Source organism: Bidens hawaiensis, unplaced genomic scaffold (genome assembly GCF_021521415.1).
Source record: "Bidens hawaiensis isolate Kalapana, Puna unplaced genomic scaffold, B.hawaiensis_p1.1 tig00031093_1, whole genome shotgun sequence".
Classification (NCBI taxonomy): Eukaryota; Viridiplantae; Streptophyta; class Magnoliopsida; order Asterales; family Asteraceae; genus Bidens; species Bidens hawaiensis.
Genome location: NW_027495204.1, coordinates 60,738 through 131,185, shown reverse-complemented (window position 1 = coordinate 131,185; position 70,448 = coordinate 60,738). Strand labels below are relative to the sequence as shown.

At 41.0% G+C, this 70,448-nt stretch overlaps 6 protein-coding genes and 1 pseudogene across 9 annotated transcripts; 5 read left to right on the top strand and 2 right to left on the bottom strand.

The window, feature by feature from the left end:
* The first annotated feature begins 19,986 nt into the window (after positions 1–19,986).
* Positions 19,987–21,758, top strand: LOC143581535 (protein STRICTOSIDINE SYNTHASE-LIKE 4-like; annotated as a pseudogene). Its single transcript, XR_013143848.1, has 5 exons — positions 19,987–20,227; positions 20,553–20,769; positions 20,856–21,163; positions 21,257–21,389; positions 21,473–21,758. The product of XR_013143848.1 is annotated as a protein STRICTOSIDINE SYNTHASE-LIKE 4-like (transcript).
* Positions 21,759–23,010: 1,252 nt separating this feature from the next.
* LOC143581527 (protein STRICTOSIDINE SYNTHASE-LIKE 5-like) lies at positions 23,011–60,859 on the top strand. Its single transcript, XM_077064293.1, has 6 exons — positions 23,011–23,419; positions 23,513–23,728; positions 23,804–24,111; positions 24,197–24,329; positions 24,415–24,703; positions 60,848–60,859. The coding sequence occupies exons 1-5, from the start codon at positions 23,174–23,176 to the stop codon at positions 24,676–24,678; spliced, it is 1,167 nt and encodes a 388-aa protein (XP_076920408.1). The 5' UTR covers positions 23,011–23,173; the 3' UTR covers positions 24,679–24,703; positions 60,848–60,859.
* On the bottom strand, positions 24,684–28,863 carry LOC143581528 (ATP-dependent DNA helicase Q-like 3). Its single transcript, XM_077064294.1, has 19 exons — positions 28,738–28,863; positions 28,374–28,529; positions 28,186–28,301; positions 28,032–28,115; positions 27,799–27,939; positions 27,659–27,693; positions 27,472–27,555; positions 27,265–27,353; positions 26,955–27,107; positions 26,768–26,864; positions 26,606–26,609; positions 26,370–26,519; positions 26,201–26,293; positions 26,065–26,130; positions 25,858–25,991; positions 25,692–25,780; positions 25,415–25,542; positions 25,238–25,344; positions 24,684–25,145 (listed from the first exon to the last, which is right to left on the bottom strand). Exons 2-19 carry the CDS (start codon positions 28,519–28,521, stop codon positions 24,767–24,769), a joined length of 2,097 nt encoding a protein of 698 aa, XP_076920409.1. The 5' UTR covers positions 28,522–28,529; positions 28,738–28,863; the 3' UTR covers positions 24,684–24,766.
* Positions 33,514–36,799, top strand: LOC143581525 (uncharacterized). Of its 2 annotated transcripts, none has more exons than XM_077064291.1 (7): positions 33,514–33,779; positions 35,359–35,498; positions 35,588–35,800; positions 35,901–35,990; positions 36,066–36,182; positions 36,254–36,523; positions 36,608–36,799. In XM_077064291.1, exons 1-7 carry the CDS (start codon positions 33,755–33,757, stop codon positions 36,797–36,799), a joined length of 1,047 nt encoding a protein of 348 aa, XP_076920406.1. In that variant the 5' UTR covers positions 33,514–33,754. The 2 variants fall into 2 exon arrangements, with proteins under 2 accessions (XP_076920406.1, XP_076920405.1); XM_077064290.1 differs by lacking the exon at positions 33,514–33,779 and adding an exon at positions 34,345–34,975 and having other exon boundaries at positions 35,346–35,498.
* On the top strand, positions 36,838–38,447 carry LOC143581526 (uncharacterized). The gene is made up of 7 exons (XM_077064292.1): positions 36,838–36,910; positions 37,034–37,125; positions 37,200–37,370; positions 37,454–37,528; positions 37,612–37,716; positions 37,792–38,378; positions 38,425–38,447. The coding sequence occupies exons 1-6, from the start codon at positions 36,862–36,864 to the stop codon at positions 38,107–38,109; spliced, it is 810 nt and encodes a 269-aa protein (XP_076920407.1). The 5' UTR covers positions 36,838–36,861; the 3' UTR covers positions 38,110–38,378; positions 38,425–38,447.
* On the bottom strand, positions 41,550–43,225 carry LOC143581532 (photosystem I chlorophyll a/b-binding protein 6, chloroplastic-like). 2 transcript variants are annotated; one of them, XM_077064298.1, is made up of 5 exons: positions 43,164–43,225; positions 42,912–43,100; positions 42,740–42,777; positions 41,716–42,230; positions 41,550–41,626 (listed from the first exon to the last, which is right to left on the bottom strand). In XM_077064298.1, the coding sequence occupies exons 1-5, from the start codon at positions 43,208–43,210 to the stop codon at positions 41,606–41,608; spliced, it is 810 nt and encodes a 269-aa protein (XP_076920413.1). In that variant the 5' UTR covers positions 43,211–43,225; the 3' UTR covers positions 41,550–41,605. The 2 variants fall into 2 exon arrangements, with proteins under 2 accessions (XP_076920413.1, XP_076920412.1); XM_077064297.1 differs by lacking the exon at positions 41,550–41,626 and having other exon boundaries at positions 41,683–42,230; positions 43,164–43,223.
* Positions 45,092–47,718, top strand: LOC143581534 (uncharacterized). Its single transcript, XM_077064299.1, has 2 exons — positions 45,092–46,078; positions 47,032–47,718. The coding sequence occupies exons 1-2, from the start codon at positions 45,092–45,094 to the stop codon at positions 47,716–47,718; spliced, it is 1,674 nt and encodes a 557-aa protein (XP_076920414.1).
* Positions 60,860–70,448: the final 9,589 nt, after the last annotated feature.

Below are 70,448 nucleotides of genomic sequence, written 5' to 3'. Positions count from 1 at the left end.
CAACGACACAAACACGTTTAAATGTTTAATCAATCAACTAACTGTTTAACAACAATAGTCATAACATATGATTGTATACATAATATGCCTCAAGATGTTAACTTAAAGAGGCAAAGAAAGCGATTTACAAATGTTACTTTATATAAACTTGACATATGGATCAATATAGGTGAAGAAACACTAGTCGAACCCCGACAGATTACTGGTAACCTGGGGGTTGGAGAGCTGTTTCCCACGAGGGGTTAGACCCTTGGAAGATGGTTCTTCTGATAACCTGCAAAACAGACACCGTGAGCTCGTCACTGAGAAGGGGGGGTTCCTCCTTGTGACCACCCTCCGGCGTGAGAATCAGACTAGATTGCTCTTTAAATATAAAAGTATATTAAGAGATTGCTAGAGCAGATATCAGGTATATATGATGATAATATGATAAGATGAGATGGTCATACCATTTGGGGTATTTATAGCCGAAGGTAGGTTTCCAAGGGGTTTAGCCGGCCCAACACGCTACCAACTGTAACCTATGCACGTGCCCTGCCTGTGAGTGGTGGATAGGTAGCGGCTGACACAGAGCAGGCGTGTCGTGCACTCTTCCTCTTCTGCCAACAACAGGCTAGGCACGTGGTATGGCAGGAGTTGGTGGGTAGGCGGCGGCTATTGGTCACAGTGCTGTGGCGTGCTGTCTGCCATGCTGCTGTCAGCGAGCTGTCGCATTCTTGGTCAGATCTTTTGTCTGTACCTCGTCAGGTATCACACAAAAGATCCTCCATCATACGGACTGGCTCATTTAGGCGGGAGTTTTCCCCCTCCCGCCTTTGCTCATTCCTTCAGGTGACACTGGGGAGAGTTAAGTGCCTAGTGCGTGTAGCCATGCTGCGCGGGTGGCCTTCCCTCATGGCTTGTATCCGAGGCTGCGGGAACAGGCGGAGTCCTTCACCATGGGAGGCATTTCCTGCGGGACCAGCTTGCATACTGCGCGTAAGGACGTCACTTCTCTGAGCATGGTTGGTCCTGCGGATCCAGTTGGTCTCTGCGCAGACGTCCCTGTTTAAGGTGAGTCTTGCGGGTCCAACTGGGCTCTGCTGGGACCTACCTCTTCAAGTCCCCCCAGTCCAATGTTCTTCTCATGCGTGTTTAATAAAGTGAGGTGAACTTTTGGACTTAAAAGGGTTTTGAAAAGGGTTTTGTAAGGTTTTCCATGGGAAGTCCTTGTCACTTGCAGAAATGCCCGAGTTTCCTGCTTGGTCTTTGGGTATGATGCGGGTAGGTCTGTAACCTCCTTGCAAGTCAGGAGCATTGAGTCCCAGTTGTGTGGATTCTCCATGAGGTTTTGGTAGTTTTGAACATAGTGATCAATTATGTTTAAACCACCAATTCCATCCTGGAGCTTCAAACAACGTAGTTCTCGACGTTCCCGCTATGCGGGGATGTTATTTCCTTTTCCGCAAGCATTGCCCAGAAGATCCTTCTTGGTTTCAATTCCCAGCGGAGCGCTAGGTATGTGAAGGGTTTTGCCTTAACACTGTACCTGCGCTCGTCTTACGGTTACTTTACTTCCAAGGTATTCCTGGCGTCAATTCCCTGCGGGTGCTAGGTATGTGAAGGGTTTTGCCTTTACACTGTACCCGCACCTGTCTTATAGTTACTTGGTTGCCGAGGTACTTGGCTTCAATTCCCTGCGGGTGCTAGGTATGTGAAGGGTTTTGCCTTAACACTGTACCCGCATCCGTCTTATGGTTACTTGTTCGCCAAGGTTTTCTTGGCTTCAATTCCCTGCGGGTGCTAGGTATGTGAAGGGTTTTGCCTTAACACTGTACCCGCATCCGTCTTATGGTTACTTGTTCGCCAAGGTAAGGGGGTATTTTCCCGCTTCTTTTTAAATTTTGAATTTTGAAATTCGAAAGGTTGGTGGAAAGATAGGAACAGTCCAAACCTCTGAAACGTCGCGCGACGGTTTCTTCTGACTGTGTCAGGACGTGCAGGAAGTTATGGTGACGTGACATTATATGGTCATTCCAGACGCTTTTTCAGGCGCGTGGGCGCGATTTTTCGGGCGCGTGGCCGCGAAATTACTGGCACACGTCCTGTCAACAGCTGTTGCCAGTCTGCTTTTTGCCACGTGTCATAGTTTCATTGCACCTTCGAATTCTCTCTCCTTCGCATTAATTTCATCGCATTAATTGCGATTACTATATAAAGGGGGAGAGGGTTATTTGCAATTCACACTTTCCACTTTCATCTCTTCTTCTCCAGTAATTTCCGGCGAATTTCTCTTTTCAGTAAAGCATTACTCTGAAATCTCTTCTTTCTTCCACCATGTCTTCTCACGATGCTGATGATCAGAAGACTGCTGGCGAATGCCAGTGTTCTCTTCCTGTCGAGCTGTACCAGTATATCGTCAGGAAGTTCATGCTCGAGTCTCTCGAGCCTGAGTTTCCTGAGCCCCACCATACTGTGTACGATGCCCCTAGTGGCAAGATCGGGGTTTATGCTGCATTCTTTGTCTACGGGAACCTTAGGTTTCCGTTGACAAAGTTTGTGTACCGTGTCCTAGAGAGGCACGGTGTGCACCTGACAGAGGTGCACCCCATGGCCATTGCCAAGGTCCGGCACTTTGAGTGGGTGTGCCGGATACTGGGCTTTGAGCCCCTCGTTGACCGCCTGATGACCTTCTATACATGGAGGTGCATCCAAGGGTGGTACACTCTTACAACCCGTATCAAGGGTTTAAAGATTTGTACCACCGAGCGGAGTCTTCGCTCATGGAGGAGAGAGTTCTTCTTCATATCCGCTCGCGCCATCCCCATCGCTATGAAGTTCAAGAATGGCCAGGCGCTTCCGAACCTTCCCGCCCTCAATTATGAGGAGGCGGAATGGTTCTCGAAGATATCCCGGGTCCAGTCCCCGGTTTTCCGTTTTCCGGAGTCGGCGATGGTGATGCTGGGGATGAGCCGGGTGTGGAAGGCGGCGAATGCGGATAAGGTTCCGATCGTCCTCGAATATGGTTCGAACTCTGTCCCTTATGGTACGTCTTGTTTCATTTTGCTGACTTCGATTTTTTCTAACTTTCTTGTTGATTTCAGAGGGGAACGATCTTCAGTCGCTCCTGAACCCGCGGGAGGAAGATGGTCCCGCGCGGATGGGTACTCGTGCTCTGGACGAGAACGAGTTGCCCATCTTAGAGCAGACCGCGGGTCGGTTCGCGGAGGTTTACCCGCCAGGCCAAGAGATCCTGAGCCACCGACGGCCAGGTAAGCCTATCTTCTACCCTGAACCTCTCAATGCTGTGCCTGCTGCTGGAGTTGACATTTCTTCTTCTGAGGAATCCGCAGAAGGTCCTCCACTGGTGCGGAAGAAAAAGGCTGCCGTCGGGAAAGGCAAGGAGAAGGTGGCCTCTACGGCCGACCCGGTAGTCCTATCTGACTCGGAGTCAGATAGTGCAGAGGTGGCGGGGGAGCCCGGTGGTGAGGAGACCACCGCTCCGGAGGCTGTAGCTGTTACCTCCGGGGAGGCAACGACGACGACGGTTACCGGTGTCAAGAGGCCGGCTCCATCGGGTTCGCCCCCGCTCGTCCGTACGTTCAAGCTCAAGAAACCCCGTAAGTGCCCCCATAATTCTTGTCTAGATTTGTTGTTTCAAATAAATTTTTCTAACACTTTTGCTTGTGCAGGTGTGGATGTTGACGCATTCCAGGGTGGAGTTGGAGCAAGTATTCCCCCGCCAATGAGGGAAGGCTCGGTCAGCCTTCCCGAGGCGTCGACCCAGGCGTCTGTGCCTGCTTCCGCTGGTTCCAGCCTTCCTGAGGCTGTTCCAGCTGAGAAGTTGTCTCCGCCGGCCGTGAGTGCAATTTTTACAGCATCTTTCACGGAGCCGGCGGTTACTGTTGCTGAGGAGGTGGCGCCAACAATGGCTACCACAGCGGCTGCCACTATACCTGCGCCACCGGCACCGATGGCCGGACCATCAGGTACGCGCCGGGCTTCCCGCCGATCTATGCCACCTTCCCGTCTACCTGACCTGTTGGATGGATTTCCTTTAGGTTCAGGTGATGGGTTTGGCGGCTATCGGCCTGTTATTGACCATACAGGTACGTAGGGTTCTTTTTCCTTTGTATATTTTTATCATCTTTTCCTAACTGCCTTTGTTTCTTTTGCAGTGTCGGATTCCAATGAAGTGTATGTTCCAAGATGGAACATACGCCGAGGAACAACCCTTCGTACCCCTGTGGAGTGCGTGGACTGGGCTCGCCACGCTGCTCCTCATGGTGCGTTGGGGGAAGCCATGGCTAGCTACCAAGAGGGTAGGCTAACCAATGAGCTTCGGGTTCTCCAGGCCCGGACGCAGCCCCGCGTCGAGCTGCTTTGTCGTGAAAACGACAAGTTAAAAGCAGCTCGCGCCAAAGATGTATCTGAAGCGCGGGCTCTTCGGGAGGAGAACCGGCAGTTGGCCGCTGCCGCAGCCGAGAAGGAGAAGGCATTCAAGGCCCTCGAGGTTGAAGTCCAGGCGCGACTCGAGGCCCGCTCCAAGGCTGCCCAAGCTGTGAATGAACAGTGTGACAATCGTCAATTTCAGGTTAACCTCGTTAACTCAACTCCGTAAATTCGAACTTTAAGATCGTTGAATCTATAACGCACACTTCATTACATTTAAACTAGGGTTTAAATGACGCTTAACACTTACTACATGTGTAGTCTTTCGGGATTTGCACCGAAACGCAAACGAGTTGACGCAAGCGATTGATAAATAAACGACAAACGTCAAAACACTAATTATGTGATTATTATGTGTTAGGTATATGTGTGTTACTTGATTGTTATGTGGAATGTTAAACAAGAAACAAGAACTAATTAGTTTAGGCTAGAGATGTAACACTTGAAAGATTAGGGACTAGAATGTAACTTGATTATCTATAAATATAACCTTAACACTAAACCCTAACTTATTATTATAAACCTACAACTCTAATCGGCCCTCCCCTTGCTCTTCTTGGCTGCCGTCCACTTTCACACACATATACACCATCAATTCAAGCCTTTGATTGAAGAACTAAGTGCTAGGAAGGTATATTTGATCATCCTTTACCTTCTTGTTGTTTGATTTTGATGTTTAATGGGTTAATTAAAAACCCTAGGCAGCCGATTTTCATGAGTATGTATGAGTTAACATGATGGTTGTTAAATTCATGATGATTGATAACTAGTATTGATGTTGTTGCTTGATTGATTGTTGTCCTTGATTTGAATTAGAACACAAACCCTAATCTTGTATGTATGGTGTGATTGATATGCATGGATAGTAGTTATAGTGTCTAGAGGGTTATATGGATGCATGATAGTTCATAGATTGTTATTATGTTGAGTTTTGATGTGAACAGATTCTGGACAGAATATATATACGATGTTTAACTGACTGTAACGAAGTGTAAACGTGAAAATTGATTGAGATTGTGGGTACTGCAGTAAACTAGGTTGAGTCTAGTTTCTATAAAGTATAAATTCGTAATTTTTGGATAAGTGGAAGTATACTTTTATGATTTTACAAAAATGTGATGCAAAGCTGAGCTGTTAGACCTGCTGTTAGGTTATGTTGTAAATATTATATCTCATGAACTACGAGACCAATTGGGTTGGTTCCACTTCTGGAAGTTGACTCACTGAGTTAGGAACCAAACGCAAGTGGTCTTGCATTTATTGGATTTTTCGTTTAACGGGAATTTCAAATAACATTCTGTTGCGCATGAATCTGACTGATATGAGTTTACTGTAGTGTTTTGATCATTATGAGCAATCTATATGGAATAAAAATAAGATAAAATATGTTCTGGAAACCTAAGATATGTATGCTTCTGTGGTAATTTTTGGTGAATTAATTGAGACGTTATAATCGGTGAACTAGTGCAATCTTTCAAGTAGAAATTCTGTCATAACGAAACTAGCTGCTGAGTTGTATAGGAATGCATGAAATATGATAGTTTTTATATAATTGTTGTATTTTGACCAAAATACCCTTGCGGGGAATAGTTGCTAGTTGATTGCCATGAATTGACCAAATTGCCCTTATGGGGAATAATTGCTAATAAGTATGTTATTAATACATGATACGAAAGTAATTGCTCACCCCACGTATCGTATCACAATTGTACTTGTTTAAGTCACACACGATTCACAAACGAAACACGAAATCTGTTACGTGCATAGGTATTATGTGCCGAGTCTAGAGACTCGTTAAACGTTCCGATACTTAGAAAATCTCTTTGTTATTTTAGAACGCTAGAGAGTTTTCTACGACGCGCATCACTTGGTGATCTAGATCGGATATTCTTCGCAAACAGTGAGTTTCACTTTCCCCTCTTTAAACTGTTTTCAAACGCTTTTCACTTGGGGGAGATAACATACTCCGATAAACGTGCTTTCTGAGATAAACGCATATTTAAGATTTTGTTATAAATTATATATCACTTGTAAAGGCTAAGCGGCAAACGTAACATTTGAAGTCCCACACATCGGACCGGTTAATATTTGGAATAGCGAGTCACTGTTGAGTAGTACTACTGGGTTTGACAAACCCCACCCGACGCTAAGCTCAACTGGAGGTTGAGTGGGTGTAAATTTTGGCTAACACTTACCATGGTCTGGAGGACCTGGTGACGGGCACTTGATAAACAGTCAGCTTCGGTCGCGAACCACTTAGCGATACTTGTTGTATAGATTAGCTACCTATCGATATATAATTTGACATAACACTATCTGGTAATGCAAAACACTTAAACGCTGTAACGAGGTTACACACTCAAACGTCGTAACGGGGTTACGCAACACTTAAACGTTGTAACGTGGTTACACACTCAAACGTCGTAACGGGGTTACGCAACATTTAAACGTCGTAACGAGGTTACGCAAAACGCTAAACGATTTATCTTATTTTACTTGTGAACTCACCAACCTTGTGTTGACACTTTTAGTATGTTATTCTCAGGTAGCCGAGGCGGGCGCGCGGTTTAGGAGCATGCATTAATTGAAAACATCTTTACTCTGCAAACTTAATTTTAACATTTACATTTGGTTTTAAGTCGTCCTGCGTGACGCAACTTTTGAATTAAGGTTTTACGCTTCCGCACTTACTTTCATTTAAACGTTTTTTCTTTGGTTTGGTTATAACTAATGATTCCGATCTTGCCAGTTCACACCCTCTGACGGTAAAACTCCGTTAGTGGATTTTGAGGGTGTGACAGATTGGTATCAGAGCCATTGGTTATAGCGAACTAGAAACTGCATGCATACTAGACTATAACCGCGACGACCCATTAGTTATAATGATACGCACTGCATAGGTTTGTGTAGTCTTGAAATCTTATTTCCTTATCTCCTTCACTCATACGCGCGCATATACACGGCTTACCTGTAGAAATGTCGACGCCACCCTCATCATCATCCGATTCGATGACGCATGCTCACGGGAAGGAACCGCAGTTACCTACTGCCTCGCCACCCCGTGTAGTCCCGGAACTCGAAGCTCCTACACCGAAGAGGTACCGCCTATCCGGAGGCTAGTATGACAACGACGTTAGCTGGGAGTGGTACCCCAACATGATCAGACGTATGGTCTACCGTGAACAAGTTCCCCCATTGCCTCACCCGAACCACCCTGCTTACCCTAACACCCTACCACTTATAACCGAACCTGTAGAGCGAGTTCTCGCAGCTATCGTTTCTTGTTTGGAGCGTGATGTGGGTTACATGCGCTACACGAGAGAAAATGTTTCCAGACTGTTTAAAGACGGAACCGAGACTCAGGAGGAGATTGCCCGCATGGCAGCGGCAATGAAAGATATGCAAGGGGCTAGTGATCAACAAATGAAGGTTATGATGAAGAAGATCCCGAAGAGGAGCCTGAGGAGAAACCTGAGGAAGATCCCGATGAGGAACCCGAAGAGGAACCGGAGGAAGAACCGGCTGAGCCAGAGGCACACTCGGATGTGTCCTCAGGCGACGACATCTCGGGATGATAATACCTAGATGGCTGGAAGAAACGCTGGACACGGACGTGGTAACATCAGCATGACTGCAGCTGAACTCCAAACTCTGCTGAATGACCATGTGGCGGCCGCTTTAGCCGCACACGTTCAGAATCAAACTGGGGGTCCAAATGGAACATGTACCTTCAAGAACTACTTAGACTGCAAGCCCAGTACGTTTAAGGGCACTGAGGGAGCTATAGGCTTCCTGCGTTGGGCTGAGAAGGCCGAGTCGGCTTTTGAGATGTGTAACTGTCCCCCTGCCAGTAGGGTCAAATTCGCTGCTGGGACACTCGAGGATTCCGCCCTCACTTGGTGGAATTCGAACGTCCAGATCCTTGGATTGGAACTGGCTAACGCGATGAACTGGGAGGAGTTCAAAAACATGATGCGAGAGGAGTACTGTCCGAGGGAAGAAATTTCGAAGTTAGAGTCGGAGTTTTGGTCGTTGAAAATGGTGGGTTCAGAGATTGAAGCCTACACTACTCGTTCGCACGAGTTGGCAGTGATGTGTCCGCGGATGGTGGATCCGCCGAGCAAGAGAATAGAGATGTACATTGATGGGTTAGCACCACAGATTCAGGGTATGGTGACGTCTTCCAGACCAGCCACGATCCAACAAGCGATCCGTTTGGCTCACAAACTGACGGATCAGGCTGTGACCCAGGGTGCGTTACCACCAAGGGGTTCGACTGTTAAAGCCCGTGACAACCCGAGTAATGACCACGTCAGCAACAGTAACAACAACAGCAACCCGAACAGCGGGAAGAGAAAGTTTGACAACACCAGATCTTCATCCTCAAACCTCCCACCGCAACACCACTACCGTAAGCCCGAATTTACTCGGAGTTTCAACACTCAGAATCACAACAACAACAACAACAACAACAACGGTAGCGGGCAGGTTTCGAGCGGATATGCTGGGAAATATCCAAAGTGCAACAGGTGCAACTTTCATCATGTTGGTCAGTGTGACCGTGTCAAGTGTCAAAGATGCGGAAAGATAGGTCACCAAGCGAAGGAATGTAGAGAAGACCTTGCGGCGAAGGGTGCTCCTAAGCCACCGATGACGACTAAGGGATGTTTTGAATGTGGACAGGAAGGCCATTTCCGGAAGGATTGCCCCAAGCTGAAACATAATGACAACAATGGGGGCAATGGAAGTGGCAGTAACGGTGGAGGAAATGGCAAAGGAAGAGCGTTTGTGATTGGATCGGGTCAAGCCCGCAGAGATCCGCATGTGGTGTCTGGTAAGTTCCCCGTAAACGATCGTTTTGCTTCTGTTTTGTTTGACACTGGAGCTGATAGGAGTTTTGTGTCAAAGGCCTTTAGCCAACTTTTAAACCTTACTCCAACCCCGTTAGACGCTAAGTTTCCTGTTGAATTAGCTAACGGTAAAACTATAATAACAACTCATATATTTGCGGGATGTAAGTTGAAACTGTCAGGTCATGTCTTTGACATCGACCTTATTCCTTTTACGCTTAGTAGTTTCGATGTCGTTGTCGGCATGGACTGGTTATCCGAGAACCGAGCGGAGATTATATGCCATGATAAGATAGTCCATATTACCACCCCTTCCGGCGAGATCATTTCGGTCCGAGGCGAGAGAAGCGGCATGACCACCAGCGTCATTACCCTTATGAAGGCACAGAAGTATTTACGAAAGGGTCATCCGGCAATTTTGGCGCAGATTGTTGAGAAACCCGCGGAGGAGAAACGAATTGAAGACATACCGGTTGTGCGAGACTTCCCGGAAGTTTTCCCGGAGGATTTGCCTGGACTCCCTCCTATTCGTCAAGTCGAATTCCAAATCGAGTTGACACCCGGTGCAGCACCCATAGCACGAGCCCCGTATCGGCTCGCACCGGCGGAACTTCAGGAGTTGTCCACCCAGTTGCAAGATTTGTTGGATAAAGGTTTTATCCGACCTAGCTCATCGCCATGGGGAGCCCCTGTCTTGTTTGTCCGAAAGAAAGACGGGACCTTCCGAATGTGCATCGACTACCGGGAGTTGAACAAAGTGACGGTCAAGAACCGTTATACTTTACCCCGAATTGATGATTTGTTTGACCAGCTTCAGGGATCGAGTTACTACTCGAAGATCGATCTACGATCCGGTTATCACCAGCTGAGAGTGCGCGAAGAAGATATTTCAAAGACGGCTTTCAGAACACGGTATGGTCACTACGAGTTTTCGGTTATGCCTTTTGGCCTAACCAACGCACCAGCCGTATTTATGGATCTCATGAATCGAGTATGCAAGGCGTACCTCGACAAGTTCGTGATTGTTTTCATTGATGATATTCTCGTCTACTCCAAGAACGAGACTGACCACGAAGAGCACTTAAGGATAATTCTGGAACTGCTGAAGAAGGAACAACTGTATGCTAAACTCTCGAAATGTGAATTTTGGCTTCGCGAGGTTCACTTTTTAGGACATGTGATCAACGAGAATGGTATCCATGTCGATCCCGGTAAGGTAGAGGCCATCAAAAACTGGGAAGCACCTAAGACTCCGACTGAGGTGCGACAATTCCTAGGACTGGCCGGCTACTATCGGCGTTTCATCGAGGGATTTTCAAAGATTGCTCAACCCCTCACCGCTTTGACTCACAAGGGCACTAAGTACAACTGGGGTGATGCGCAGGAATCCGCTTTTCAACTGTTGAAAACCAAGCTTTGTAGCGCCCCTATTTTAGCCCTCCCCGAGGGAACAGAAAATTTTGAGGTACACTGTGACGCATCTATACAAGGTCTCGGTTGTGTGCTGATGCAACTCGAGAAGGTTATAGCCTACGCCTCTAGACAACTACGGGTTCACGAGAAGAACTACACGACCCACGATTTGGAACTCGGAGCTGTAGTGTTTGCTCTTAAGATATGGAGGCATTACTTGTACGGTACCAAGTTTACCATTTACACCGACCACAAGAGTCTCCAACATATCTACGATCAGAAGGAGCTGAACATGCGACAGCGTCGTTGGGTCGAGCTGCTTAAAGATTATGATTGTGCCATCAAGTACCACCCTGGCAAGGCCAATGTGGTGGCCGACGCCCTCAGCAGAAAAGAAACGGATAAACCCAGACGGGTGAGAGCATTGCAACTCACGATTCATGCCAGCTTACCCGATCAGATTCGCGATGCGCAACTGGAAGCTTTGAAAGATGATAATCTTCCATCGGAACTCATGCGGGGCATGAGCGAGCAACTTGAAACCAGATCGGACGGGGTCCGATATTTTGAGAACCGGATTTGGGTTCCACGATACGGAGAGTTGAGAACTCTAGTGATGGACGAAGCTCACAAGTCCCGATATTCTATCCACCCTGGCTCAGATAAAATGTATCATGATTTAAAGGAACTTTACTGGTGGCCGAACATGAAAGCCGACATTGCCACCTACGTGAGCAAATGCTTGACTTGTGCCAGAGTCAAGATAGAATACCAGAAACCATCTGGTCTACTGCAACAACCGGAACTCCCAATGTGGAAATGGGAACACATCTCAATGGACTTTATTACGGGTTTGCCTAAGACACCGACGGGATGCGATACCATCTGGGTGATCGTTGACCGGTTGACTAAATCGGCGCACTTCCTAGCGATTAAGGAAACAGACAAAATGGAAAGACTGTCTCGTGTCTACATGAAGGAAGTAGTGTCGAGACACGGAGTGCCTGCCTCGATCATTTCCGATCGAGATTCTCGTTTTACCTCACACTTTTGGAAGTCGCTGCAAAGCGCACTGGGCACACGTCTCGATATGAGTACCGCATACCATCCTCAGACGGATGGGCAAAGTGAACGGACTATTCAGACCCTGGAGGATATGTTGCGTGCATGCGTCTTAGATTTCGGAAAAAGTTGGGAACCCCACTTACCCTTGGTAGAGTTTTCGTATAATAACAGCTACCACGCAAGTATTAAGGCAGCGCCGTTTGAAGCGCTGTACGGACGGAAGTGTCGATCACCACTCTGCTGGGCAGAGGTGGGTGACAGCCAAATCACTGGTCCGGAACTGGTACTCGAAACCTCGGAAAAGATTGTTCAAATCCGAAATCGCATGGCAGCAGCACGAGATCGCCAAAAGAGTTACGCCGACAAGCGCCGAAAACCTCTCGAATTTCAAGTAAACGATCGAGTGTTACTCAAAGTCTCACCTTGGAAAGGTGTGGTTCGCTTTGGTAAGCGAAACAAACTCAACCCACGGTATGTTGGTCCGTACCGGATAACTAAGCGCATTGGTCTGGTGGCGTACCGACTGGACCTACCAACAGAACTCAGTGGCGTACACGATGTATTCCACGTATCAAATTTGAAGAAATGCCTATCTGATGAAACCCAAGTAGTCCCTTTGGAGGAACTACAAGTTGATGAACAGTTACGGTTCATTGAGGAACCAGTCGAGGTTTTGGATTGGGAAACCAAAACGCTCAAACACAGCAAAATTCCAATCGTTAAGGTTCGTTGGAACTCGAGACGTGGACCGGAGTTCACGTGGGAACGCGAGGATCAAATGATGAAAAAGTATCCTCACCTTTTTGAAGGGCTAACCAAACACCGGAAACCGCGAAACCCGGCAAACCGTCAAACATCACCGGAGGTATGAACTAAATTTCGGGACGAAATTTCTTTCTACTAGGGGATGATATGACAAACTGAAAATTTTTCTTACTTTTTCAGACACTCATCACGACTTGACTCAAATTTTCGGGACGAAAATTCTTTAACATGGGAATGATGTGACAATCGTCAATTTCAGGTTAACCTCGTTAACTCAACTCCGTAAATTCGAACTTTAAGATCGTTGAATCTATAACGCACACTTCATTACATTTAAACTAGGGTTTAAATGACGCTTAACACTTACTACATGTGTAGTCTTTCGGGATTTGCACCGAAACGCAAACGAGTTGACGCAAGCGATTGATAAATAAACGACAAACGTCAAAACACTAATTATGTGATTATTATGTGTTAGGTATATGTGTGTTACTTGATTGTTATGTGGAATGTTAAACAAGAAACAAGAACTAATTAGTTTAGGCTAGAGATGTAACACTTGAAAGATTAGGGACTAGAATGTAACTTGATTATCTATAAATATAACCTTAACACTAAACCCTAACTTATTATTATAAACCTACAACTCTAATCGGCCCTCCCCTTGCTCTTCTTGGCTGCCGTCCACTTTCACACACATATACACCATCAATTCAAGCCTTTGATTGAAGAACTAAGTGCTAGGAAGGTATATTTGATCATCCTTTACCTTCTTGTTGTTTGATTTTGATGTTTAATGGGTTAATTAAAAACCCTAGGCAGCCGATTTTCATGAGTATGTATGAGTTAACATGATGGTTGTTAAATTCATGATGATTGATAACTAGTATTGATGTTGTTGCTTGATTGATTGTTGTCCTTGATTTGAATTAGAACACAAACCCTAATCTTGTATGTATGGTGTGATTGATATGCATGGATAGTAGTTATAGTGTCTAGAGGGTTATATGGATGCATGATAGTTCATAGATTGTTATTATGTTGAGTTTTGATGTGAACAGATTCTGGACAGAATATATATACGATGTTTAACTGACTGTAACGAAGTGTAAACGTGAAAATTGATTGAGATTGTGGGTACTGCAGTAAACTAGGTTGAGTCTAGTTTCTATAAAGTATAAATTCGTAATTTTTGGATAAGTGGAAGTATACTTTTATGATTTTACAAAAATGTGATGCAAAGCTGAGCTGTTAGACCTGCTGTTAGGTTATGTTGTAAATATTATATCTCATGAACTACGAGACCAATTGGGTTGGTTCCACTTCTGGAAGTTGACTCACTGAGTTAGGAACCAAACCCAAGTGGTCTTGCATTTATTGGATTTTTCGTTTAACGGGAATTTCAAATAACATTCTGTTGCGCATGAATCTGACTGATATGAGTTTACTGTAGTGTTTTGATCATTATGAGCAATCTATATGGAATAAAAATAAGATAAAATATGTTCTGGAAACCTAAGATATGTATGCTTCTGTGGTAATTTTTGGTGAATTAATTGAGACGTTATAATCGGTGAACTAGTGCAATCTTTCAAGTAGAAATTCTGTCATAACGAAACTAGCTGCTGAGTTGTATAGGAATGCATGAAATATGATAGTTTTTATATAATTGTTGTATTTTGACCAAAATACCCTTGCGGGGAATAGTTGCTAGTTGATTGCCATGAATTGACCAAATTGCCCTTATGGGGAATAATTGCTAATAAGTATGTTATTAATACATGATACGAAAGTAATTGCTCACCCCACGTATCGTATCACAATTGTACTTGTTTAAGTCACACACGATTCACAAACGAAACACGAAATCTGTTACGTGCATAGGTATTATGTGCCGAGTCTAGAGACTCGTTAAACGTTCCGATACTTAGAAAATCTCTTTGTTATTTTAGAACGCTAGAGAGTTTTCTACGACGCGCATCACTTGGTGATCTAGATCGGATATTCTTCGCAAACAGTGAGTTTCACTTTCCCCTCTTTAAACTGTTTTCAAACGCTTTTCACTTGGGGGAGATAACATACTCCGATAAACGTGCTTTCTGAGATAAACGCATATTTAAGATTTTGTTATAAATTATATATCACTTGTAAAGGCTAAGCGGCAAACGTAACATTTGAAGTCCCACACATCGGACCGGTTAATATTTGGAATAGCGAGTCACTGTTGAGTAGTACTACTGGGTTTGACAAACCCCACCCGATGCTAAGCTCAACTGGAGGTTGAGTGGGTGTAAATTTTGGCTAACACTTACCATGGTCTGGAGGACCTGGTGACGGGCACTTGATAAACAGTCAGCTTCGGTCGCGAACCACTTAGCGATACTTGTTGTATAGATTAGCTACCTATCGATATATAATTTGACATAACACTATCTGGTAATGCAAAACACTTAAACGCTGTAACGAGGTTACACACTCAAACGTCGTAACGGGGTTACGCAACACTTAAACGTTGTAACGTGGTTACACACTCAAACGTCGTAACGGGGTTACGCAACATTTAAACGTCGTAACGAGGTTACGCAAAACGCTAAACGATTTATCTTATTTTACTTGTGAACTCACCAACCTTGTGTTGACACTTTTAGTATGTTATTCTCAGGTAGCCGAGGCGGGCGCGCGGTTTAGGAGCATGCATTAATTGAAAACATCTTTACTCTGCAAACTTAATTTTAACATTTACATTTGGTTTTAAGTCGTCCTGCGTGACGCAACTTTTGAATTAAGGTTTTACGCTTCCGCACTTACTTTCATTTAAACGTTTTTTCTTTGGTTTGGTTATAACTAATGATTCCGATCTTGCCAGTTCACACCCTCTGACGGTAAAACTCCGTTAGTGGATTTTGAGGGTGTGACAAACAGCTTCGGCTGGCCAAGGAGACTGCGCGAAACTCAACTGAGAGGGCTGCCAAGGCTGAAGCTGTTGCTGAGCCGCTTCGCGAAGAGAATGAGCAGCTTAAATGCAAATTAAAGGCTCTTCAGCATGCTCATGACGCCTTGGCAATGGAAGATGCCAAGAAGCTGCAGGAGATCCTTGACCAGAGGGGGGTGCTTGACCGCACTGAAAGGAAACTCAAAAGCGTCGAAGAGGCTGCCGCCAAGGAAGTTCAACTTGCCAACCTTGATAAGAGCGGAGCCGAACGTGCTTACAAAGAAAGTCAAGCTACCCTCCAATGGCTGCTTCGAGAAGCGTTGCCTCAGGTATCTTTAACTTTTTCTTTACGCTTTCCGCTCGTAATTAGAAAATGTTCTAACTTGTATTCCCTTGTAGGTTGTGCGTCGGGTCCTTTCAGAGACCTCTTATGACGATGCGATGAGCACAGCCCTCAACGCTTCTCATGAGGATGGGGAGAAGACTGGCTTCCTGCTTGGTCTAGGGTTTGCTGAGAGAGGCTTTCCGCCCTCCAACTTCCCTTTATTCAATGTTAATACTGAAGCTGCTTATGACCAAGCTGTGAACCAGTACGCTGCCTTCCCGCACCCAGTGGTGGAGAAGGTGAACGAAGCTGCTGCTGCTGATGATGGGCTAAACATCCTTAAGGCTTTCCTTGGGCAGCCGCGCTCTGACGGTGCTGGTCCAAGCGGAGGTGGCCCTGAAGCCTGATCCTGAAGATCCCTTCCCACTGCTAGGATAGACTTAGCTTTGTATAGATTTCTTTTAGGCGGGTAGTTACCCGGCCACTGTTGTAATATATCATTGAAATATACGATTGTTATTCCTTTCATTGGATTCTTTGCTTTATAAACTTATGACTTGCATACTTAGTTTAAAATAGCAATTTTCCTTGTGTTTAGAATAAGAACCTTTGAACGTGGTTGATAGTGGGTTAAAGTTTCGCTTCCTCTTTCGTGATAGCGCGGGTAGAACCGTCACTTGCACTTGGTAGGATGGCAAAGCTTTACCCATACCTGACCTGCGTGTAGGTTTTTCTTACCTTTTTAAGAATTTTGTTTTGAACCGTTCGACGCGCGGTTGTCGATAGGTTAGTGTTCATCTTCCTTTCATGATTCGTGCGGATAAACTGGCACTTTCATTTAATGGAATAATTGAACTCTTCTCCTTCAACTGACCTGCGTGAAGGTTTGCCACGTTATTGGGTTCGTGCGGGTAAGACCGCCTTCCCACGCAACGACTTCACGTAATGTGAATGCCGTCACCAGTGTTGGATTGTTTTAACCGTTCGACGCGCGGTTGTTGATAGGTTAGTGTTCATATTCCTTTCATGATTCGTGCGGATAGACCGGCACTTTCATTTAATGGAATAATTGAACTCCTTCAACTGACCTGCGTGAAGGTTTGCCTGCTGAGGATAAGTTAACCTTTGAACGTGGCTGATAATAGGTGTGAAGTTTTGCTTCCTCTTTCGTGATTGTGCGGGTAGACCCGTCACTTGCACTTAGTAGGATGGCATAACTTTACCCATATCTGACCTGCGTATAGGTTTACCTTTTCCTCTTAAGAATTTTGAACTGTCCCACGCGCGGTTGTTGATAGGTTGGTGCAGTTCCCTCGAATGATTCATGCGGATAGACCAGCACTTTCATATGGTAAACTTTTCCCCTTCAACTGACCTGCGTGAAGGTTTATCATGCTTTTTGGGTTCGTGCGGGTAGGACCGCCTTCCCATGCAATGACGTTTTTTGTAATTATGCGGTGAAAACCGGCATATTAGTGTGTACAAAAGTATAAATGTAAATCATCAGCTTCGACGTTTGAAAGAGAATCATTTCCATTAGAAGTGGCTCTTGGCCTTTTCTGTACAAATTGGAATTGATTACATGCAAACTGTGTAATTGAACTCCCTTCCATGTTGGGACAGGAGTGCCATCGAGCCGACACGCACCTGTTTCGGGATCTCGTTCTTTACGCAGCATGTAGTCTCCATATTGAAGCTGATTTTTTATTCATGTTTACCCCAGCCATGGTTCCACACGCACCTGCCTGCCTGCTTAGCTTTTATCTCGCCACGAGGTGTGCGAGCGTCCCATCTCTGACGAATGTTTCGACCATGTCTTTTACGTCTATGCATTCTTCAGTGTTGTGGCCTTTTGTTCTGTGATAGTCACAGTACTTGCTCCGATCAGCATCGTGACGATGTCGGATTACTGGAGGCTTTGGCCATGGGAGCTCTTCAGTAGCAAATATGTCAGTGACGCTTTTGGTAAGTGGCGTCCATCTGGAGTTCCGGTGCAGCTTTACATTATCCCTTTCACCCAATCGGTGCTGTAAGCCGGATGAGGTGTCAAAGTTTACCCTTGACTGCCAAATGCCTTGCTTCCGTTTTTTGTTCAATCGGGCGGTGAGGACGTTGTCCTCTCTCGTCCTCTGGGTGTAAAGGTTTGTGCTCTGCGGAAGGTCTCTACCCAGTTGCTTCTCCGTTTCCGCATAGCGTTTAGCTGCTGTCATGATGCCATCCCATGTGGATGGCATTCCATCTTTACCCGTTAGGGTGCGGATAAGCTCTGGGTCCTGCGCGCCCTGGATGAAGGCTGCGCGAACAAGATCCTCGCTGATATTGCCCAAACTTAACTTCTTTGAGTTGAAGCGAGTGATGAAGTTTGGCAGAGATTCATCTTCTTCCCGTATACATTTGAGGATTGTCCATTGCTTCTCGGTATACTTTCGCTGCTGGCTGAAGTGTTGGCTAAACTTCTGCTGGAAGTCTGCCCAGTCGTAAATGTGGTTAACCGGTAAACGATCAAACCAAACCCTAGCAGCCCCCACCAGCGTCATTTGAAACATGTAACACCACGTGGGTTCCGTCCAGTTGCTGACGGTTGCCCCTGCTATGAACCTGTTCAAATGGTCGTCTGGGTCGGACATACCATCATAAGTGCCTATGTTGGGCATTTGTTTGGCACTTTTTGGGGCAATTGCTTCCGCAATGTCCCTTGCAAATTTGGACGTTCCCGCATTTGCAACGTTCGGTCTGTACGTTTTGGAGAAGTCTCGTGAACTTCCACCTGTGCTTTTTGGTTTGAAGGCTTGTCCAAAATGCCTTCTCGGTTGGGAGTCCGTTTCCTTACGCTTCCCTTTTGCCCTATGGCGAGGGTTCGCGTCGGAGTCGGATTCCTCCGAGTCATTGTCCAAGTATTCTTCGAATTCGTCGGCCTGTTGGACGGAACGCAAGCGTTCGTCCAACTCAGCTTGGAATTCCTTTTGTCGTGCCTCCGCCCATGCCTTAACTTCATCGAGAGTTTGGCGGGGGAGTCTTGTTCGTTTTTTAAACTGGGTATCGGTGAATCCCAGTGGGCGATTATTTACTGCACTTGCCCCAGCTTGGGTAACTGGGGTAGTGTTCGTAAAATTTACTTCACTTGCCCCGGCTTGGGTAACCGGGGTAGTGTTTGTAAAAACTGTGTTGCCGGTATTCCCTCCAGTAGCTGGGGTTGTGGTTACCGGAGTCTCTTTAACCATCTTTCTAGAAGTTTGAAAAAACTGGAGAAAAATGTTCTAGCTTTATGCACGGATGGCGCCAATGAAGAAACACTAGTCGAACCCCGACAGATTACTGGTAACCTGGGGGTTGGAGAGCTGTTTCCCACGAGGGGTTAGACCCTTGGAAGATGGTTCTTCTGATAACCTGCAAAACAGACACCGTGAGCTCGTCACTGAGAAGGGGGGGTTCCTCCTTGTGACCACCCTCCGGCGTGAGAATCAGACTAGATTGCTCTTTAAATATAAAAGTATATTAAGAGATTGCTAGAGCAGATATCAGGTATATATGATGATAATATGATAAGATGAGATGGTCATACCATTTGGGGTATTTATAGCCGAAGGTAGGTTTCCAAGGGGTTTAGCCGGCCCAACACGCTACCAACTGTAACCTATGCACGTGCCCTGCCTGTGAGTGGTGGATAGGTAGCGGCTGACACAGAGCAGGCGTGTCGTGCACTCTTCCTCTTCAACTAACTGTTCGTTAATCACCGCGAAGGTAGGTTTCCAAGGGGTTTAAATGTTTAATCAATCAACTAACTGTTTAACAACAATAGTCATAACATATGATTGTATACATAATATGCCTCAAGATGTTAACTTAAAGAGGCAAAGAAAGCGATTTACAAATGTTACTTTATATAAACTTGACATATGGATCAATATAGGCTAAGAGCATGTGTACCCTACACTCATGACACTGAGCTGAACTTCTTTTCTTACATCTTACATTTGAATTTATTATCTTTCAAACTTTCTGTAATGCATTTCATTTTCTGATGACAAGTTATTGGGTCCACAAATTCAAAGTTTTGGCCACAACTTTAACCCGTAATCTTGACAAAAACCACTTGTTGCTATAACAATGACACGCATGCAGGATATCTTGGAGGTTTTGTCCATTCATGAAAGGTGATCATCACTATTTTAAATCAGTCTCTAATAATAATATAACTAATCTAATATTCTCCCGCAAGCTAAGGACTGTTCGTTAATCACCGCGAAGCTTTTTATCTTATCACCTTACACAAATAACCACCAAACTTCAGTTATGGAATATAGTGTTATTACAGTCACCTTTTTACTTGTTTCTGCACTTGCGGTTATACTTCAAGTGTTGTTCTACTCTCCTATATCACCAGACAAACTTGAGTTACCAACAGCAAACTCGTCGCACCTTTTCACCCCTAATAACCACTTACAGGTTAACTTCCTGATCAAATATTATTAAAACTTACGGTGTTTTTTTTTCTCATGTTATGAGCGTGTTACGAAGAATTAATATTGATAAAGTTTTAAAGAGTTTTGAGTCTGAGTCGGTTTAGTTTATTTAATTAGTTAATTTGATTTTCTAGTTTGAGTCTAACTAGAAGTCTTGGTAAGCAATAGTAGTTTAGTATAAATAGATTGGTAGAGTTAATGATTTATGGGTGGGTCAAGTTTTACAGTTTTATATGATAAAGAAAAGAGTCGAACGAGTTGTTCAAATATCGTGGGCCTGATTTCCAACATGTTGTTTATCTTTACAGGATGTAATTAAGCTAGGGGAAGGGATACTGAACAAACCAGAAGGTCTGTGTGCTGACCGAAAACGGAATATTGTATACCGCCACCAGAGACGGATGGATTAAAAGATTGCATACTAATGGGACATGTGAAAACTGGAAGAAGATACATGACAAAGATACTTTACTTGGTTTGACAGTCACAAAAGCTGGCGATTTGGTGGTGTGCGACTCCGAAGAGGTGATCGTGTTAACCCTTTAAATTCTTTTAGTTCTTTGGTCTTGAAAAAAAAATTGATTAGATGAAACTTTATGTGATGGTTTTAGGGTTTGATTAAGGTTAGTGAAGATGGTGTAGTGACGGCTTTAGCAACTCATATGAACGGTGAAAATATAAAGTTTGCAGATGATGTTGTTGAAGCAGGTGATGGGAGCTTATACTTTAGTGTAGCCAGCACTAAATTTGGGTTGCATAATTGGCATCTTGATATGTTGGAAGCTAAACCACATGGTCAGCTTCTGAAATATGATCCAGTTACAATGGAAACATCAGTGGTGCTTGATGGCCTTGGGTTTGCTAATGGGGTAGCTGTCTCTTCAGACCAAGAGTTTTTGGTAGTATGTGAAACATTTAAGTAAGTGAAACAAGTTTAAAATAAATTAACTTAAAAAATATGTATATAGAATATGTATCACTTGAAAAACATTTGGGCTTGCTTCTGTATCAGATTTAGGTGTCTAAAGTACTGGTTAAAGGAAGAAATGAAAGGAAAAGTTGAAGTATTTATCGACAATCTTCCTGGATCACCGGACAATATTAATCTTGCTCCTGATGGGTCATTTTGGATAGCTATACTTCAGGTAATTAGATACATATATAGTATAATTAATGTGACAGCGTGAATTATGATTTGAAGCCGATTAAAAGAGTTTACATAATGCAGGTGATCTCAAGCAGGGTAAAATTTGTGCATTCTTCTAAAGCGATTAAACACATTTTGCAACATTTCCAAAGGTGTTTAAGATCAAGTTAGAGCGGTTGACAAAAGTGCAATGGCGATAAATGTGGGGAGTGATGGGAAGATTATCAACGAGGTTAGATGATCCTACTGGAGAAGTAATGGCATTTGTCCTTCAGTCCTGGAGCTTGATGGAAATCTTTACTTTGGAAGTTTGAAAAATAACTTTATTGGCAAGTTGCCTATAAAGACCTTCAGCCTGAAGGCCTAAGTTTTAATCATGTTTGCAAAAAGAGAGGACTTTAACAAGATATGAATTACCATCCTTGTTTTGATCATGTTTCTTATTAAAACCATTAGTTAAAAGTCTTGTTGGGGGTTTGTACAATGTTTTTAACCATGGAATGGAATCATGACAACATTCGAAAATGATCTAAAATCACTGTAACAACCCACATGTGTTTTACTTGATAAACGAAAAGATGCATATCTGAAAGTGTAAGGATCTTGGTATTAGCAAGGAACTAAGATGGTGTTTATCTACAACTATCACGCCACAATTAAGCAAGTTTGTGGCAAACCAGCAAAGATGATGCAAGTTCATGTATGTTTAGCAAAAGATGTGTCATTGTATGTTCAGTCATGGACATAAAGATCAACAATCTTCCGCTTACACGAGATTCAAATACAGACGGTGGATAATGTCTAACAACATTTCACTGCCCCAACAATATATAAACATTTGTGTCACTAATCGATACAAGTAGTGATATTGGCAAGTCATCGATCAGTTAGCCCTTTGTTTATGATACTTTGTTCAACATAAACCATGGATTAAGACTGAAATAATTAATTAACCAACACCAATGATCTCTATCAATTTAGTTTAACATGATTATTCACTTATAGCAGTTTGGATCAGTGAGAAGCTGAGTATACCACTCTCTCAAAAAAAATGTGAGGAACGAAACTCATCTTACACCTTCTGTAAGTCCTGTGTCATAACCTACGTACAATGACCTTTGTTGTTAAGACAACAATTTCACTCGATTCAACTAATCGATTAGTGAAGAAAAAGAAATTTAGTTAAAAGAGAGTACCATAGAAATGATCGGAGTGCATTTTTTTTATAAGCGCATTACATAGTTTTATTCAACAGAATTGATTACTGTGTCAACATTTAATATAGTTGGTTCAACATAATCTTTCGTTATTCAGCCACCGATAAGATTGAGGTGATGTTTTATAATGTAGGAGGGAGTCGTGCACGGCTCTAGCTTTCTAAATAACAAATTAAAACTCTCACAATTTTACTATCTTTCAAACTTGTTGTTACATGTTAATATGTTATTTTCTAATAATAGTAGTCACACACTAACTGACACAAAAGCAAAAGGTCCACTACCCAGCCTTGACCCGCAATCTTGATGTTGCTATATATTGAGCTGACATGCATGCAGATATTTTGGAAGTTTTCAAGAATAATCCAAAGAAAGGAAAAACTGTTAGATACAGGTTTGGGTCAAAACAAGTGATTTTAAACATATTAATTTGTTTCTAAGTTAGCTAAATAACAGTCCATTTTGACCCATTAAGCATATCTTATCCCATTTGGTTATGATAATTTCTCATAATAAACCAACAAATGGGTGATTGTGTTTGTTTTGCCAGGTGTATGACCTAGTCATGAAAGATGATTCTTCAATCTCTATAAGACAGAATGAATCAACAGAAAGCTTGCTCTTATCACTTTTCAACAATAACCGCCAAAGTTCAGTTATGGGATGTGGTGTTATTACAGTAAGCTTTTTTCTTGTTTCTGCGCTTGCAGTTGTATTTCAAGTATTCTTGTTCTCCCCAATATCGCCAGACCCACTTGAGTTTCCTCCGGAACCCTCTTCACATCTTTTTACCCCTAACAACCACTTACAGGTGATCAACTTCCGGATCAAAACTTAATGTGTACGTTACGTTCTTCATGTTATCGTGTGTGTTTTTTACAGTTTGTCCTTTTAATCTTTACAGAGAGTAACTAAGCTAGGAGAAGGGATACTGAACAAACCAGAAGGTTTGTCTGTTGATCAAAAAGGAATTCTGTATACTGCTACCAGAGACGGGTGGATCAAAAGATTGCATACGAACGGGACATGGGAAAACTGGACGAAGATACATAACCAACATACTTTACTTGGTTTGACAGTCACAAAAGCTGGTGATCTGGTCGTGTGTGACACCGAAGAGGTAATCTTGTTAATCTTTTAAACTCTTTGGGCTTGTAGAAAGTTAAGAGTAATTGAAGCTCTTGTGATTATGCAGGGTTTGATTAAGGTTAGCGAAGATGGCAAAGTGACAGGTTTGGCAACTCATTTGAATGGAGAAAAGATAAAGTTTGCAGACGATGTTGCTGAAGCAGGTGACGGGAGCCTGTACTTTAGTGTTGCAAGCACTAAGTTTGGGTTGCATGAGGTATACCTGGATACCCTTGAGGCTAAACCACATGGGCAGCTTTTGAAATATGACCCGATTACAACGGAAACATCAGTGGTGCTTGATGGGCTAGGGTTTTCTAATGGGGTGGCCATCTCTTCAGACCAAGAGTTTTTGGTTGTATGTGAAACATGGAAGTAAGTGAAATTTGCAAATAAACCTAAAAATGATGTGTGTGTAAGATCTAAAAGTGAAAACATTATGGATTTGCTTATGTATCAGATTTAGGTGCTTAAAGTATTGGCTTGAGGAAGAAAAGAAAGGAAAAGTCGATATTTTTATCGATAATCTTCCTGGTGCACCGGACAATATTAATCTAGCTCCTGATGGGTCATTTTGGATAGCTATACTTCAGGTAATTAGATAACTTCATCATTAATGTAACAGCATGCAAAATTATTACGAATTTGATGCTAATTGAAAGGGTTTACATGATACAGATTACCTCAAGCAGGATGAAATTTGTGCATTCTTCCACAGCAATAAAACACCTTTTGGCAACATTTCCAAAGCTGTATAATCTAGTTGATGCAGTTGACAAAAGTGCAATGGCATTAAATGTGGGGAGTGATGGAAAGATTATCAAGAGGTTAGATGATCCTACTGGAGAAGTGATGGCATTTGTCACTTCAGTCCTGGAGTTTAATGGAAAGCTTTACTTAGGAAGTTTAAAAAACGACTTTGTAGGCGTGTTACCAATATGAACCATTATGATTGTAATTCCGTCTTGTAAATGGATCTCTACATGTAATAATATGCACTGTCATAACAAAGATTAGAAACAGTTTCAGACTACTGAAGTCTGCTTCGTTTATCCGGTTTCCTTTTCTTGACAAACTCAGAGAAAGATGGAATGTGTGGCAACTTTATATCACTGGAAGTGGTCTGTGAAGGACTTGAGACATTTTCATGATCTTTCTCATTCATCATCTTCATTACCTGATCAGAAACAGATGGTGATACTGAAACTAAAGGTTCCACTTTTGCCACAATATCTGAAGTAGAATTTCGATTGACGGTAGCAAGCCGAGATGTTAAGTCTGCAGTGTTAACTGTTGAAAGCCACCTCACGGTACTTGCCACTTGTGATAAGTAAAATGATTTTCCAGTTTTCCCATATTTTTTGAAGCACTCGTTTTCAAAGAATATGGAGGATGTTTCAGGGTCTATCCTGTACATCAAGCATAAAAAAAGTGATTTTAAAACACTAAAAAGAAATTAAATTTGGCAGAAAACAGTAAAAAAGGTAGATGGTGTGCATACTGCAAGTTCTCGAGACGTTGCTGTGTTTGCTTTAGTGAATTGAGCAATCTTTGTTTGCAGGATTCCCGTGTGGTTTCGTTTATAGCATTTTTGTCAAGTTTATAGTTCTGTGAAAGGTCAAAGGTCAAACTAGACTCTACTATGGAACATATACATAGATAGACGGACACACATTACCTGTTTATCATGATCTATTTTCTGATAATATTTCTCTTCTGCCCGTTGCAAAATATCCATCTTTTCACTAACTTTTGATTTTGAAGGTAAGGCTGACTGTGTAAGGCCTTCCACAACATCAATACCATCTGGAAGTTAAATTATTCGACTTCAGAAACATGAAATGAAAGCCTAAGTTAACAACAGAATGATCAATTATATATCCTAACAGCCTTATAGGCATAGAACTGAGATCTTTAAGAATGTGGAATCTATAAATTTAAGACAAAAAATTTACCATCATCATCAGATATATCATCCTCAGACACTTCGTCATCACGAGACCAATACTCTGAGAAATCCACATCATTGACATGTTTTGAGGAGCTGAAATAAAAGAATTGTGCATCATTACATAACAATTATTAATAAAAGATATATAGCTTTATAAACAAAGCTATTACCTGCTTATAAATATCTTTGAGGATCCAATTCTATTACCAAGGGAACACATGGCTTTAAGCTCCTCCAAGTATTTCTCCACTACATTTGGATTTTTGCATGCATCACACGTCTTCTTACACAGTGATGTTGACACCTACTTTGTGTGAGTGACATGTATTATTAAACTTAATATATATAAATAATGATACAAACTTAGATTTAGCTACCTGCTCCCCAAAACTGTCTAGAATTTTTTTCCTACGACAACCAGATGTTTCACAATACTCAACCATCTGCGATTCAAAATATATTTTTATAAGCAAATTGGCGGCGTAATTTTATAGATAAGTTTTACGAGTTTACCAAATTAAAGTCAGCAATTGACTTCTTTGGGAGCCTGTCCTGCGGACTTGAGGACTGCGACTTCTTGTTGTCTTCATTATTCAATATAAATTGCTGCAAGTATCTTACATATTAGTGACTAATAATCAAAGGAATAATTCAAAAAACTAAAAAAAGGGCAGTATCTGACCATTTTCTTGCGGTCATCGATTCCATAGTATAAAACACTTCTAGAAGGTTGTTGATCACGACCAGCTCTACCGGATTCTTGATAAAAGGATACCATTGATTTGGGAATATTGAAATGGCAAACAATCCTAACGTCTTTCCTATCTATACCCTGATATTCTTGTGCAAAATTGGTTACTTGATACATAAAATAAAAAAAATAAAAAAAGATAATTGATTATTAAGAGAGTAGAATACCATCCTGAAGGCACACCAATGCCTCAAACAGATTAGAATTGGAATGCACCATAAATACTCCAGATGAGTGACCAAAATGAAGAAAGAAAAAGGATTATACATGAATAAAAGCTACTGCTTATCTGTGTTATTACATTATAATAGTAAATTAATTAACCATACCCAAAAGCCACTGTAGCCACTACAACTTGTGTCTTGGCAGAAATCCAATCATCTAAAACAGAGGTCCGTAATTTATTGTTTAGCCCTGCATGATATGCTGAAAGCAAATCAAGAAAATAAACATATTTGTGAGAGACTGAGAGGCACCTCAAGATGAAGCCTAATAAAGATGAAAAAAACTAAGTACCAGCACAAGAAATGCCATTTATTGATAAATTAGATGCCAGAACATCACACATTGAACGTTCAAGACAGTACACGATTCCACATACATCTCCACAAGATTTAATTAGATCAGCCAAATCAGCATGTGGGTCGGTTAGAAGATCCTTGAATCGAACTGTACAACATCATTAAATAATTTAGTCAGTGACATAGCACTTATTAAGATCATAGTTCTAGCTTGTTAATGAGTCAAAATGGCACAAATATATGTGCCTTAAACATAAAAAGAACAGGCGTGTATTTTGGGAACAAATCAAGCTGATCGAACCGACCTTCATAATAGATATTTGGGCGGTTAAATGATGATTTCAGGACCAGAGGATTCTCCATGTCCAAGGATTCTATCACATCCGCCTGAACCCTGCATATAGTAAACAATTTCTCTAAAAAAACACTCACTGTAGAGAAACAAATAAGATAACTCATTGAAAACTATGAGTATAAAAGTAATTGTACATAGTAAAACAAATAAGACTCACTTGGGAACAGCAGTAGCTGTTAATGCTAATACTGGAATGCCTGACAGACGTTTCCTCAAAGAAGCTATTTTTCTATAACTAGGCCTGCATTAGTTAAATATTTATATCAAGAACAGCAATAACTAAACCAGTGTACTTTGAGCCTGTAAAAGTAAAGTACAAAACCATATAAAAACTTGAGACTCACCTAAAATCATGGCCCCATGTTGAGATGCAATGTGCCTAAAATGTGGCGGATAAAAAGAAACAAAGTAACATTATAACCAGAACTCGTTGATGAAACAATCAGACGTGCATAGTCAACGATTGACCAACAAAAGTAAATACCTCATCTATTGCAATCAAGTTCAACAACCCTCTTGAATGAATCTTTGTCAGCTTTGCCATAAATCCGGTTGTCGCAATCAATTCCGGTGTCACATAGAGCAACCTCAATCCCGGATTTCCAGATTCTAGTTCTTCATGGATCTAAAAAGGTCATAAACAAGCACTTTAGAGCGTTGAAAAATAACATGAGCTTCATAATTCAAGATACTAAAGCTAGACATTCGTCACGGTACCTTATTCCTAACTTGTGAAGTCTGAGTCGATGAGAGATATTCCGCAGCAACCCCTTTTTCCTTCAACGCCATAACTTGGTTTTCCTGGTGCAACGTAACACGATCAATTAACTATCGCTAAACAAAGATAATATAATCGACCAAACAAACTTACCATCAAGGCTATTAAAGGAGAAACAACAAGCACAATGCCTGGTTTAGCCAATGCAGGAATCTGATAACATATCGACTTCCCGCCACCAGTCGGCATCAAACAGAAACAGTCTCTTCCTGCATCACAGACTAGGGCTCAATTACACATTACACAAACTTAAAAAAATTGTTACTTAAACAAACTTAAACCTGACAATACAGCTTCTATGGCTTCCAACTGCTTTCCGCGGTACTCCGAGTGGCCGAAATGCCATCGCAGGAGCTTCGTTAGAGCCTCTTTACCGGAAACATTCCTCTCGTTGCTGATGCTTTTAACAGGAAGTAGTGCCTTCTTCATTAATAATACTGTTGCAACAAACGGTTTGTGAAATTGTAATTAGTTTAATTAGGGCGAAAATATATAATCGTTTTCGTGTCTGTGAGTTCAGTTTTATTAATTTCGGATTAGGTTAATTTAATTGTTGAATATAATTATTTAAGTGACGCATATTTTACATGCAATGATTTGTAATTGGGAATGACGAGTTTGTGTGTGTGCGCGAAGGAGAGAAACCTGATTGATTCAGAAGTCCGTCGCCGGAGATATGGACCAAGCACGGCGGTCCGGTACGGAAGGTGGTTGTGTTTACGCCGGAAAATACAAGTTCATATTGGGGTTGATTGTTTATATGCTTTATTTTTATTTTAAACTGATTTAGGGTGTGTTTGGGATTGTTTATTTAAGTGAAAAATGACTTTTCACAAAAAGGACTTATAAACTTATGAATATTTTAAAAAAAGTTTGTGCAAAAATGATTGGGTTAGCTTATGTGTTGGGGAAAACCAAAATGACTAAAAATTACACTCTTTTTTGAAAGAAGTGTAATGAGTTTTGAGAGTTAGAGGGGTGTAATAGGTAAATCAAATTCATTGAGTTAATAAGTTACAAATTCCTAACTTTACAAAACCTCTTTATTTTGTCTCTTCATAAGTTAAATTCCATAAGGTCTTATGGTTTGCCAAACACCTTATACATTTTATTAACATTTTAAAAAGTTTATAAATTATAAGTTAATAAAATTAAGGAATCTCAAACACCCCCTAAGGGGCTTCAAAGCTTTTAACAAATTGGATTACCAAACTTGGTTAACTTTTTCATCTTGTACGTGCAATAGAAAATTACACCTTTTGTTATTTGTTAAGTTTCAATGATCGCGGTAGATATCTTTTAAGTTAAAGGTTAGTCATATAGTAATTCATTCGTGTTACGTTTTCATTCATTATCTTGTAAAATGATTAAAATATCCTTACTTTGAATAAAATAAAAAGAGATTACTACATAAAATAGTAACCAATTTTGAAAGTTGTTCTAATCAGGTCACTGATAAAAACTTTTGTTCCAATCAGGTAATTGAACTTTCATTTTTGTTCCAATTCTAGATATTTTACGCAATATTGTAAAAGTAGGTCTACAAGACCGAGAACTCCCCGAGTACTCGCTACAAGGTCTGACGCCGAGGGGAGTTTCTTTAACTCCGCCTAGTTACAAAATATTGATCAAAGGCGGTCAACATCAGCTAGAATCACAGCTAGCTGGTCAACTTGGGCTGATTTTAACTTAAAAAATAAAACATAATTCATATATCTGCAATATTAAAAAAAGAATATCACTTTTTTCAACTAATGATCAACAAATTTTAGAATAGTTTAGTATTTAAAAAATGTATTTATCTTATTTATATTGATATTCACGTATTTTGTTATAAATATCAGAAAACTTATGATATTGGACATAAATATAATATCCAAAAGTTAATTTTCTTTATATTTTACTATTTTCGAGTACTCCGAGTACACCCAACTCCCCAGTCGGCCGCCTAGGTTCCGCCTAGCGACTTTTGCAACCTTGATTTTACCTGGGTAGCAGGTAATCTAGCTTTTTCTTTTTTTAAAACACTCAAACAAAATTCAAAAAAAATTAATAAAAATATAAATCAAAATATAAAACAAAAACAAAAAAAGTAAAAAAAAAACTAAAACATGTCGTCCGTTATCCTCGTTCAACAAACAAAAAAACAACTAAAAACCGACCCGAAACCCGTTTTGACCTTTCCGACCTGGACTTGTTCTGACCCTAACCCGTTCCGACCCAAACCAAAACAACCCATTTTGGTCAAAACATGCTGACACAAGCTGTTAAGTGCTGAAACGAACTGAAAAATTGCTTAAACGAGCTGTTAGGTGCTAAAACGAACTGAAAAACCGCTTAAACGAGCTATTAGATGCTTAAACGAACTGAAAAACCGCTTAAACGAGCTATTAGATGCTGAAACGAACTGAAAAATCGCTTAAACGAGCTGTTAGGTGCTGAAACGAAGTGAAAAATTGTTTAAACGAACTGTTAGGTGCTGAAAGGAACTGAAAAATCGCCTAAATGAGCTGTTAGGTGCTGAACGAACTGAAAAATCGCCTAAATGAGCTGTTAGGTGCTGAACGAACTGAAAAATCACCTAAATGAGCTGTTAGGTGCTGAACGAACTGAAAAATCGCTTAAATGAGGTGTTAGGTGCTGAACGAACTGAAAAATCGCATAAATGAGCTGTTAGGAGCTGAAACGAACTGAAAAATCGCTTAAACGAGCTGTTAGGAGCTGAAACAAACTGAAAAATCGCTTAAACGAGCTGTTAGGTGCTGAAACGAACTGAAAAATCGCTCAAACGGGTTGTTAGGTGCTGAAACGAACTGAAAAATCGCTTAAACGGACAGTTAGGTGCTGAAACAAACTGAAAAATCGCTTAAACGGGCAGTTAGGTGCTGAAATAAACTGAAAAATCGCTTAAACGGGCAGTTAAGTGCTGAAACGAACTGAAAAATCGCTTAAACGAGATGTTAGGTGCTGAAACGAACTGAAAAATCGCTTAAACGAGCTGTTAAGTGCTAAAACGAACTGAAAAAATCGCTTAAACGAGCTTTTGATGTTAAAACGAGCTGTAACGTGTTAAAAAACGTGTTGATTTGTTGGTAAAAAAAAACTGACCCGAAACCCTTTTTGACCCGTTCCGACCTTGACCCGTTCTAACCCAAACCCGTTGACCCTAACCCGTTCCGACCCGAACCAAAACAACCCTTTCTTTAAGTGACCCGTTTCAACCCTAACCCGTTACGACCCATGACCCGTTTAAACCCAACCCAACCCATTTACCACCTCTAATAACAATATAACTAAAAGGATTGTAATTTATTGCAATTTTCCAAAAAAAGAAAAAAAATTGAACATTTTTGCATTTTTTTTTCTATTTTTGCAATTTAGTTCAATTTTTTGAATTTTTTTTTTCAAATTTTCGGAATTTTAAAATTATATTTCACAGTTTTACTAGTTTTCGCAACCTTTAAAAGTTATTGTGCAAAGTAAAAACATTGAAAAATTTAAAAAACCTAGATTACCTGATATCCAGGTAAAATATCTAGAATTTAAACAAAAATGAAAGTTCAATGTCCTGATTGAAACAAAAGTTTTTATCAGTGACCTAATTGGAATAATTTTCAAAGTTGGTTACTATTTTATGGAGTGAGAAAGGTTCAAATAAGAAGTTTGTTTTTCCTAAGAAGGCTAGGAAGGAGAGTATTTTAGTCTACTACCTTAATATTGAAAACCACTTAATTTAATTTCAAAACCCCACTTAATTAATCTTAAAAACCCACTTAAATTTTCACTCATCTCCTACAATCACCACCACCCACCGCCACCACCTTGTCAGAAAAGTCTTCGGAAATTTCGCCGGAAAATCACCGGTAGAACACAATGGAAACACTATGAAAAACAACTTAATTGAAAAAACACAATGAAAAACACAATTAAATAGCATAATGTAAAAACCACAATCCAAAAATACTATGAAAAAATAAAACACAATTATATAATACAATTTTGGTAAAACACAATTTGTAAGAAACCCACGAATTTTTTTTTATTTTTATATAACAATATGGTACTCATATAAAAGATAAAAAAACATTCGTTATTATGGTGAAATGTTTTTGAAAAAAAAAATGTCGGATAAAAAAGTTATGGACGTTTTAAAATAATGGGGTTATTTGACGTGTGCCTTGCATGTGTAGAGAGAAAATTAACAAATGTGTTATCCATATTATGCCCCTACCCTTGTTTTACACCTGATTTTCTCTCTAATCTAATCTCAACCGTTCAATTCTAAAATGAATGGACATGATTATTTCCTATCCTTCCTACAAAAACTAATCTTCCCCAACTCTATGAAATAATCCCTAATAAAAACATAAAAGATTATAGGCCCATTTTAAAATAATTCTCTCGTTCTTTTTTCTTTTCTTGCTACTTTGATCTTCCATTTCTAGGTCAACCACCAACCTTATTTAAGTAGCAGCTCCTTAGCCTTCTTTTATTCATATCCAAACTCTCCCACACTTATTGAAGAAACACGGATCCAATCTCCTTAACGGGTCCTGGATCCAATGAGTCTACAGTGTAGGATACGATAACAACCAACACAATATGAGTATAACTTCTCAAAGTCCAGTGACCAGAACCTGCAAAACAGACACCGTGAGTCTCGTCACGGGAAGGACAAGAGGCGGGGGGGGGGGGGGTCTTCCCGTAACCACTCTCCGGCGTGAGAATAAGTACAGTTCTGAAGGAGATAAAGTACCTAAGTATATATAGAGAGAGTACAATGAAAGTGAATGAATACCTCATGGAGATTGAGAGGGTATTTATAGCCGAAGGATGTGGGAAGGTGATTGGGCCAGCTGTCATTTTCAGAAGATGCTCTCGTAACCACCTGGACACGTGTCCTCACATAATAGGTTCAGTTATACGTCTCATGTGCATGTATAACAACCTGGACACGTGTCCTCACGTGATAGGATGATAAATAACCCTGGCCATGTGCACGGTTATAACGGCCTCGCCAAGTGTCCTTTATTCATTGGCTGAGAGGTCACGTATTGCCCAAGAAAGCAACTTGGTAAATCTTGAAAGTAATTAGTCAATAACAGCTGTCATGAGGCATTGCCTCCTGGTCATTTTGTGCGACGGGTACTCCGTCTTGCGGATGACTTCTGGGGATGCCAGGATGCTTCCGCGTACGTCATGTGGGTGTTTCTTCCTTAGACGGTTAAGCGGGTGATCCGTATGTCCCGCGAGGGACTTGTGAGGAGTTCTTAGTTAACCCGCGGGTAATACTTAAGGGTTTTTGAGTCTTTTTGGTACCATACCTCTATACTTATCATATTCAATGCTAATTATTTAATTAAACGTGCACATTGATCGGTGTTACATATCCAACTAACTCTTTTGCATACCACCTCTACGCCACATGTTGGACACATCAATGCGTAACTGCCTCCCTACCTTGTGTCTATTATGATACCATCAAGTTTGACTAACAAAACCTCATTACTAACTTGAAATATCCACAATCAACATACAACACTACTACTAAGCGTAGCAATCATCAATAGTATTCTAATTGGTCACGGTATTTGATTTCCTCAGTAAAAAGAAGAAGAATAAAAAGGAAAATCACAACATTATTATCTACAATGTCACGTTCATGGCTTACTATGGATCTCAACAAGGTAGGGAAATATTTAATCATGATGAAAGAGAATGAAAGCACTTGTCTTGTTTAGTTGCAAGCTAACAATACCTAAATCTGTTAGGCCAAGGGGTATAAACTATTCCTCTCATTTGTCACGTCAACCTTCCTTCCATCATTCAACGTCACCCTTCAACCAAGAAAATACACCATTCTACATCATTCCATTATTTAATAATAAAAATAATGTAAAAGGAAAAAAAAAGACCAGTAGCGTGAGGGCTGCCATCCAGGAACAGTATGGGTTGTCCACTGGTGTATACCTATCAGCCTTACGTGTTACAACAAGAACTTTTTCAACAACATATTAACGCATATATCCTCTAGTCTTATACACCTTTTGCAATTAGCTAACTCTGAGTTCCCTTACACATCATAAAGCATAAGAGGATGCAAAAGAGTTCCCATGGGGTATGGTAGGTTTTTGTTTTCAACTAAGCCCGTAATTTTATTTTATTTTTTATTATTTTAGGTAATGGTAATTTAGTAATTTTACAACACTAATTCAAAATCAAACGTTGGTAAAAAAAAATAAACATATAACAAGGAGTAAATATGAACATCTAGCATCAACTAAGGACTAGTACCGTAAACGTCCAAAATCCAGTTCGTTATTTTTACGGTTAGAACAAAAACTGAAAAAAAAAACACATCCATATTCATATTCGTTTCCTGCATCACACTACACCGCTGGATCTCTTCTCCGGTGTGATTATCGCCGGCCAAAATAACCGATAAACCCGATTCTTCCCGCCATTAATAAACCCAACATTATTCTTCAAAATGCACCACGACGACTTCACCATGGGGGTCGAAGACGGCCTCCGTCTAATAAAGCGAATATACTTCGGTAACGACCGCTCTGTGGCAGCCCCGAAACCCGTGACATCGATGGACAAGGCCACACGATCTTTATACCCCACGTCTCCTATGGTTTATGCCGTGATTTCTAACCCAATGATTGTTGACAACCCTGACATGCCGAGTTATCAGCCTCATGTACACGGACGGTGTAATCCGCCTGCTTTGATCCCGCTTCAGATGAACGGGATATCGTTTGAGGTTAATTGTTATTTGGACACCGCGTTTGTCACGATGGATGGTTCCTGGCGCGTTCATTGTGTTATGGGAAATGCTAAGTGTAGTTGTCGTGTTGCGTTTCCTATGGGCGAAGAGGTAATTTGTTTATTTTGAACTAGGTTAGAAACCTGTGTATTACACACATTAAACAACTGTTTTTGTTTTTTCAAAATATTATTTAATATGAGAGAGACATGAACATCAACTTTTAGGTGGCCTACTTAGCTGACACGTGTTCCACATTAATTTTATAAAATAAAATATAGGACTTTCGGTGTAATTATATTATTTAGAGGGCTTGGCTTCAATTTATGCATAATGTTAGTATCAGAAAATTATTGTAACAATTATATCACAAAAACATTAATTTGAATTATGAAACTGAATGACCTAACAATATATTAAAAGCATTTATTATTGATAAGTTTGTTTATTCTCAAACAATATGATATCATTTGGCTAACAGGGTTCAATTCTAGGTGCTGAGGTTGAAGTAGCCCGAAAAACATATACGACTCGATTATCCCTGATCGATGAAAATGAGGATGGAGAGAGTGTAACCGGGCTAAAAGATGGAGGTCTTCTAAAAGTCCACATTTTTAATTTCACAATACCACAGGTTAAAAGATGTATAATAAAGATCTCAAAGCTTTATGATTATTGTATAAATATATATTCAGGTTGAATATTGCTTTGACTTTTTTGTAGGTTGATGGTGGTTCAAATCTTTCGATCAAAGTTAGATGGTCACAGAAGATAATGTATAAAGATGGTGAGTTCATATTGATTGTGCCTTATAGCTTCCCGGAGTATGTTACACCTGCCTCAAAGAAACACCAAAAGATGGAAAAGATACAACTGAATGTTAACTCCGGTCTGACTACCGAAGTTCTTTGTAAGACAACTAGTCACCCTCTAAAAGTGTAATTTAGATCAGTGTTTTTTATTAATATCCTATAATCTTACAGCTGGCAGGCTCTTGTTATCTTAATAACCGCGTGAAATACTTGCTGTATTCCAGGAACGAAAGCGAGAACCAGGAAAGTTGGATTTTGTATATGAAGCACAGGTTCTTAAATGGTCAAAAATAGATTTTATCGTTAAATACCATGTAAGATTATCACAAACATTTGTGTAGACACTTAAATGAGTTGAACTGATAAAGGTATATATCAACATATTTCAGGCTTCTACAACCGGTCCATTTGGTAGTGTCCTTTTGCAGTCTCCATCAACATCAAGTATTGATCAAAGGGAGATGTTTGGCTTATATTTGTTCGCAGGACCTGATAACAGTACAAAGGTTGATTTAAAATTTGTTAACAACACATGGCCGCTTATAAGTTTGTAAACTAAACTTAGAATTGTTGGTAGGTGTTCAGGAAAGAGGTTGTTTTTGTGGTTGATATAAGTGAAAGCATGAATGGGAACATAATTGAGGTAACAAAGAATGCAGTCATTGCAGCACTCTTGAAACTTGATCGAGAAGATTCTTTTGGTATAGTGGCATTCAACAATCGGATCTACTTATATTCACCAACCATAGAGTCAGCAACTAATGAATCAATAAAGGACGCAACCGAGTGGATTAACACTAATTTCATTGCACTTGGTGGTACAGACATGTCAATTGCTCTAGATCAGGTTCAAGATTTTTGCATAACGTTCAACAAGATTTTTGCATTTTATACGTTGATTTTTTATTAACTGTGATTGTATGTTTCTCAGGCCCTAGGCATGTTTTCTGGGACCAGTAAATCAATTCCAATGGTTTTCTTTATTACTGATGGATCTGTTGAAAATGAGAAACAAATCTGTGAGGATATACAGAGACGGTTACAAAAAAAAGGGTCGGAACTGAGTCCGCGTATCAACACGTTTGGTATAGGTAATGCTTATATAAAAATAATCTTGTTCTGAATTTTACCTGACTGCCTTCGTGTCTGTTTGCCGGTTCATTCTGCAATCATTACTTCTTAAAAATGCTTTCAATGATTGGAAATGGTCATTATTATGCCTCTTATGATACCGGTAATTCATTTTTTGACATACATTTCCCTCTTTGGACCAGGATTCTTTAAGAAGTTTTGGTTTCTTTTGAACGGAATATTATGAAAGGTCACTTATTATGTTGTCTGATGTGTGATTGATCAGATTCAATTGAAACTGCAATCCAAATATGGTTTTCTAAAGCTTCATCTTCCATATTGACCAACATTGTAATTGATGGTCTAGATGATCTGGAAGTGTGTATGGCTAAATTTTTTGTATTCTGTTCCTTCATAGATTAAATATCATATAAATCTAGACTTTTTCACAGGTTTATCCTTCAACCATTCCAGACCTTTGTTCTGAAAGACCGTTGATCGTATCAGGTCGACACAAGGGTAATTTTCCTGAAAAACTTATAGTTAAGGGCATGAATGCTGATATGAGTAATTTCAGTATTGACATTGAAGTACAACACGCAAACGATATACCTCTTGAAAAGGTGTGATATAACCTAAAGTTGTTAGCTGAAAATTGATTATTATTCAAAAGTCATGTTACTTGACGTTTCGTTTGATCAACCAGATCCTTGCAAGGACACAGATTGAATCGTACACGATACAGGCATGGTTTTCAGAAGATACAGACCTTGAGAAGAAGGTGAGTAACATATATGATCAACATTTAGAATCTTGATATAATATGTTTACATCAATTATGCTTATTTAATGTTTTATGGGCAGATAGCAAAGATAAGCCTAGAGACGGGTACCGTGTCTGAATATACACATATGACCTTGTGGAAGACGGAACCACAAGATAAACCTTCAAAATCTGGGAAAAAGCAGGTAACTTGTTGCAACTTGCAAACACCTTACTTTAAAATCAGTTCATATATTCAGATATTCTATGAACTAATGCAGGGAAAAAAGGAAGGCGGTTTCCAAAGCATAGAAACCCTGAAAACCGAAATGATTAAAGTGTTGCACCACCTTGGGCTAGGATTTGGAAACGTGGTTGCAACGTCTGAAAACATCCCTCCGGGGTTTGAACATAGGACGCCCAACCAAACAGAAAAGCTTGTGAGAGTGGCTGGTGGTGGTTGTGCAAATGTGTGTGGCAAATGCTGTTGTATGTGCTGCATTGAAGCTTGTTCAAAAATGAACAACCAATGTTCAGTTGTGTTGACTCAGTTGTGTGGTGCTGTGACCTGTTTGGGCTGCTTTGAATGTTGGGATTGAAACCATAAATGAATCGACATTTGAAGGTAACTTGTGGTGTTGCGTGATGAAAACGCAGATGCTTAGATGAAATTGTATAAAAGAATACAGGATAGCATGTACAAAAAAGCAGTGGGACTTGATCAGTAATGTATGTAACGTTGAAACGTATGAATTAAGGAATCGAAAACCGTACACCTTTTAAAAACATGATTTGAAAACTCATTAAACAGAGTAAAAGTTACATTATTATTTATAATAATACAAGATAACACAAGCATAATTATAAGGTATGTAAAAACACGAACATGATCGAATAACGACTCATGTCACAAGCACAATGAAGCAGTGTGTTTTAACTTTTAATCTTCAAATGTGATCAAAGAAATGAGTGATTCATGAGCAGGAAAACGCTTAACGAGTTCAGACCGTTTAGCCAACACAAAGTCCTCAAACTGGAAAGCAGGTGCAACCGTGCATCCCACCAAGGAATAATGTTCCTCAGCGTCCCTCGGTGGCTTTTTCACAACAACATTATCTTTTGATATTTCATAAGTCTTTGGTAGGAAATGCTCCAAACCATACATTTGGTGGCACTGTATACTGCAACAGTTGGTTTTCTCCGATATCTTGTCCAATGCATGTTAACTTCACACTTCCATCTTTATCATCTATTTCCAGTACCTGTTGACCAATAATATTAACACAAATAACAATGAATATATAGATTATACAGATCAATTACCGTAAGAGGTTCGCCCAAATAGAAATGCCATGTTTCTGCACTTGGGATTCGGTGAAGGTGTGAAACACTCCCGGATGGAAGTAAGAAGTATATGGCTGTACTGATAGGGCGATCGACCTTATCTGTTTATAACCTAAAATAATCAGGAAGCAGAAACAGAAAGGAAAAGAAAAGAAAAAAGAACCCAAAAAATTAATAAATGTAACATAAAACATATTCTGTAATGCACCAATGATATTAATCAAGATGTTGAATAAGATAAAGCAAACCATCCATCAGAACAAAACCACCCACACTAATTTTCAATCACTAAACAACCACTAGAAATGCCCCAACTTAAAGCGAGCCTAACTTTAGCTCCGTTTGAAGTTATGTGGCCCATAAGTAACGGACGAAAACGTCTCAATGAGTTGGATCACGTTACAAACCACTGGCGGATTCCCCAATTTGGGACCCAAATCCCATCGTTTGGAGCCCAACTTTTGTGCTTACATTTTCCCCCAAATTCAACAACTTTTATGTTTTTCCGTTCTGATTGTAAAACACGTAAATCATCGACTGCATAGCATTTCACTTATATTTATTTACTTCCTTAATATAACTGTCATCTTTCTAATTTGGAGAAACTTCCTAATAATAGGTAGCTTAATGTATTAATTTTGGTATTCTGTGATAAATAAATCAATTTTAAAATGAATTGGATCTCTTTCAGTGAATTGATAAAAAGAAATGCAACAAAAAGAGGAACAATTTATTCAATCTAATAATATACTGATGACTGGTTAAACTGGATCAAGACAATGGGATTGAGGTGGGAGTTGAGAAGTGGAGAGTGTGATGGAAGTGTCTCTGAGAAGAAGCCGCCTTCTGGATGTGGTTTCAGATTCAACTTCAAGGCAACCTCGGATGCTCTTGGTGTTGTTGTTGTTGTTATGTTATGCTTTTGACTCTGTCGGTAGTGTTTCAAACACGGCGTTAGTTTATGTTGAAAAAGGTTGAAGCGACTGAGTTTTCAACTACTTTAGTATTTTACCAACCACTTACCCCTAATCTAGGTTTTATTTTTACTTTCTCTTTACCGACTAAATGCTTCACTCTACTGGGGTTAAACCATTAACTTTGTATTCTACATCATAAACACATTACCTCTCCATCAAAGTGGAAATGACGAGCCCTAATCTAAATACAATTAATTTTTACACGGACCTTTATAACTAAAACATCTAAATGAGTTAGAGTGATAAAAGAGTGGTAATCTAAATTAAATTAATAATCATGGAATGGTGTTATTGTAAGAACCATGGTCAAACCACTCTCCTTCACCATTTAGAGATGCCAATCTGATCGGCTTGGAACATATATGGTTAAGTTCTATTGGATACTCGGTTGTAAAATCGTGTCTTGTACCTATCGGATATTTTGATCATGCAATACCAGTCAGGTGTCGGATCTGCTCTTTAATTTTTTACATTCTATAAGAGTTTCCAACTATACTTACTTTATAATTTATTTATTACCCAAGTAAATAAGAAATATAGAAACCGGAAAGGGAAAGTGATGAATTAGCATATATTTACGGACACAATCACACAATTTATAATCCTAATATCAAAATAAGCACAAAATTATAAACCCAGCATACGATTTCGAATATTAACATAAAACACAAATCTAGGCCAAACCTCAAACCACCCCACCCACCCTCCACCCCAACATATGAATCATAAGACCCACAAGTAATGGTAACACCCACATTTTGAAATCTATTTTTATAAATATAGTTAACTAAATAGTTAAATATTCAACACCAAAAATAATTTTTACTTGGCAAAAGTCTTGTAAATAAGAATTCGTTTATAAATCAAGCCAATATTTTGTTATTCAGGTAGTGTTACACAAATATAGCATATCTGTAATGAGATGTGCCTCTTATCCACCTACCCCAGAAACGCCCCCAACAACATTACGGGTGAGAGCGTTTTTGAAGAATTTGAGCCGAGGCTTCAAGCCAAGCAGGCATTTAAATCATCATTTCTAATTTGCATTTCATTAAAATACCCAATCAATGTCACTCACAACAACTTATTCAATTTTATTTTTAAGACCATGCGTAGTCAAAATTATGCGGCATTTTACGTCATGTGACGCCTAGTCAGCTTTTGAGCATTTTGCAAAAAGTGGGCGTAGTGAGAAAAATACCTCAAAAAGCTTCTCTTTCCTCCCCCTCTCTCTACCTCTCTCTCACAAAACCCTCAAAAATCTGTCATCTTAACGTTACGTAGTTATGTAGGAAACGCTTGACCAAAACACCAAAGCCAAAACGCGGGGGGGGGGGGGGGGGTTCTCCATCGTTTTGGCCTAAAAACTCTTCAAAACGCCATCGACTACGGATGGTCTAATTGTTTTATTTAACTTAAAGTTATTTTAACTAATGTTTTGAAGTGGAAACACTACGCATATAATTAGAAGAAAAAAATGTCTATGTGACGGTGACATGACGGGACATTTTGTATAACTACTACGGATGCCCTTATGGTTCAGTATTTTTGTAAAGATGTGAAACTGCTCAAACGACAGTGCCGTTTCAGCCTAAAGCAATGTTTTTCATGTTATCAGTTTCAGCCTAAACTCTTAAGCAATATACATGTTATCAAGGAATGAGATTTAAATTATCATTACAATATGGTACATCAGGTGTATACATGTGCTCATATTCGGTTCATAAAACCTCTAGTTGAAAGACATGAAGCCTTGTAACCAAAGCATCCATAATCAAATTTGATTGCTGAAGGCCTGAAAACAATATAAAAAGTTGATTAGAAAGTATAACCATTATTCTCACACTTATTTTAAAGTAAGAAAACATAATTGAAGTTATCTACCGAAAAAATGTTGACATGACCCGGATCCGCAAGGTGAGCCGATAAGTTCTCGAGGGGGCCTTGCCCTGTGTAAACGGCTTGGAACACAAAACCCAAAAAGGCGAGCATGGCTAGCCGCCCGTTCTTTATTTCCTTGGTCCTCAAAACCATCACCGGTTCAGGTGACCCTCTACCCCACATAAACGGGTCAAACCACAATCCACCCGGGTACCCAACATCGGGCTTTGGTTTCTTCTTGTTAGGGAGTTTAGGCTCAATGTCAACGCACCCGGGGTTGATCATGTCGGCCCATCTTCGACCCTCCACCCAGCCCATCAACACTAACTGAACCACGAACAAAGTTGTCGGGTCAGCAAAGTATTCTCTAGACCCGGCTTCGTACCATGAGATATTGTCGATAAAGCCTAAACTTTCGAGCCATTCCGGGACCAGAATACCCGCAACTGCAAGCATGGCCCATCGGCTGTGCATCAACTCGGCTTGTGCAAACCATTTGAGTAACTCTGGATCAGATCCTGGTTAAACAAAAAAAAAATTCCTTTAATTACTTAGGGGTGTGCACTAACTGAAAAAACCGATATCAAAAACCGACGTTTGGTTTTATGCTTCTTTTTTTTAACAAACTTACAATTCGGTTTTGGTTTTGCATATATAAAAACTAAATAAACCGAACCAAACTATAACAAACTGAATCTCTAGATTATCATTTGATTTTCTTTGAGTAATTTATAATAGTTTAATAAATATTCAACTTAAATATGTTAGCTTAAATGTGTAACAGTCCATTAATTATTAATTAACAAAATGATTTAGGCCTAAGTTTATTATTTTGGGCCGATTTTTGTTTTCGGCCCAAATTTTTTAAAATCACATGGCAAAATCAAAATCCAATGGTTTTCAAAAATCCAAAAATCGAAGTTTCGTTTTTTGTTATGTTTTAACCCAAACCGAGCCGTCCAGATTCCACACACCCCTACTTTGAAGATTTGGTAAAAAAGAATAAAAGCCATTAAAGTTAACGAACCTAATCCAAGTGGGTCAAAGCCAAAATCTCCCGGGAGGCTGAAAATGAAAACTAATTACTTAATGAATCTTGATTATGTAAGCAGTAAGAAGATGGATATGATAGAATAATAATAATAATAATAATAATAATAATAATAATAATAATAATAATAATAATAATAATAGTAGACCTGCCATCGAGCCATTCGGGAGGTGAGGTACCAGGGAACCATACTGGTCTGTCAGCAGGAAGTGGTTCACACACACTTGATACTTCTTTTCCTGCTTTAAGCTTCCCTACATGCCTGCTATTGCTTCTGAACATGTACCTTGGAGTACAACTTCTTTCAGCACATGGTGACTTTGTGGTCATTTCTCCCCTGTCATGATAAAAAATTGTGTCAATGAGTGTGTGAGAGAGAGAGAGAGAGTAGTAGTAGTACCTGGTTGGGAGAGATGAATAAGATGTTGAAGCAATAGTGAAAGCCATGGTTCATTAACAAACATTGGTGGTGGAAATGAATGAAATGAACAGAGTTTAAGTTAACACTTAAAATTGCAGAGATGAAAGAAGAATAAGATGACCATTGGTGACACGTGTATGGATATGTGGGACCCACCATCTGTGCTAACTCATGGGCTAGTTTTTCACGGATACAAAGCCCATAAGGCTATATCCAAATATCCAATTATCCATCGGCTTTAGTCTTTATAATTTTATACATATATGTAGGGATGAGCAAAATGGATACCGGTAACGATACTGAAATCGGTATCGATTTGGTACCGTCGGTATCAAAGTTTTAAGTTTCGGGATTGGTACGGTACCGATACCGATACCGGTATGGTACCAGTATTTGTACCAAGAATTCGAGATTTTCGGGATCGGTATTTTCGGTACCGGTACCGGTACGATACCGTGCTCATCCCTACATATATGATCAAATCAGAGGTGCACAAAAACCCGAACTCGAAACCGCCCAAAAAAACCATGTAATTGGGTCTTTTTATACCCGGGTTTTTACCGATCTTAAATTTAGGTATGAATAAGGTATGCATTTCAGTACCAAAACCCGTACGCAGAACCGGACTTGATTTGTACACAGTAATACCCAAAAACCGGAACCGGGTTTTACAAATACTCGATCTATACCCCAAATTACCAGAAAAGTACTTGAAAAATACCTCAAAAAAGTGCAGCCTCACAAAAAACCCAATCTATATATGGTTTTTTTTCAATACCCATAAGGTATTCAAATACCGGTTTTATAATACATGGTTCTATACCTAACCCGAACCCGGTGCATATGATATGGTTTTTAGAGACAACATCCGGGCCCAAACCCAACCCGTGTATGACAAATACCCGGTCATACCTGAACCCGGTTCATACCCAAGATTGGGTATTAGAAAAACTTGATTTATGCACCTCAACATATGATGTGGTATTACAACAAATCCAAAAACCAATTCCATAAACAAATTGTAGAGGTAGGGTATGAAACCCACCATTTGACAAAGTATGACACTAATTGCATACGCTTGGAAGAACACTAGGCGCCAGGAAGCCACTAACGCCAGGCGTAGTGCATGGCGCGAAGAGTGGAGTCCAACATAACTTTCCCTGATACCTCGGGAATGGTAATGCAAAGGTCCCACCAGCATGGGACAAAAAGATGGTAACCCACATAGGGATAAACACCAAACCAATGGGGATTGGACAACACACAGAGGACGGTACAAACAGTACAATCACGTCCTTGTCAAAAGGCCATGATGCCCACCAACTTCCACCAACCACCACGACCGCACGAGTGGGGAATATTATTGGTGGAGAACCTGACAAGGTGGTTGGTCACACACTCTCTCCTCCGGCTATAAATACCGCTAAACCTCCAAATGGTAAAGGATATACTTTCTCCTACTATCACTATCAAATTATACTCTATCATACTATCAAGTACTGATTCTCACGCCGGAGGGTGGTTACGAGAGAATCTCCCCCATTCCTCGTAACGAGCTCACGGTGTTTGGTTTTGCAGGTTACACTTGTCTAAGCCAAGAAGGTTTTATAACCCATCGTGTAGAATACTTAACCATTACCCTTGGACTAACGTGTTAGACCTTGAGGGGTGGATTCGTGTTTCTTCATTGGCGCCATCCATGCATATAGCTAGAACAGTAACTCACTCCGTTCTTTACTCAAATGAGTGGCAAGACCACAACGAAGGAGGTTGGCTAAAAAGCCAACCTAGAAGGAAACGTCGAAAATCTGGACGTAGAGAATACGGGCGGAGGTCTCCTTAATGCCTCCACCGTTCACCCTGCCACGACAGATAAACAACAAACAAAAGCGCGTTCCAAAGCAACTATGCCGCCATACATCATGGCGTGGCTCGAGGCAGAACAACAAAAACTGAGAGACAAAGTACAAGAAAAAATGGCGTCCGTTGTGAAACCTAGATCACTGTTTGACACAGACTCTAGTAGCAACGAAGAAGAAGAATCTGAAGAAAACTTGACACCGGCTCGTGCGAAAACACCATTCGCCAAAACACCTCCTGCTAAGCAAAACATCAAAGCAGGAGATAAGTCTCAGCGGTCGAACCTAAAGGCAGACTCACGCCTAGACGACCCTGACTATGAAGAGAGCTGGAAAGGACCAGACGCCAGGAAATTAGTAAAGTACCTAGAAGCGGCTGTTGATTTTTCCAAATCATACCGCTCAACAACATCGGCGGGAAAATCAAAGTTCGTGGCAAGAATAGCCGAAGCTGAGCTACCAGAAAATCCAAAAATCCCGCCAACGGTGGGCCAATATGATGGTATCTCAGATCCAGACGACCACTTGCAAACCTTCACGGATGCGGGGTTAGTATCTGGGTGGACCATGCCGTTATGGTGCCTTATCTTCACGCTAACCCTAGTAGGAGCCGCTAGAGCATGGTTCGAAAGGTTGCCAGATAACCAAATTACAAGCTGGGAAGACCTAGCAAAAAAGTTCACTCAACAGTTTAGCCAGCAACGGCGACACATCAGTGACCCAACAGATATTCTGAATGTCGTCAGAAAAGATAACGAAGCGCTTGAAGATTTCATCACTAGATTTAACCAAGATGGCCTGAACATCGGCGGCGTAAGTGAAGAACTCCTGCGGGCGGCCTTTCGCCAAAACGTAAAATGTGACGATCTTATACTTAACCTTACGGGCAGAGATGGCATGCCGCAGCGATGGGACGATGTTATGACCGCGGCCAAAAGCTACGCGCGGATGGAAAAAATTTTGGGAAAAGAACTGGCAAAGAATGATGCCAGAAATGACATTAATAGGGCCCGCCAGGGCAAAAGAATGTCTTCCGTATGGTCAAGGTTGAACAGCGAAAGGGAGCCCACATTCGACCCATCCAAAACAAGACAGAAGAGTCAATCGAGTACGCCCCAAGCAAACGGATCGAGGTGGACTCCGCTGATAAGAAGCCCAGCCCATATAATGTACACCGAAGGGATCCAGCTAGAGATGGCCAAAAAAACCGGTTGGGGAACCGGTTTACCGGTTTAAACCGGAAACCGGTTTTTACGAAAACCGGTTTTTTAAAAACCGGTTTGACCGGTTTGGAAACCGCCGGTTCGTCTTTCGGTTACAAGTTCTAGATCCAAAACCGGTTAACGAACCGGTTAATGGAAAAACCGGTTTTTTTTATTAACCGGTTATGGAAAAACCGGTTAACCGGTTTATAAAAAAACCGGTTTATAACGGCTATATTAACCGGTTCTAACCGGTTTCTAAACCGGTAAATTCTAAACCGGCTATATTAACCAGCTATATTAACCGGTTATAACATCTTTCGGTTGTAGTTACCGTTTTGCCTTGTAGTTACCGGTTTGTTTATACTGTGAAAAAATAATGGTCTTCATTAAGTACAAAATATAAAAAACAAATATTCGTATTTGAAACCGCGAAATTTAAAAAAAAAAAAAAAAAAAAACGGTTAATAAAAAAAACCGGTTAATAAAAAAACCGGTTTATTAACCGGTTCTAACCGGTTTCTAAACCGGTCCTAACCGGTTAGACCGGTTAGGGTTTTGACAGCAAAAAACCGGTTATTAACCGGTCCGGTTATTAACCGAACCGGTTTTTTTCCGGGCCAAAAAAACCGGTCCGGTTAATAACCGAACCGGTTTTTTTAAAAAAACCGGTTTGTGCACCTCTAGATCCAGCTGAAGAAGCTGGCACCAGTCAAACAGGGGCCAAGCACAGATATGAAAAGTTATTGCGACTTTCATGAACAACATGGCCATACGACAAATCAGTGTATTAACTTGAAAGACGCGATCGAAGAGTGTGTCAAGAATGGCAAATTGGATCACCTTGTTAGAAACATACGAGGGAAGTACAGACGCCCACCCCCAAGAGATGGCAGAAGACCAGAGAAGAAGATCAAAGATCTACACGCTAATATGATCTTGGGCAATGTTCAAAACAAGAAACGGAGAACAGAATGGGCGCCATGGAAAGAGGAACAAGTCATCTTCCCAAGAGTACGAAGAGGGGCGAACAAGAAAGCACCCTTAGTGATCACAGCCGTTTTCGGTAACTATAGGACGCCGCGTTTCTTTGTTGACACGGGGGCAACGTCCAACATCATGTACCGCCAGTGTTTCGACCTGGTAGACGAAGAAGATAAACGTCGGTTGATAGCAGTTAACGCCCCAATCACGGGGTTCAATCAAAGTATCGCATACCCGTTGGGAAAACTGACATTCCCAGTCGAGCTAAGTGATGGGCTCCATTCTCGAATAGAAGATGTTGATTTCCTAGTAATGGAAACTTCTCACCCACAATACGATATAATCTTGGGAAGAGAAGCCATCGGTGACTTCAACGCTACCCCGTCAACAGCACATGGGAAAGTCGGGGTACCAACCCCGACCGGGATAGCGATGATCCACGCAAACAAAGAATGTAACATGGCGGAGAGGAAAGCATCGAAAGTATAAAAAACGAGCAAGATCAGTGAAGTGGAAAAATGGGCGCTCAACAAGAAATTCCCAGAACAGAGCGTAACCATTGGACCAACCATCTCAGAAGAAGCGCGCGCGGCGCTCAAGAGCTTATTACTCAAGAACATCGATGTCTTCGCTTGGATCCCTGCGGACATGACGGGGGTGCCAAGAAGCAAAGCGGAACACGAATTGAAAGTTAACCCAACTTTCGTCCCAGTGGTGCAGAAGCAAAGAAAGATGGGGCCAGAACAGGCAAAAGCCTGCGAAGAGCAAGTCCAACAACTGGTCGATGCAGGTATAATCCGAGAGATTCAATACCAAACATGGGTTGCCAACCCAGTAATGGTACCCAAAGAAAACGGCCAATGGCGCATGTGTATTGACTTCAAAGATCTCAACAAAGCGCGCCCAAAAGACTGTTACCCCTTGCCAGAGATCGATCTTAAAGTTGACGCACTGGTACCCTTTCAGTTCAAATGCTTTCTAGACGCTTACAAAGGGTATCATCAAATCCACATGGCGGCAAGAGACCAAGACAAAACGGCGTTCAGAATAAACAGCGGAACATATTGTTATAAAATGATGCCATTCGGCCTCAAGAACGCCGGGTCTACTTACCAAAGGTTGATGGACAAAGAATTCAAACCTCAAATTGGAAGAAATTTGAAAGTCTACATGGATGATCTCGTCATCAAAAGCAAGACGGAAGGAACCATGTTGAAAGATATCGAGGAGACCTTCCAAACTCTAAGGTCGATAAGCATGAAGCTTAACCCAGGAAAATTCTCCTTTGGCATGGAGGAAGGAAAATTCCTGGGAGTAATCGTGACAAACGGTGGCTTCAAAGCCAACCCAGAAAAATTGGAAGCCGTGCGAAAAATGCCATCGCCAAAATCGGTCAAACAAGTGCAAACGCTCAACGCCCGGTTAGTCGCGCTGAATAGATTTTTGTCAAGTCATGCTGAAAAATCATTCCCGTTCGTCTCAACCTTGAGAAATTGCCTCAAGAAATCTCAATTCATATGGACGGAAGAAGTGGAAACAACATTCCAAGAAATCAAGTCACGCCTGGAAGAGTTACCAACACTCACAACCCCCAAAGCTGGAGAACCGTTAATAGTATACTTAGCGGCATCAGAAAGAACAGTCAGCGCAGTCTTGATGGTGGAAAGAAATGGTATTCAAACACCCATTTATTACATAAGCCGCACCCTGGCAGACGCAGAAACAAGATACTCCACCTTGGAAAAGCTGGTCTTATCCTTGGTCCAGACGGCGCGACGTTTAAGAAGATACTTCCAGGGCCATCCAATACATGTTCTCACCACCTATCGCTTACAAAGTGTATTGAGCAAGCCAGTATTGTCCGGGAGGCTTGCTAAGTGGGCGGTAGAATTAGGAGAATATGCCATTGAATACAAACCAAGGCCAGCAATCAAGGGCTAGGTTTTGGCTGATTTCATCGCAAAAATCCCTCAAGAAAAAGAGGAAGAATGCAAAAGAGAGATCGAAGCCCCTGTGGATCAAAAGAAAGATGAAGCCTGGAAGATTTTCACAGACGGAGCTTCTAACGACGAAGGCGCTGGAGCGGGCCTAAAGATAACCAACCCAGAAGGGCAACACTTCAGGTATGCACTACGCCTAGAATTTAAAAGCACAAACAACGAGGCGGAGTACGAAGCATTGTTGGCAGGGTTGAGAATCGCTAGAAAGCTAGGGGCCCGCCATTTGGAAGCACATGTGGACTCCATGTTAGTGGCAAACCAAATTGAAGGATCGTATGATGCGAAGGACGACAAAATGGCATCATACCTGGCGCAAGCTAAGGCGCTAATGGCAACTTTTGCCACATGCAAGGTAAAACACATCAATAGAAGCGAGAACAAACAGGCTGACGCCCTAATCAAACTTGCATCCGTTGGGTTTGAACACCTTGCAAAAGATGTCCGCATCGAAGTTCTAGCAACGCCTTCAATAATGAATAAAGAAATTCTCGTTTGCTCAGAAACAGAAAAAACTTGGATGACACCAATCATCAATTACCTCGCGAGGGGTATCTTGCTAGAAAAGAAAGCAGATGCGCGGAAGATCCGCCATAAAGCGTTGAATTACACAATCCAAGGAGATATCCTATATAGGCGATCATACTTGGGTCCACTTCTCAGATGCGTAGACCCGTAGGACGCAAATTATCTGCTCAGAGAAATTCATGAAGGAATATGTGGCGTACACGCAGGTCCAATAATGGTGGTGGCGAAAATCATGAACACGGGATACCATTGGCCAGGCATGCATGTTTACGCCGAGAAAGAGTTGAGAAAATGCAGCGCCTGTCAACGCCACACACCAAACACCCTGCGACCAAAAAACGACATGATACCGGTGACAGCTTCTTGGCCATTTCAAAAATGGGCAATTGATATAACTGGACCATTTCCAGAGGCGCCAGGCCGCGTCAAATTTCTGATAGTTGCAATCGATTACTTCACAAAGTGGATCAAAGCAAAGCCGGTAGCAACAATCAACGCAACCAACATCAAGAAGTTCATCTGGGAATTTATAATCTGTCGCTTTGGGTTACCATGAATTTGGTCAGCGACAATGGAACACAATTTGCTGACCAACATATCCAAAAATGGTTAAAAGAGCTCAATGTCACGCAGACGTTCACCTCCGTGGCTCACCCATAAGGGAATGGTGAAATGGAACGCGCCAACAGAACAATCGTGGGCGGAATCAAGAAAAGATTGGCAAACCACAAATCAGGATGGGTCGATCAGCTACCTCACGTACTATGGGCCATAAGAACGCACAAAAACACAAGTAATGCAGAAACGCCGTTCAGCCTAACCTATGGTACCGAAGCAATGATCCCCGCCGAATTCGGCGTTCCATCACCATGAATCACAATACCAAAGGACAACGACGCAGAAAGGAGGTTAGACTTAATGCTTCTCGAAGAACGGCGAGAGTTGGCTGCAATAAGAGAGCAAAATTACAAGCGCCAGCTACAAAAGTATTACAACGCCAAAGTGAAAATATGTGAGTTCAATGTCGGAGATTACATTCTTCGCAACAACGAGGCATCAAGAGCACAACCACAAGGCAAACTAGCGCCATCTTGGGAAGGCCCATACCAAATCTAGGAAGTATTGGGAAAAGGCGCCTACACTCTGATGCATCTCGATGGCTCAGCGATTCCTAGAACATGGAACGCAGCACAATTGTGAAGGTGTTATATGTAAATCGATTCCTATTGTAAAAGCAGGCCAAGGGTCAAATCTGAATGGAAACGATACTCCGCATTTCACAAAACAAACCTTTTCATTTATAGACAAAAATTTACAAGCGAGCACTTACGCCCGCACACAAAAAAAAGAAATACAGATAAGAACAAAAAATATAAAACCTAATCTACATCGTTGATACTCTTACCAGAGTCAACGATAGCGTCATCTCCTTGACCGCCAGCAGGAGCGGCGGAAGGTCCAGCTTGCGAAGGCTCGAGCAAATTCCTCAACAGCTGCACGCCATTCTCTTCCTTAGCGTACTGAGCAACTTGGGAAAGAATAGGAAACGTAAGAGAATCATATTTCATCTCAGCAACGGAATACTCCTTTTCCACATCAATGGCGTGAAGAGCGTAGGCCTCAAGGGGGAGGTTGTCACGCATATGCGTGATAGCATCCTCAAATCCAGCCTTGTGACCAAGCTGTTGGGAAGCATTAACAAGGGTTCCAACGCAATGCGTCAAATCATCATCGCTAATGATGCGTTGAGCAACTTACACACACAAAAAAACCATCAAAAGAAGGAACAAGAAAGGAAGCAAAAAAGCGGAGGAATACCTTGCAAATAGCATGCTTCAACAACCAATCGCGGTCAGCAGCAGCGGCGGCACGCTCAGAAGTCAAAACTTTAATGGTCTCTTCATTGGAAACAAACGTGTTAGCTAACCTACCTGCATCCACCTTCCTCACCGCGGCTTCCGTCTCCAACTCTTCAATACGCTTACGAAGATCAGCGTTTTCATTCTCGATTCGGGTGGAAGCCTCCTTGGCAGCAACGGCGCGGCTGTGTGCGTCTGCAAGATCAGTGTTAGACTTCTTACACGCAGCCTCAAACTCCTTATAGCGGGCGGCGCGGTCGCGGACAGACTCCGCCAGGTCCGCCTCAGCCTTAGCCAATTTCGCCTCTGTATCGCTTAAAGCTTGGCGATGATCAGACGATTCTTTACCTGCTTTCCAAGCGCCGGCCTCAGCATCTTTCACCAATTGTTCCATCTCACTCATGCGAACACTGGCATCAATTTTGTCCTCATGAAGGGCACGGTTCTCGCGCAACAACTTTGCAAAACAAGAGAACGCTTGGACTTGGTGAAAAGCGGCGTCGGAGTAGAAACTACTCCGGGGCTGGATTTTACGAGCGATGCACTCACCAGGAGGAACCGCATACTCCAAAAATTCAGAGCAAGTGGCAGGATCTTCAAAATTGGCGCCACAGTTAACCTTCCACCGAGGGCGAAAAACTTGGCTTGCCTCTATGGAGTCGCGGGGGTCCATATCCACCTCTAGCACACCCCCACTCAAGCATCCACTCAACCTGCCACAGCTACCGCCTGGGATTTCGAAAAATTTACCCTGCACCGTGGCACCAAGGCGAAAGGGAGGCAACGGCACAACTTCATCACCATCAAGAATTAAAGTCTTGTCTGGTGAGGACTGTCTTGATTTCAAAAAATCAGCAACAGAGAAACCCGCTGATTCAAGACTAACCTTAGGCGATTCTTCCACAATCGCCTTCATCGGTTGCACAGACGAAGCAGGTAGTGCGACAACGGGAATTGACCCAGTTGGCACACGAACAGTCGTCACAATAGTTTCGGCCTCAGACGGGCCAACCACACCCGCCATCATTGGCAGACTCAGCATCTGTACAGTAGGCCCAGCCTCAGACAAGCTGCCAACACTTGTCATCATCGGCAGACTGGCAAAAAGAGCCGCCAGAGAAGATGTAACGCCAGAAGTGGCGGGAAAAACAGTCGATGAAGATATCGCCAGCACGCCTGAAATGAGCAAACGACTTTAGAAAAGGTTAAGCTCAGACAAAAGAAAGAATAGTAAAAGTTATACCTGATGATTTGACAAGACCACGCTTGACAAACCCGCCAAGACGAGGTTTCTTGACGGCGCGGAGCATCTGATGTACATATAAATATACATCTTTTCGGCATCAAATAATCTTTAAAAACTGCAATTTCTATCCAATAACATAGCATAAAAGACTATTTATCATAATAAAACATAATTTCAGGTGAAACCAAGCCTCAAACGAATAAACAAGCAAAAAGACGAAGAAAAACAGAAGAAAACACAAGAAAACAAAGAAACACTCCCCCATGCCTCAAGAAACACGCCCCCATACTTCTGAAACAAGAAAAGACAAAATCTGGAAGTAAAAGCACGGGGCCGTGCTCATCATGCACGGGGCCGTGGACGAGAACACAGAAAAGACAAAGAAGAATTGAGCACATGTCACTAAAAATCACGGGGCCGTGCCTACCAACCACGTGGCCGTGGCCACGTCACAGAAAATACAAAACAAATCTGGCACATGTCATAAAAATGCACGGGGGTGTGCTCATCAAGCACGGGGCCGTGCCTCACCATCCAGAATGCCTATAAATAGTGGCTCATGTTTCACTCATTTGGTGTGCCTTGAAAAGAGTTCTATCCGGTTTTCACTTATAAAAACACACACTAACACTCACATAGAAGATTTAGTGAAGAGTTTGAAGACTTGGAGGTCATCACCATCAACCATCATCATCATCCATCATCATCATCATTAAGAAGGAAGATTCATCTACATTTGGTTAGGTTGTTCCAAATTTAATCATGTATTTGTTATTATTATTCATCTTAATGTTTATCATCATGCTCATTATGAGCTAAACTCCTTTTACCATCTAAAATCTATGAAGAGGCTTTGTTTTACTTGATAATTATATAAAATATATGGTGTATTCTAGTAAAGTACATGGTTATATTACAATTATCTTTTGATGAGAAATGTTTCATCATCTTAAATCACTAATTCAAAGTTGGTGGTTGTCAATTCTATTGGCAATCGTTCATGATCGATTCATGTTCTTGAAAGATAGAAATACTTTGATACATTATCGAAACATGGATCCTTATCTTGTACTTATAAATGATGAGATATAAGTTATGATGTATTTCTCTAAGTCTTGGTAATCCGAAAATAGCTTTGCTTAGGATATCATGCTAGTTAAAGAAATGATATGTTAATGGAATGTGTAATTATAACCTACATAAATTAACCAAGGGGAGGTTGTGTGAGTAAACTACAACCACACGAAGTTGTTAAAATTGGTATTTGAGAAATCGAAGTCAATCCTAATCTTTCTACTTTACGAAACTACTTGCCAACTTAAATTGACATCATTGAGATGGCATGACATTAGGAAATGGTGGACTTTAAATTGCGCATGTTATCTCCTTAGTGCCAAAGGTTCTCACTTAAGGTTTAAGGAGCTATCTATCATATCTTATTATGGCAAGTTTACCACATGTTCAAATATTATTTATCAATGCTAAAATGAAGTGGATTCTTGATCTTAGATGGTAACCTTCGCATAATTGAACAACTCGTTTAGAATCTCTTTTCTTGGTCACCTATATATATTATATATAAGTATTTTTATTTTATAAGAAGTTTGAAGAAAATTAACCCCAAAATGATTAAAACCTCCGATTGAAGTAAAACAACGATTTATTATTAGAAACCTTTGTGTCCACGGATCGATACTTGGTTCTTACCAATACCATTCTACATATATGATAGGTACACTTGCCTATTTTGTGTGTGTTTAGTCTTTGTAGAAATCACTTTTATAAATTTAAAACACGATCTTGTGCAAAAGCAAATCATCCAACCTTTCATATTTTATACCACTAGCACGCACACATCAAAGTTTTTGGCGCCGTTGCCGGGGACACGGTACGTTTCTAAGAACAATCCAAGTTTTAATTTAATCATTGTCAATAATCATACAAATTTTTAACTTCTATTTTATTTTATTTTTTTAAAATATATATATATATATAAATATATAATTTTACGGCTAGCCTACTTTTTACCTTTATTTACCTTACCTTGCTTTAGCTTAATTAATTTAGACCTTAGTTAAAATAATTTAGCTTAACTCGTAGTTTAATTTAGACTAACTTTAGCTAACTTTTACTTTAGTGTTTAATTTTGATTTAGTCCCATGTATGTCCTCTACTTTTGAGCCCGAGCTTGTTTTTCCAATTTCTGAACCGGAACGACTCTTTCGTCGACGAACTCGTAAAAGGGCAGCAGAAACCTCCGAAGCAATCAAAGACGAATCAGTAGACGCCACCACATCAGGAGAAAATCAAACCGAAGAAATGATGGCGGCCCAGAACAATGAGCCAAACATGAGCCAATATGCCAAGCCATCTCTCGAAGGCTACGGCAATGGAGTGGCTCCACTCGAAATTACCGAAAACTTCGAAATCAAATCTAGCACCATCCATATGGTAGAAAATTCAGTTCAATTTCATGGTCTCCTCGACGAAGATCCTCTTTCTCACATATCTCGATTTTTACGAATCTGCGGAACTTTTAAAATCCAAAACTGTTCAGACGATCAAATCAAACTCAAACTCTTTCCTTTCTCTCTAAGGGGCCAAGCCCTAGAATGGATAGAATCTATTTCCTCTGGTTCCATCACCACTTGGGACCATATGGTTGAACAGTTTTTCCTCAAATATTTTCCGCCTAACAAAATTGCTAAATACCGAGCCAGCATTACTGGATTCCGGACCGATGATGATGAATCGCTACACGCAGCATGGGAAAGATATAAAAGTCTTTTAAGAAGGTGGCCACATCATGGACTGAGCGTGTGGTTACAAGTCCAAACTTTCTTTGACGCACATTCCAGTCAAAACAAACAGGCTGTCGACCAGATCGCTGGTGGAGACCTGGGATCCAAATCACCTAACGAAGCATTTGAAGTCCTGGAGAAAGTCGCAAATAAGAGTTTCGCCTACAACCCACCAAGATCTACACCTACCCATAAAGGAATACACCACGTTGACTCCAACACTCTTGTCACAGCACAACTTGAAGCTCCTTCTAAATAATTCGAACAACTTCAAGCCGAACTATCAAAAACCAGACTCACCCGTGACACTTGTGGAGGAAGTCATAAGGCGAGTGACTGTAAACAAGTCATTATGACCAAGGAAGAAGTCGATTTCATCGCTCGACAGAACAACGCTTTCAGCAATAACTACAATCCAAGATGGAGAAACCACCCGAATTTCAGCTGGAAAGATGAAGGTAACACTCAACCTTTATCCGGATTCGAAAAGAGACCTTTGAATCAATCCTTCCAACCTAAACCTCAATTTCAAGATCAAATTTCTAGTAGCCATCAGGACCCAAGCTACTCGAAGATCGAAGAAATGCTAATCCAATTGAAGACTAAAACAAATGAAGCAGAGAAGAAAGCCGACTCAAGAGCTGTTGATATCAGCGGAGTATTATTAAAACATGAGGCCGATCTCAAAAGTCAACAAGCATCACTTCAGAACCTAGAAACCCAAATCAGACAAATTGTCCGACAATTATCCGAAAGACCACCTGGCACTCTTCCAAGCAATACAATCACCAACCCTAATGCGACCGCTAACGCCGTCACACTCAGGAGTGGTACAACCACTGTTGTTCCACCAGCTTTGGAGAAAAAGTCTCCTGATGAAACACAGGAAAGGCTGACCCCAACAAGCACAGTACAGCCTAAGGAACCAGTCCGAACCTATGTTCCGCCTATTCCATACGCTAGAAGACTGAAGCAGGAGCGATTGGAAGCCCAGTATGGGAAGTTTCTAAAACTTTTTAAGAAACTCCATATCAACATCCCTTTTATCGAAGCCATCGCTCAAATGCCAAAATATGCCAAGTTTCTCAAAGAAGTGCTGACAAAAAAAAGGAAGCTGGAGGAACTCTCGCACGTCACCTTGAGTAAAGAATGCTCAGCTGTCCTCCAAAGCAAGTTGCCACCAAAAATGACCGATCCAGGGAGTTTTACTATCCCTTGTATCATAGGAAATTTGTCTGTTAGCAATGCCCTGGCTGACCTAGGAGCTAGTATTAATTTAATGCCTTATGCGGTTTTTGCTAAACTAGGGATAGGAGAACCAAAGCCCACATGCATGAGCATTCAGTTAGCTGACCAATCCATTAAATATCCTCGGGGCATTGTTGAAAACATGCTTGTCAAAATTGACAAGTTTGTTTTCCCAGTAGATTTTGTGATTCTAGACATGGAGGAAGATAAAAGTGTACCTCTGATTTTAGGAAGACCCTTTTTAGCCACCGCAAAGGCTATTATTGATGTTTGCACCGGCAAACTCACTCTCAGGGTCAATGACGAGGCAATCACTTTTGACATAGGAAAATCTATGCAATATCTGCAACATCACGATGACATATTATACTGTGTTGACATCATCGATTCTATCGTGAGTTGCTATGTGCGGAAATCTTCCATTAATACCTCATTAGAAACACAAATCCTAACTGACACTATTACCAAACCCATTTTAGAAAACGATAATCTCAATACTGTGAATAACTATCAGGAAGCATCAGAAGTAGTATTTGAGATCACTGAATCCAATGAAAAATCAAAACCATCAATCGAAGAACCACCAGCCTTAGAGTTAAAAGAACTACCAAACCATCTCGAATACGCCTTTCTAGAAAAAGACTCTCAACTCCCAGTAATTATTTCATCTCACCTTTCTAAAGAAGAAAACGACGAACTTCTTAAGGTTCTCAAAAACCATAAGAAGGCTATCGCATGGAAGATCATGGATATCAAGGGCATCAGTCCTTCGTTTTGTACCCACAAAATCCTCTTGGAGGAAGAATACAAACCCGTGGTCCAACATCAAAGACGTCTCAACCCCAACATGCAAGATGTGGTGAAGAAGGAAGTAATCAAACTGCTTGACGCCGGATTAATTTACCCGATCTCGGATTCACCTTGGGTTAGTCCCGTTCAGGTAGTACCCAAGAAGGTAGGAATGACAGTCGTAATGAACGAGAAGGACGAACTAATACCAATGAGAACCATCACAGGCTGGCGAGTTTGCATCGATTACTGGAAGCTTAATGATGCCACAAGAAAAGATTATTTTCCACTTCCTTTTATAGATCAAATGCTCGAACGATTATCTGGAAAGATGTTCTACTGTTTTCTTGATGGATTTTCCGGATACTTTCAGATTCCCATTTCCCCTGAAGACCAGGAGAAAACTACTTTTACATGTCCATACGGAACCTTCGCCTACCGAAGAATGCCATTTGAATTATGTAATGCTCCAGCCACCTTCCAATGCTGCATGGTGGCCATCTTTCATGAAATGATCGAAAACTCTATGGAAGTTTTCATGGACGATTTCTCACTCTTTGGAGACTCCTTCGATCATTGTCTGAAAAACCTAGACAAAATGCTAGCTAGGTGTGAAGAAGTAAATCTAGTGCTCAACTGGGAAAAATGCCACTTTATGGTAAAGGAAGGCATTGTTCTAGGTCACAAGATTTCTCAAAACGGACTAGAAGTTGATAGGGCCAAAATAGAAACCACATCCAAACTCCCACCACCAACTTCAGTCAAAGCCATTAGAAGTTTTCTAGGTCACGCCGGTTTCTACCGCCGCTTCATAAAAGATTTCTAAAAAATCTTAAGACCTGTGACCAAACTTCTAGAGAAAGACGCACCATTCGTCTTCTCTGAGGAATGTGTTGAGTCATTCAATACACTGAAAGACAAACTTGTCAACGCACCAATCATGACCACACCCGACTGGACCCTTCCATTCGAAATCATGTGCGATGCAAGTGAATTTGCAGTTGGAGCCGTACTCAAACAACGCAAAGAAAAACACTTTCACCCAATTTACTATGCCAGTAAAACTCTTAACAATGCACAGGAGAATTATACCACAACTGAAAAAGAGTTACTAGCAGTAGTATTTGCCTTTGAAAAATTTAGATCAAACCTAGTTCTTTCTAAAACTATAGTTTACACCGATCATGCCGCAATACGATACCTATTCAACAAACAATATGCCAAACCTAGACTCATCCGATGGATCCTACTACTCCAAGAATTTGACATCGAAGTTAAAGACAAGAAGGGAGCAGAAAATGTAGCCGCAGACCATCTTTCACGATTAGAATGTCCAACTCCCGAAGAGCTTCAAGAAGAAATTATCAACGATAATTTCCCACATGAGGTTCTCATGCACATTCAAGGAGTGATAGAAGAAAAGGACGAAAGTCATTGGTATGCCGACTTTGCCAATTACTTAGATTGTAGGATCCTCATAAAAGGATTACTCATCAATAGCGGAAGAAATTCTTCTCCGATCTTAAGTTTTACTTCTAGGAAGATCCATACGTGTTTAGGATAGGTGCGGATCAAGTCATTCGTAGGTGCGTAGCAGGAAAAGAGGCTTAGACATTCTCAAACATTGCCATGAAGGACCAACAGGCGGATACCACGGTACCGCCACCACGGTCAGGAAAGTGTTTGATGCAGGATTTTTCTGGCCCACTATATACAAAGATACACATACTTTGATCCAAGCATGCGATGCTTGTCAAAGAGCCGGGAACATCTCATCAATAAATGAGATGGCTAAAAGGGCATTCAAATTTGTGAAATCTTTGATGTATGGGGAATATATTTCATGGGGCCATTTCCTAACTCATTCGGAAATAAATACATCCTTGTAGCAGTCGACTACGTGTCTAAATGGGTAGAAGCACAAGCTCTTCCCACCAACGATGCTCGAGTAGTTGTACGATTTCTGAAAAAGTTATTCTCCAGATTCGGTACTCCAAAAGCCCTCACAGCGACAGAGGTACTCACTTCTGTAACACCCTAATGAACAAGGTTTTAGCACGATATGGAGTTCACCACTGACTAGCAACACCATATCACCCGCAGACCAGTGGGCAGGTGGAGGTCTCAAACCGAGGAATTAAGAGGATTTTGGAAAGAAGTGTGGGGATGAATCGCAAAAATTGGGCAGAAAAGTTAGATGACGCATTGTGGGCCCTCAGGACGGCCTACAAAACTCCTATAGGAATGACACCCTTCAAGCTCGTTTACGGGAAGGCATGTCATTTACCAGTGGAATTAAAACACAAAGCTTATTGGGCTCTCAGAGCAGTGAATTTTGATCTAACGTTCACCGGAGCAAACCGGGAAGATCAAATTCGTGAGCTCGAGGAACTGAGAACAATGGCCTACGACAAATCCTGGTCCTACAAGGAAAAGACTAAACGAATACACGACGCTCATTTAAATGGAAACAAGAAATTTCAAGCCAGCGATTGTGTACTGTTATACAACGCTCGTTTACATCTTTTCCCAGGAAAACTGAAATCCCGATGGACAGGTCCATACGTAGTTGAAACAGTTTTTGACTATGGAACCATCGAAATTTCAAGTTCAAATGGCCAAAAGTTCAAAGTCAATGGACATCGATTAAAACCATACATCGACGGTCCACTTAAAGAAGTTTTGGAGGTACTAACCCTCCAAACTTTTTAAATAAGACATTAAGGAAACAAGGTCTGGCCAAGACCTTCAAAAAAGTAGGCCTTGTAAATATTGTTTTACTTAAAAAAAAATTATTTCAGAAAACCACGGGGGCGTGCTCCTTAAAGCACGGTCCCGTGCCTAAAAATGCGGGCCGGCATCTACGCTGCAAAAATCTCAGTCAGACTGGTTTGTAATAGAATCGTCAGAGTAAAAACACGGGGGCGTGCTTCCAAAAGCACGGTACCGTGCTCGGTATCCTGTTTGGTTATAAAAGGCACCTTGTCTCATTGCATTCCTTGCACAAACCAAAACCAAAACCAAAAATCTCTGATAATTTTGCATGCCAACTGAGATGAATGAAGAAATTTTCGTTTCTCGACATCCGAGAAACGATGCCCGCCATGTTTCCAAAACCGAGCTTCTCTTGAAACTTCAAGAACTCGTGAGAGAACTCACCGAAATGAATGTCCTTGCGGAGATGCGTCTCGTGCAACTCACCGAATCGGTGGAAAACATGAAAATGGAACTTCGAGACATCAACGAGCAACTCCAGTTTCAAGTTCTCGGTTTCACGTATTTTCCACCACCAGGACCGATCGGCAAACGAAAGATTAACCTATCTCAATAATAGATATCCTGAAGCTCACTTCCATGCATGCGAAGAAACCCTCAGACAAGTTAACCAATGGGAGCGCTATCAGAACATCGTCACAGGGCCGTGGAGACGAGTTTTTAACCAGACAGGGGATTCAGTAACCGAACATGAAGAAGAAAAAAGTTTGACATGTGGGATACCAAGGCAATAGAGTTCCGATGTGGGGGTGTTTGGCATACAACCTCTGTCACTCAACTGGGAATCGATTTGGGTATCTACACAACCGAGAAAACTAACACAGATATCTGGTTCGAGGCCAAAACGACTTTTACAGATGAAGGTGATGATGACGAAGCTGAAGCAGGTGTCATTAGGGACGAAGCTTGGGAACAGTTAAGTTATGGAACAGCAAAGTATAGACCAAGCGTTTCAAAAAGCACAGCACTGCGTGACCCGCTCATGAGGTACATCCACCGTTTGCTGAGTCATACCATCACAGCTCGAGGACAGAGCGAAGGGGTTGTCAACCTAAAGGACCTTTGGGCATTGTATTGCATGAAAAACGAAATACCATGCAATATCACTATGCTATTCTGCAAGCTTTACATGTCAAATGCCACTGCCCGAGGAAATTCCCCAATCTTCGGTGGTCCCTGGATCTACAACCTCTACAGGGCCTATGGTGCAGACACAGAAGGAACCCCGAGCCCAAACTCGATAGCTCTCAACCTTGATTACTGTGAGAGCATGCAGATGGTACAGCAAATCAGTCAGGGTGTGTGGAGATTTTGTGACAAGTACAATCAGGTTTAGGACCCAGAAGACCCGTTAGAGATGATGATACAGGATGTGCATGAGAGAAGAAAATCACCGCCCAGACAACACCGCCGCCGAACCTACCATCAGACAGGAGGCCCATCTTCATCAGGGGCCGGCCCCAGTTCATCACATGATAGCCGATACTCTTTGGAGGGTATATATGGACTGATCGATCAATTCTAAACTAACTCTACCGCCTCATTTAACAGGATCAACGAGCAAATGGCTGCCTCCGATGCACAGCGAGCAGCCGAGTATGAAGCAACGAGGCGAGAGATTGAACGATTGGGCTATCGCATGGACAGGCAATGGGGACCGTTTAACCCGGACACGGGTAACTGACGATTGGCGGCACTGGTAGGTTGGGCATGGGCACGGGCACGGGTTGGCGTTATTTTATGAACTTATTATTATGTGTGTTTTGAACAATTTACTTTTCATCGTACTTGTTTGTTTGTGTTTATGTTGGTTTGGATACAATTATGGCCATGAGTGCCAAAGACATTATGCTAGGTACTAATTTAGCCCGAAAGGGCAAGGGATGGATGATTCCATACCCAATTTTCAGCAGTTTATGCTTGGTTGTTTATGGATGTTTGCAGTTTTATATTATATAGGTACAAAAACAGGAAAACGGACGAAAAACAGGGGACGCTCTGTCAAAATTTCGTTAACCCGTAGGGAAGTAACTCTCCATTTTTACCCATAATACTCAATTAGAATTTTTAAATTTTCATGAATCTTGTCACATTGAGGATAATATGAGATTCAAGTGTGGGGAGGGGAATTATTTGACCAATTGTTTGTCCAACTAATTATAAAAATTCTCTAAAACAAATATTTTTGCAGCAGACAAAGATTTTTCTAAGCCTAAAAAAAATCCAAGAAACTTTTTTGCAAATACCCAATCATTTAAAAGTGAAAAAGTAAGAAAAAGTTTAGTAATATTGAGAATAAATTTATGCAAAATATGGCGTTAATACCCAATTCCTCCGTTACTGTGAGATAAACCTCATGCCGTATAAATATTTTTTCGGAAGCTTTGAGTGAGTCATATGTTTCATGTGATTTAGAACTTGTCGCAATTATTCATTTCAAGACCGAACGAAGAGTTGTATAAGGAAGAAGGTAATATTTACACAATTCCATCAAACCCATTACCAAAATTACAAAACCCAAAAAAAAAAACGATCACTTTATCCATTTTCACCGGTAAAATACAACACTGGTCTTTTACCGGCAGACCCTAAAGAACTGGAAATGCATTCTTTCGATTTCAATTTCCTTTGCTACATACACTTTACAAAACCTAGGTTGCCTCCAGAACTTAGAGAGAGAATCTTTCTCTTTAGCAATGAGGTGAGGAAAAAGTGCCACCAAAACGAACAAAGGCCACCATTCTGTGGAATTTCCAAAAACGCAATGAAGAGAAGAGCAAAAAGATATGAACGACGTTTAGGTTGCGGAAACTGGTCCCACGAAGGAAGATGTAGAAAAAGTCAAACTCAGTCTCAGCATGAATATACCGAACTAATGAGGATGGGGGCTATTAGGCTCAAAGCCGAACGATCCATTAGAGTTGGAAGTTATATTCAGAACAGGATTGAGGAAGAATTGATCCACATCCTCTATAAAACTGGTTTTGACGATCTGACCTTAAACGAGTCATTAGGTACTCGGAGAAAAAGGAGCTAACCATCGAAGACATCTCAAAACTCCCAACAAACAGTGGAAGTTGTATTTACCATTAACCCTTGAACCACCACAAAATACCAATTCCGACTCACACTAAACCAAAACCCCTTTTTACCTTCTAATCTATGCAACCCTTGAAAAAGGTAGAGATTTGAACTTGTTACAAGCTTATTTATCACAGGTTGCATTTTGGCTAAGAGTGTTCACATACTTACATCACAGGTATGATCAGATATAAAACCGAGTGTGAGTGAACATTGTAAGAACGTGATGTTTTGCATAAACATAAACTCATGAAAACAAAAGTTCTCTCTCTTTTATCACTAACATAAAGATTGGTTATTTTGTTTCGTCTTCTTGAAGCTCACTTAATAGATAGCTATGATCTAAATTTGCTGTTTTTTAGAGGATATTTATAAGAGGATTGCTTGAGGACAAGCAATGTTAAAGTGGGGGGATGTTTGATGTACATATAAATATACATCTTTTCGGCATCAAATAATCTCTAAAAACTGCAATTTCTATCCAATAACATAGCATAAAAGACTACTTATCATAATAAAACATCATTTCAGATGAAACCAAGCCTCAAACGAAGAAACAAGCAAAAAGACGAAGAAAAACAGAAGAAAACACAAGAAAACAAAGAAACACGCCCCCATGCCTCAAGAAACAAGCCCCATGCTTCTGACACAAGAAAAGACAAAATCTGGAAGCAAAAGCACGGGGCCATGCTCATCATGCACGGAGCCGTGGACGAGAACACAGAAAAGACAAAGAAGAACTGAGCACATGTCACTAAAAATCACGGGGCCGTGCCTACCAACCACGGGGCCGTGGCCACGTCACAGAAATGGCAAAACAAATCTGGCACATGTCATAAAAATGCACGGGGGCGTGCTCATCAAGCACGGGGCCGTGCCTCACCATCCAGAATGCCTATAAATAGTGGCTCATGTTTCACTCATTTGGTGTGCCTTGAAAAGAGTTCTATCCGGTTTTCACTTATAAAAACACACACTAACACTCACATAGAAATTTAGTGAAGAGTTTGAAGGCTTGGAGGTCATCACCATCAAGCATCATCATCATCATCATCCATCATCATCATCATTAAGAAGGAAGATTCATCTACATTTGGTTAGATTGTTCCAAGTTTAATCATGTATTTGTTATTATCATTCATCTTAATGTTTATCATCATGCTCATTATGAGCTAAACTCCTTTTACCATCTAAAATCTATGAAGAAGCTTCGTTTTACTTGATAATTATATAAAATATGTGGTGTAGTCTAGTAAAGTACATGGTTATATTACAATTATCTTTTGATGAGAAATGTTTCACCATCTTAAATCACTAATTCAAAGTTGGTGGTTTTCAATTCTATTGGCAATCGTTCATGATCGATTCATGTTCTTGAAAGATAGAAATACTTTGATACATTATCGAAACACGGATCCTTATATTGTACTTATAAATGATGAGATATAAGTTATGATGTATTTCTCTAAGTCTTGGTAATCCGAAAATGGCTTTGCTTAGGATATCATGCTAGTTAAAGAAATGATATGTTAATGGAATGTGTAATTATAACCTACATAAATCAACCAAGGTGAGGTTGTGTGACTAAACTACAACCACCCGAAGTTGTTAGAATTGGTATTTGAGAAATCGAAGTCAATCCTAATCTTTCTACTTTACGAAACTACTTGACAACTTAAATTGACATCATTGAGATGGCATGACATTAAAAAAGGGTGGACTTTAAAATGCGCATGCTGTCTCCTTAGTGCCAAAGATGCTCACTTAAGGTTTAAGGAGCTATCTATCATATATTATTATGGCAAGTTTACCACATGTTCAAATATTATTTATCAATGCTAAAATGAAGTGGATTCTTGATCTTAGATGGTAACATTCGCATAATTGAACAACTCGTTTAGAATCTCTTTTCTTGGTCACCTATATATTATATATATAAGTATTTATATTTTATAAGAAGTTTGAAGAAAATTAACCCCAAATGATTAAAACCTCCGATTGAAGTAAAACAACGATTTATTATTAGAAACCTTTGTGTCCACGGATCGATACTTGGTTCTTACCAATACCATTCTACATATATGATAGGTACACTTGCCTATTTTGTGTGTGTTTAGTCTTTGTAGAAATCACTTTTATAAATTTAAAACACGATCTTGTGCAAAAGCAAATCATCCAACCTTTCATATTTTATACCACTAGCACGCACACATCAGCATCTCTTCATCATCTACATTAATCACAGGGGTGAGACCCAAATGGTGTGGAACAATGAACGCCCCACCCGCTGAAGAAGAAGAAGAGGAAGATGGACCGATAGATACGAAATTCGTATCCACAACGGTTCCAGAAGCTGCAGCTGCAGAAAACACATCAGTCGCCACCAAAATTGGAGTGGCAACCGTTGTGGTTAGTGCAGACACAGCAACCACAGGCTGTGAAGATGTTGGCGAGGAGAAGCCAACAGAAACCTGTGCGGAGGTGGTTGGGGAAGACGCCATGCTGGCACTCAAACCAAGTGCCTCAAGAAATGAAGCGGAAGAAGACACCGGAGCCCCAAAGGGAACGGTGGAGATCATGACGACATCGTCGTCATCATCCACGGCGTCTCTTACCGCGGCGTCTATCGGAGACGCAACCGTCTCCCCACCACTGCGTTGTACCCCCTACCACTGCACTTAGGAAGGCGCACAACGTTAGATCGTCTACCTGAAAAAGAGAATGAAACGTTAGCAAAATAAGCAAAGTAAATTGATTAAAGCAGCTGAACTTACCACTCTAAAGGGTAACAGAGCTAGGAGGTAGCAGCGGCCGCGAGGCGGATGATTGCCCCATAGGAAGAGGAAACACAAAGTTTCAAGCGGTCCGAGTAAGGATCGGCTCCTCACGGGGACCTAACTCCCTTCGCCCTAACATCTTAACGCCCTTAGGCGCAGGTTGCAGGAGGAGCATGCAATCGTCCACCTCTGAAGAGAAACTACTAAATAGAATATACATCAGAGAAAAAGCAAAGAAAACACTAACCTTGACCGCCATTAAGAATGACCGGTACAAAAGCCGCATCATCCCAGATCCGACTCATGCCGAATAACACCAACGCGCGCTCCGAATAATGACAGAGCGGAGACAGGCTAGCCTGCAAAGTGGTGAACCAGTCCGAACTAGAATAAGGAGCCATTTTCGTCTCAGGATGCTCCTTTACATCCGTAAAGAACATGGAATGCGGCACCACATGAGCAGACACGTAGAAGAACAAACTCTTCCACTCATGCAAACTGGGTGGCGCATCTAGGGCAATAGCCTTTGCACCAGGGCGGGTATGTAAGTTATACCATCCCTGGGCGAAACGCCACCGGTAAAAAGCTGATAACCTATCAGCCGTCGGAGTAATGCCGAGGCAATGACAGGTATATTCGAAATGGCGAACGCGAGCCATTCTGAATGGATGAATCTGGCTGAGATGCCGCCCAAAAACACCCAGAACATCCACCAAAAACCGGGTAAGGGGCAAACGGAGATTGCCCAAAAAGAAATACTCCCGGTACACGGCAATCTTGCCGATAGGAGCCTCTCGAGCAGTCCTACCGGGGGCATGCAGCTCAGGCTCATACTCAGGGCCAAGGTTATACACCCTTACAATATCGTTGAAGTCCTCGGCAGACATGCGACAACCGACGAACTCCATGGAATTATTCTTCTTCGTCCTCGAGGTTTGGGAAGACTCAACCATAAAATAAAGAAGGATCGAGGGAAGGAAAATGAAAGGAAAACGATGAGAAATGGTGCTTAAAATGGTGTAACCTCCCCCTATTTATATTAATTGCAATTAATGAGGGACGGGGATACAAAAAGGATAATTAACACGTGGCCCAATCAGAAAGCGTCACGATAATAAAGTGGCAGAGGATATGTGTTACAGCTGGGCGCGTCACCGGGATTCTCGCCCATTCGCCTGACACAAGCAGAAAATCTGCAGGGCAGGGCAACCGTCGTCAAACTGTCACGTCCAGCAGTCGTTTCACTGACTTGCATTTAATTCACTCATCCACGCCAAACTACACGTCATCCATATAAAAGGAAACATAAACGATAAGTGTTGGCAAAACAGGCTCCGCCATGGGATGATTTAATGTAAATCACCCGCCAAAACAGGCGCCATCATGGGATGATTTAAGATAAATCACCCGCCAAAACAGGCGCCATCATGGGATGATTTAAGATAAATCACCCGCCAAAACAGGCGCCATCATGGGATGATTTAAGATAAATCACCCGCCAAAACAGGCGCTATCATGGGATGATTTAAGATAAATCACCCGCCAAAATAGGCCCAATCATGGGATGATTTGACAAATCACCCGCCAAAACAGGCGCCATCATGGGATGATTTAAGATAAATCACCCGCCAAAACATGCGTCATCATGGGATGATTTAAGATAAATCACCCGCCAAAACAGGCGCCATCAGGGGATGATTAAATCACCCGCCAAAATAGGCGCCACCATGGAATGATTTAACATAAATCACCCGCCAATATAGGATACAAAACGGGATGACTTAACATGAATCAACCGCCAACCAACGGTTACGATTAATGAAGTTACCAACCCAATATGTGGAATTACCCACGAAAATAAACCAAACCAACAAGGAAAAAAGGTGAAAGCCAAAAGTCCATGATAAGTCCACAGCCCCCACTTCTTGAAAGAAGGGCGACTATGGACTAGGGGGACTTGTAGAGATAGGGTATGAAACCCACCATTTGACAAAGTATGACACTAATTGCATACGCTGGGCGGAACACTAGGGGCCAGGAAGCCACTAACGCCAGGCGTAGTGCATGGCGCAAAGAGTAGAGTCCAATATAACTTTCCCTGATACCTCGGGAATGGTATTGCAAAGGTCCCACCAGCATGGGACAAAAAGATGGTAACTCACATAGGGATAAACACCAAACCAATGGGGGATTGGACAACACATTGAGGACGGTACAAACAGTACAATCACGTCCTTGTCAAAAGGCCATGATGCCCACCAACTTCCACCAACCACCACGACCGCACGAGTGTGGAATATTATTGGTGGAGAACCTGACAAGGTGGTTGGTCACACTCTCTCTCCTCCGGCTATAAATACCGCTAAACCTCCAAATGGTAAAGGATATACTTTCTCCTACTATCACTATCAAATTATACTCTATCATACTATCAAGTACTGGTTCTCACGCCGGAGGGTGGTTACGAGAGAATCTCCCCCCCATTCCTCGTAACGAGCTCACGGTGTTCGGTTTTGCAGGTTACACTTGTCTGCGCCAAGAAGGTTTTATAACCCATCGTGTAGAATACTTAACCATTACCTTGGACTAACGTGTTAGACCTTGAGGGATGGATTCGTGTTTCTTCACAAATATATTGTAGGTATTTTAAAATAACGTAGTGAGTGGTTAGTTGTTGAAACATTCGTTAATGAATGCGTAGAATATAAATGTTACAAATAAAAAAACATAAGATTGAAAAATGAAAGATCATTTGATAATGTGACACTTGAATTGCACTCGTCCCCATCCATATTTCAAATGTGACAACATACCATATTTTGATATGGACACCCTTACCAATAGTTGACTTTCATCTTCTACAAAATGAAGATCTTTGTTTGATTCGATAGGAGTGTAAATAGATTAAGCCGTTCACTAGTTAATATGTTTGACTTGATTTGGACTAATACAGGCAAAAGCATAAATTGACGCGCTTCTAATAAACGGGCTCGAGCCAAACTTTATATATAAAACTTGATTAAGATTGTGAAGTTAAACAAGTCTATTATTTATATATAGAACTTGCAAAGTTTGATGTATAATTACAATGATTTTAACATCATTTCTAAAATGTATTTCTCGTAACACTTTACCAGAATGTATAAATATAAAATATAAATATAACATATATTTTATTAAATATAGCAATTTTCAACTTTTGAACATATTCATTTATAGAAATAAGCTTTAGTTTATCATGAACTCAACTATCCCACAAAGTAAAAATACGTTTTGAAAGTACTTACACAAAAGTGGTATAGCAACTTTTAACTTTTGAACACAACATATGTGATATGCCTTACCTTTTAGTTTTGGATGGGACAACACATATGCCTTACCTGCAATGGTACATAAGTTTTAGATGCAATGAATAAATTGTTCAAAGTATTTCACTTACATAAAGTCTACATTTCACATTTTTGTAAGTATAGTGATGGTCAGTTGGTGTTTGTTAACCGCATTCTTTAGTTTCTAGAAAATGTGATAGTGAATCATATAGTCATTGGTCCTTTCATTAATGTGATAGATGAAGTCGCCGTATTGCCTGAGTTTAACATGTGAATGTGACATCAATGTTGTTTGCTTTGAAGTGTCATCCTACTAGTCACTGATATGGTATGTTTTGCAGGGTAATTAAAACTGAACCGACTATTTGGAATCATAGATTGTCGAATAGGATCCATATTGAAGACATTTCAAATGTCATGCAAAAATAAATGAAACTTGAAATTGAGTGAATTTGTGGCATGCTAGACAATAATGAAACATAATAGATAAAAGCCTGGTCGTAAAAATTGTGTCTATCCGTCGATTAATCGCTAGTTGGTATTCCACAAACTAGTCGCCGATTAATCGATATCTGGTCAAATCGGTCAAAATTGAAAATTTTACATATAACATATGTATATTTGAAAATTTACATACAAACTTCAATCCGATTAATTCAGATAAATCTTTATGAATCCCAATTAATCGCTAGCTCTCACCTCATCGTCCGAATAGCGCCTACCGAATTCTACAACACTTGGTATGAAGAGATATATCCAAATACACCACAAGATGTGTCACACCCCGAC

What these genes read in the sequence shown, in the direction of transcription:
- LOC143581527 (XM_077064293.1), top strand. Translation starts at nt 23,174, where the DNA reads ATGAAAGATGATTCTTCAATCTCTATAAGACAGAATGAATCAACAGAA. An exon ending in GTTGTATGTGAAACATGGAA is followed by an intron (nt 24,112 to 24,196) that starts GTAAGTGAAATT and finishes CTTATGTATCAG; the next exon opens with ATTTAGGTGCTTAAAGTATT. An exon ending in TTTGGATAGCTATACTTCAG is followed by an intron (nt 24,330 to 24,414) that starts GTAATTAGATAA and finishes TACATGATACAG; the next exon opens with ATTACCTCAAGCAGGATGAA.
- LOC143581528 (XM_077064294.1), bottom strand. Translation starts at nt 28,521, where the DNA reads ATGAAGAAGGCACTACTTCCTGTTAAAAGCATCAGCAACGAGAGGAAT. An exon ending in CATAGAAGCTGTATTGTCAG is followed by an intron (nt 28,302 to 28,373) that starts GTTTAAGTTTGT and finishes TCTGTGATGCAG; the next exon opens with GAAGAGACTGTTTCTGTTTG. An exon ending in CCCAAATATCTATTATGAAG is followed by an intron (nt 27,108 to 27,264) that starts GTCGGTTCGATC and finishes GATGTTGTACAG; the next exon opens with TTCGATTCAAGGATCTTCTA.
- LOC143581525 (XM_077064290.1), top strand. Translation starts at nt 34,583, where the DNA reads ATGCACCACGACGACTTCACCATGGGGGTCGAAGACGGCCTCCGTCTA. An exon ending in ATTTTATCGTTAAATACCAT is followed by an intron (nt 35,991 to 36,065) that starts GTAAGATTATCA and finishes AACATATTTCAG; the next exon opens with GCTTCTACAACCGGTCCATT. An exon ending in TGTCAATTGCTCTAGATCAG is followed by an intron (nt 36,524 to 36,607) that starts GTTCAAGATTTT and finishes TATGTTTCTCAG; the next exon opens with GCCCTAGGCATGTTTTCTGG.
- LOC143581526 (XM_077064292.1), top strand. Translation starts at nt 36,862, where the DNA reads ATGCTTTCAATGATTGGAAATGGTCATTATTATGCCTCTTATGATACC. An exon ending in ACGATATACCTCTTGAAAAG is followed by an intron (nt 37,371 to 37,453) that starts GTGTGATATAAC and finishes TTGATCAACCAG; the next exon opens with ATCCTTGCAAGGACACAGAT. An exon ending in CAAAATCTGGGAAAAAGCAG is followed by an intron (nt 37,717 to 37,791) that starts GTAACTTGTTGC and finishes GAACTAATGCAG; the next exon opens with GGAAAAAAGGAAGGCGGTTT.
- LOC143581532 (XM_077064297.1), bottom strand. Translation starts at nt 43,210, where the DNA reads ATGGCTTTCACTATTGCTTCAACATCTTATTCATCTCTCCCAACCAG. An exon ending in TATTCATCTCTCCCAACCAG is followed by an intron (nt 43,101 to 43,163) that starts GTACTACTACTA and finishes TTATCATGACAG; the next exon opens with GGGAGAAATGACCACAAAGT. An exon ending in CCCGAATGGCTCGATGGCAG is followed by an intron (nt 42,778 to 42,911) that starts GTCTACTATTAT and finishes TTTCATTTTCAG; the next exon opens with CCTCCCGGGAGATTTTGGCT.
- LOC143581534 (XM_077064299.1), top strand. Translation starts at nt 45,092, where the DNA reads ATGCCGCCATACATCATGGCGTGGCTCGAGGCAGAACAACAAAAACTG. An exon ending in AGGGCAAAAGAATGTCTTCC is followed by an intron (nt 46,079 to 47,031) that starts GTATGGTCAAGG and finishes ACGACAAATCAG; the next exon opens with TGTATTAACTTGAAAGACGC.